The following is a 51,186-nucleotide window of genomic DNA, read 5'->3' on the forward strand; positions in this document are numbered from 1 at the left end:
ATCATCTGGTTGTCCAACTGATGTGAGAGTCTTAGATGCAGAGTAGAGAGAGCCTGAATAGTGGGCCAGGTAATTAGTTAAACTGAGAGATTTGTCCACTGATGGCATCGTGTTTATTTTTCTTCTTCTTGTTTTTGGTGTTTGTTTCGTTGAACTAGAAGTCAGCAGTTCTGAGGTTTAACGAGACAGAATGACTGCAGACAGACTTCCTCTTCTTCAAGAGTTCAAGACAAGTTTGCACAATCTCATAACATGATGTGAAATAATAAAAAATAAGGATGTTGCTTAATTTCTGAATGGCCCAAAAATATTTAATCTCATAAAAAATGTTTGAATTGTATTTTCTATATTATTTACGGCACTGTTAGCTCTTATTGGAAGATTTGTGTGTTTTGGAGTTACGTAATATAAAAGGCAATAATGTATAGCGAGCAGGTCGTTATAACATCAGGTTGTTACTAGACAGCTTTTTATTTATGAAATCAATAATTCGACACAAAATATTGATTTGGAAATTATTTTAATTTAAAAATGTAATGTAATGTAATACGTCTGTAGCCTTAAAATGAGCTAAGCTAGCTGTTTTTATTCACATTAAATGGAAACATTTCCTCTGATGGTGAAGCAAAACACGGTGAACGGGACGGCAGGAGTCTGTTGACATTTTCTTTTCCATTCACCGTCTTCAGTGTTGTGGATCTCTCTGTCATGGCTTCAGTTTTTGTGTACCTTTACTGCTTCCAAACCGACGTCAAATTTCCCCAACTTCTTTCGGCGGATTGATATGATTAGAGTTAGTCCTCTGGATTGTGCGATTAGAGCCGCATCCCTAGCAACGGTCTGTTCTTTATAGCAACGGTCTGCTATTGAGAAATAACAGACCTCGGAACGCTGTGATTAACCAATCAGAATCAAGTATTTAACACAGCTGTGTGATAAAACATTTATTTAACATTTATATAACAATACACAAGACAAAAATAAGAAACAAAGTGAGTGTACCAATCCTTAGACTTGAGGTCTATTCCTCTGTTTCTGTTTCTATGTTAAAGGCAGATGGTTGAAAAAAGTTGCTAAAAGCTGTAAAACATGTTGGCATCTCAAAATTACATACCTGTTAACATGATAAACGTACTTTTATTTTCCAATGCATTACCTCAATAAGAACGACGACTTAACACCATCCACAATTTAATGCCATTGAAAATTTATTGTGATATCTGATAGTTTACATTAGAGTGAAAACAGACATGTGACATGGCTTTACTAAGACAGAATGCAAAGCAATGTAGTCAAATAAAAAGCTTTTTTTTTTAAATTTAGGAAAAAATAATAATAAAACAGGCACGACATATAGCCATTATAAATACAACATGCTTTAGACCTTAAACTGTAGTTTAACAGTCCTAAGAAAAGAACTTGTACAGTCTTTTCCCCTGTATACCCATCTTGCCTTTGATCGACATCCTTTCAGGTACGTTTTAGACAGTAACAGAGCTCAAAAAGGCGGTAGCCAGTGTCACAATAAAACAAAATAACAATAAAAAGTAAACAGTTTTCAGCAGCAAATATCTACATTTTTCGTCCAGGCTGCTTTGACGCTGTTAAGCTCAGAGAATCAAAACATTCTACAGAAAGACAGAGTCATAAATGACAGGATTTCTCCTCTTTAGTTTTGGTTTAACAGTTTGATCTCCAGGAGACACTCAGACATGATCCCTGGCTTCCTTCCTGCACACTGCAAATGACACTGATGCATTCGATAGAACCTGGTTCTTATTTGGTACACACCGGCGGTGACACTGGCACCTGCTTTTTGTTGGTTTAACTTAGACTGACTGATCAGAGGGAGAGTAAAAAGGCTCTGAAGTTGGGTCACAAATCCAGCAACCACTGCTGGCGCCATCTTGGAGGTCCTTTGGAGAAACTGGCTGTGTGCATGGAGCAGTTAAAAGGTTGGGACTCAGTGGGTCCATTCAGTAAAAAAAAAATCAGACAGAGTTTGTAAAGTGCCGTTCTCTTGGCTTTGAGTTTGGAAAAAGTGAAACTAAACAAACGTTTGGTTTTTAACTGAATCAGCCAGAAATGATAATCATATAACAGTGAAGTCTGGCTGACCAGATAAAAGCTGCAACCTTTGAAGGATGTAAACCTTGTAATCATGTCCTTCAGAAGAACTGAAGGCCATACTGATCCGGTATGATCAACCAATGGTGCATTCAGGTGCTCTTTGTCAACAATCAAACCATATGGTGGCTGTTTAGAGCTTCAAATTGCATCACATGAGCTCCTTTAACCAATGTAAAGTTGTCTAAGATTGGTAGATTTAAATTTCCATATAACCTAATACAGACAAGTGCTAAGCAAAATTTGAAATTTGAATATCTACAGTTGCATAACTGAGCAACTATGATCAAACAAATGAGCCTTTGGCAAGATCAACTGCTGTTTCCGAAGCCAAAAATGAAAGCTTGATCTGATTCCTTAGCAGGTTTATCACCAGGAGACAGCTGAGAGAGTGGTGAAAACCAAGAACAAAAGTGAAATTGTAAAGAGCGCTTGAATGCACCATTAAAGGGTAACCTAACACTAGGCTGAAACGTGTCTTTTTCAGTGCCCTCTGAGGTTGAAAATTTGAGGTCAGTTGTACCTCTGACCAAAAATCACAAGTGGTTGTAGTTTCAAATGTGCTCTGTTGCACCTTTAACCACACCCAACCATGATGTCACGGTACACTGACACACCGCAGAGTACACTCCTGCATCACTTCTGAGAGGTTAAACCACCACAGGACTTTCAGCTGCTGTTGAGTCGCTCTTTAAACAAAGTGTGAGCAGTGGATTCTGGGACACTGAGTCCAGCAAAATAAGGCTGCATTTTGAGGAGTGTTTAAAACAGTACTGGATGTATCAACAAAGCTAAGATAGCTAACAAGCTAACATTAGCAAAACAATAAATCAGATCAATAAGAACAGGGATGTAACAGTTTGTTTTCTTAAAAAAACCTGCACAAAATGAACAGGAAATACAATCAGTTATTCACAGCCAGTGTTGCCAATAGCGTAGGACCTCCAAATATGGCCGCCATTGGGTGCGTTTCATCACCTAAAAGCCCTCTATACAGGAGACACTGACTGTGGTGGCGAAAGGGTCTTGGTAAAGGCTCTCCCTGCGACATGGTGGGAGATTCCAGCTCACCCTCAACGTCTACACGGCTCAGCAGAGACCTAAACACCGGCCCTCTAAAGGGCTCTCACCACACAAGCTAAATAAACAAGCTAACAGAAAAAAAACAAAAACAGGGATACATAACTTCCAAACAACTAACCTGACTGTCAACCTCGCAGATCACCTGGAGAGACAGTGAAGCCAACACACGACAAATAAAAACACTTCCAAACCAAAAAAAAGGAGGAAAAAACAAGAGAAATAAAAATGAGGAAAAGAAACTTAACATTCACTTTCGTGTGCAGGCATGCATGTGGGCTAAAACACATGCATGCTCATTGCACACTCACACACATTCAGACGCACACAGCCAGAGGTACAGTGAACAAAAGTGCTTCAAGTTGGGGAAGTAAAACAACTAACCCAGTAGAAATACGTATAAAACCTTAAATATGTTACTTTATGTACAAAAACTGTAACACGGGCCAATATCTCAGCTGTTTATGCCTTTATATTTTCAAGTAGGTATCACTGCTAACTAGTAAGGGTTTGCATTGTCATTGTTTTTAGGATAAAAGGTCGAGTGATCTGACTGACCTTGCCGGCAAAGTAATCAATCACTGCTGATTTTTTAAATCTCTCTCATCCCGCCCTGCCCCGCCTCGACCTGCTGCGTCTGTTTTTATCCTTCCAATAAAAAGTCAAACAACAAGGCCCGGGGAAAAACTCTCTCTACGCTCTACTCTGAGAAATAATATACTTAATATCCATCTGTTTTTGCACCTCTAAATCTTAACTTAGAAAATATATGCATGTATGTATACCAAGTCTCTGTTGGCCTAAAGAAACAGGGATGAACTCTGGGATGAAAGTTATTTCTGAGGGCCACTTTGAACCAGAATGGGGGGAAGACACATCGGTTCACATGAGGGTTTTTTTCAGAGTTATGCACTGCACAACAGAAAAAAAGGAGGGGAGGCCGTTCATGTTTTGAAGAGGCACAAGATTCATACGGCTTAGAGGCAAACGACAGACGGCGTCTACAATTCACTCGCTCTATGAAAGAGACGGAGAAGCTTAAAGTGCAAAAGACTACAAGAGCGGGTGGAAGTGGTGGGAGTTCTAGGATAGCAGCAAAGAATCGGAAACTACACGTGTCTCTCCTAAAGGAAGAAATTTGGGCCGCAATGATTCATTTGCTGATTATATTAATTACTTATTATTATTTATAGATTAATTGTTTAGTCTATAAAAAGTCTGAGAGGTATGCAAATGCTCTTAGTAATTTCTCAGAGCCAAAAGTGACGTCTTCAAATTGCTTCTTTTGTTAACCAACAGTTCAAAACCAAAAGGAAGAGAAAATTTAAGAAGCTGGGACGATACATTTTGTGACATTTTTTCTTAAAAAAAGTCACAAAAAAGATTAATTCATGAAATCTTAAAGGATTCATTTGATTAATCGATTAATTGTTGCAGCAAAATCAAACAAAAAAAAGAGAGAGGAAAAGCAGGATCTGGAATTTAAATTGATCGAGAAGTTGCATAACTCACTACAGTCTTAACAGACAAGGAAACATCCCTCTAACTTTCTGTCCGTCTCCACATTCTGTCGTTCATCTGTGAGAAGGCCATTAAAACATTTTGCCTCTAAACTGACATGAACCAAAGGCCTCTGCAAAGTGCAAGTGAAGTAGCATTGTTCAAGTCTGCCACTGTGTATTGCGTGACCACACACACACAATGCATATATACACACAGTCATATGCATATATACATTTGTGCATGACAGCAAATATATATATATAGAATCCATGTTCCAATACCTACTAACTAAGATTGTTTTCATAGTATTTATGGATATGTCATCATACTATGTGTATATATATTCATATGCAGTTGTGCCTCATTACTGGATAATAGAATAACACAGTCTGCCCGAATGCTTTATGACATGTGGACACTGATTTTAGGTTCCCCAGTCTAGACTATATCTTATGAGGTCTACGCTTGTGGCTTTATTATGCAATCAAATAGAAGAGGTTAAGAAAATATCTGCCCCACATTAATACATTTGAGGAGTAAAACTCGATTGGGAAAAATCTTCTGTTTGCAAACCCACCAGTTTTGTTGAAAATCCAAAAGTTAAGTTTGCAAACTCAAAAGTTATGATTGCAAATCCAAATTATTTGCTTTGGAATCAAAAATATTGCACATGACGCCATGAATGTGTCCGAGGTGTTGCTCCCATCGACACTAGGCGATACAGATGTTTGTTACATCTGTCAGTGTAGGTCCTGCCCACGAGATTCAACTACAAAAAAAATGGATTTCATGTGCGGCAAAGTTATTAAAACTTTTTAAATATAATTTTTTTCCCGCTTGCAAAAAAACATTTTTGATTTTACGATTTTAAAACTATCATAGACAGTATAAAAAGATGGCCGACATGACAGCTGCCTAAGAGTGAAGCCAAACCCTCTCTATCGCCCCCTGCTGACTGGCTACAGTATAGGTCATAAAGCCCGCCTCCTCCATGTTAACAGATGGGACATGAGTCAAACTATAAAATCAAAATACACGTCAAATACATTTTTCTCAAGCATGGTTTCTGTCATTATAGTTAGTTCTTATCATGCTGATTTACGTCCAAGTGTTCATTTTTCTGGCAAGTTTGGTTTGTATTAGTTATTGCTATAAAAAGGGGGCGTGACCTCATGATTGACAGCTCTGTTGACAAATCTGGCTCCTGACCTCCTGAAAAAGTCACTACACTACGAATTTGTTCTGCTGTTAAATACGCCGCTGTGCGTGATCTTTGCTATTTTTTTCAGTAAGTTAAGTGTGTGTTTTGGTTAGTGGAAGTGGCTACTTCTGCGCAGCTCTGGCTATAATGTCGTACAATAAGAGAAGATGGAGACGCGTCGTCCATCTTCATACACAGTCACTGAAAACTCTTCTCTTTGATTGCATAATACAGCCACACACACTATTTCTGCTCCTTTTCCTTTCTTTTCCTCTCATGGTACTGCTGCAAAATGGGACCAGCCACAATCGCATTTAGCCAAAACACTACAAATATTTATATATCTATATATTTATATGTATATATATTTATATATAACCATTTAAACAAGTACTAGGTGCTGCTTTCAATGCTTTTTGGGTGCTTCTGAAAAGTACCAGAGGGGGGAAATAAAGAAAACTCATGTGAAAGGAAAAGATAAAAACTGAAAAAAACATCAGGAATGAAATCCAACAGTACTGCATCCCATCCTTTGCCACTTTAAAAAAAAGAAAAGCAAGATAATGCTACATATCTGAAACTAGAATAAACTCCCTTTCCCCTCCGCTCCTCACCTGTCCCTGATTTCTCATTTGGACATTAGCAAAGAAAAGAACATGCTCAGCTACGGGCAGAGACACAACAAGCCAAACAAAGAAACAAAACCAAACATGACGGACTTGACGGGGAAATAAAATGCTAACCAGTAACATCCATCTGCCATCAAACCAAACCCTTACCAAAGCCGGAAGTTAAAACTAAAGCAAATAACATTAAAATAACAAAAGTCATCAAAGTCATTCGTCTCGCTGGATGGGCGAAAGAAAGAAAACAAAACATGTTCTTTCAGTGAAGTCTGTCTCCGTTCGCTTAGTGGTCGCCGTATCACCACAATCACTTGTAAGCGTGGTTTCAGTGGGGGTGGGGGGCTGGAGTGAGTGGGTGGGGGTCGAACCCAAAAGCTCCAGAGCAGCGAAGGAGAACACACAATCTTTGAAGTAACGACAGGACTCCTGTGACGTGATCTTTCAACCGCTGCTCTGCCTCCTCCTCCTCCTCGTTTTTATTTCATTTGTTCTGTTCAGTTTCACGATGAGCAGGTGGGAGTGTGCACGTGAAGGAGGCGAGGGGGGGGGGTATTTTTAAAGAGGGGAGGGTTGGGAGGGAGAAAGGTGGTCGATGGCCAACGCTCCACGCAGTTCAATAAAGAGCATTCCAAGGTCAGAAAAAGAAAAAGAGCGCGGCCGGAGCGTCACTCCCATCCGTTGTCCTTGATCATGTGAGCCAGCTCGATGATGAACTTTCCCTCTTTGTACTTTTGACTGCTCTCGAACGCGTGCTCCTGGAAACACACAGAGAAGAGAAGAACAACTTTACTTCTCCAAAACAGGCCCGACATCCTTTTAGTTACATAAACACAAAAGGTTCAAATTTGTCACAAACAGCTGTTAAAGCACAACACGTGATAATCAAAGTTGTGAGTGGCAGTTATAGATGGTGACAGTACGTTTTGAATAGTAAACTTTAAACTGTTTAAACCCACAGACATAAACACAGCTTGTATATGAGGAGAGACGCCATCCACTGGTTTGTGGACAATCACTTTGAGGCATCATGTTTGGCATTTTGGCCGTCGCCATCTTATTTTCTGGAGCTAGAAGTGACCATATTTGGATGAGAGGGTGGATAACCATTGCTAAGCCTCTATCCTCATTAACAGGGCTTCAAACCATGTCAATCAACTTTTCAATCGACTTGTCAATCAAAAGATAGCCTTAACCCTAAAGCAGCGAGGCTTTGTCTGCCCTGAGATTGTTAATGTTAAATAAAATCATTAAAGAAGCACTTACTTGATAATCAAAAGTCTGTTCAACTATTAAAGAAATATATATTTTTGGTCTCATTCAAATATAGTAGCTACTTTGTAGGCCACACATCTGTGAACTATCGGCTGATTGGTGTTCATTTTTGCCAATAAAGGTTTGGAATGAATCACTTTATTGTTTTGGTGTGCGTGTGTGTGCGGGCTAGGGAGGCTCAGCCTTTCTTAGATACAAGCAGGGGGGCTCCAAGGCAAAAAGGTTGGGAACCACTGCCCTAAAGCAAACCCTTTGTTATCGTTTAACTCTAAGGGGGCGTACCCACTGATTGCAAACTGACGCGGCTGAATATTCACCCCCATTCATCGTACAGTAAATTGCAGGGGCTGATTCACTGCTCAAAGCATGCTGGGATGCTTAACGTTGCAGGGCAGGCTGGCAGCTTCATTATGTCATGATCATCCATTTTAAGAAAACAGTGTTATTCCGTTAAGTAAACAACCTCGGGGGGAGCTGTTTGGATTGGAAAGACTCCTCAATTCACGCCAACAAGTGACCAGCGAGGCTTGGCGGACACGAGTGGAAGCAAATTGGTCACATGCAGTAGGTTGACACTGTAAATGGGACCGTAATTTAAGAAATGTACATGCTGCTACACTGAAGAAGACTTTAAACCAACAATTGAGACCATGACCTCATTAGGAGAATGTTTACGGAGGTCAGAACTTCGTGATGTTTTTCTGTCTGTGAAACAGTTTTCAAGAAAGTCTGTATCATAAATCAACAATCAATTTCAGCACATTTTGCAGTCTTCCCAAGCATGCTATGATTATCCGCCCCATATACAACAATTTGTTATCATGTAAGCGGAGTTTATGTGATAAAAACCAACCCAGAGACGCATGAGAGAGGCAGCTGGATGTGTCTGAAAGCTCAGAGAACATCTAGTATGTAAGCCCTTTGAGCTTAAAGATGGAAGACTGTTTCAAAGTACAGAATGAACTTTAAATCGATTGAAAAATAGTTGATATTCCTTAAAACTACGCCTCGTCTCTCTGCTGGATGATTACAAAAGGTCATCTGGTGAGGAGTGTCAAGGAAAGGATTTGTATTTTCTTTCAGAAGTACATTAATTCATTGATCTAACCATGGCTTTCATTCATTTCACTGGTTTTACTTTGCTTAGCATTTAGAAATTATAATATCTGATCATTTTAATAACTTTAAAAAGGAGCCTTCAAGAGGTCCTTTAGATGCTCTGATGGGAAAACAGCCCTGCAGAGGGGGCAAACAGTGTGGTATAACGTATGCAATGGCTCAGCGGTGATTATCATTTAGAGTCTAAACAAATACAAATAAATAGCAGGACAAACACGCACACATTTAGTCATGTCATGCCTCATTATCATGTGAGCTGCAGAGGAAAACATCTCGCTCTTAATAAAAGAAGTCAACATTGAGGTTTCCTCCAGTGAGTCCCTCTCTCACACGTCTGAACTTTCTGGCTGGAAACCGGTCTCTTGTCATTCTGTCTGAAGTCCTGCATTAGTCCTCGTCCTGCTGAGCTGGAGGAGAATCCGGATGTTGATGCGTCTCTGTGTCTTTGATTATCGGCTCAGCCTGCTTTGCCTTGTAAACCAGCCTTGCTCTGCTTGCGGCGCCTTTCCCAGAATCTCTAATTGTTTTTGTCACGTCTTTAAGTGAGTCCCTGTCTCATACTGTGTTCACTTATTTTACACCCTCCTATAGTCTACTCAGACAATTACCAGGACAAGCCTCTTCAAAACGGCCTGACATTTAATCACTGCAGACTCTCAGAGGTACGAGTCCGCCCGTCTGCAGCCAACCTTTCTGCACTGTAATTATCGTCAGTGCTAGGAGACCAAAGAGTGCTCAATCTCTCTAAATACAGCCATGAGCGAAAAATACTGTCACCATGGCTTTACCAGCAACTTCAGAGAGCGACCTTGTTCTTTTGACCTCTGAGAGCATCACTCGTCCCTTTAAAGGCCAAGAAGCCACAGAGTTGTGTAACATAATGTATGGCCACAGCACATGAAGAAACACTAAGACAGGAAGGTGAAAAACAGCTCAGGTGAAAGTTAAAGAATCGTCTCACTTACATATTTCCAGCCCAGCGTGGTTTTACAGTTTTCACAGTAGATATCAGCCACGGCATGTAAACCTGTGAGGAGAACCCGCTCCTCCGCTGGCCCGCAGCCGACATTCACCCTGCGAGGAGGACAGGAAGAGGAGGAAAGGTCACACAGGGCAGGGAGAGCGGCGGAGCAAGAGCTCACATCTTTTGCCTAAAGTAAAAGCAGTAAAATAAACTACCAAAGTAAAAGCACACATTTTGAAGAAGAGTCCCTGTCAAAGCCTGCTTGGTACTCGGGCGGCACGGTACATTGTTTAACAATTGCAGCTGTGATGTGCGCATGTGCAATAGTCACATCGCAGGATGTGAAGCGAGTCTGTATGTCACCTGTCGGTAAACTGTAAACAAACACGCGGCGCTGCTGCCGCCACAGATCATGTTAGCGGGATGATCGAGGCTCCGTCACACGAGGTGGCTTATAAGTGAGTGTATTCCTGTGATCAACGGCCCCTCGTCCCGGCTGCTTAAGGCTGTGGCCACATAAACAGACCGTTCACGGAGTGTTTACTTTAGCGGCTACACCTGCAGCACACACGGCGTGAGGTTGTGTGTGTCGACAGGAAGTGGGATACCATCACGGGCTGATTGCACTAATTATACATACATTTGAACACGGTAGATGACATGCTGTAAAGTAATGCGACAGCAGCACATCAGTCCGTATTTATTTTATAAAGAAACGTGTCGCTCCACCTGAACGCTCTCCTTTTTCATGCGTGTTTCAGAGTCACTGAACCAAGAGTGATAAAAGTGGGAGGACGTATGTTTTTTTTTAAGAAAATACACTTAGAAGTCCCAAATAATAAAATGTATAATTGTTTTTACGGACATGAAAACATACTGCATTTATCTGCTTTAATTTCCTGTATTTTTTTTAATCACTATAAATATCGAGGATAAAAAAAGTGATCTGAATGTCAGTTTTTTCCAATACCGTGCAGCCCTATGTGGTGTCTGTGTTAAATATTAAAAATGACTGAAATTAAAGACTTCAAAGGAAATAAAATTCCCAAAAATGCAGATAAAAATGGTTAAAAATATTCAGGTGTCCCGTATTTTCTGTAATTTAAACTCTTTTCATACATAAATTAAAGCAACTGATGGCGTTACACTTGACTGTGATTGAACATTATATTATTATTATTGATTTATGGAGGATTTCTTCATATATGAGATATTAATGCCCTATTTTTAATGCCCTTAGAAAATAAAGAAACTCCTTTCAAAAACCGAGTGCCATGAAGCTAAAAAAAAACATTTTCTGAGGATCTGCGTCTCTTAAGTACTCTTACTTTTAGACATCTTCATCAACAGAAGAACAATAAGTATACAAGTCTGTAAAATTAGAAATGCTACGTTGCCAATACTTTAAACTTTTACTTAAGCACAGGAATCAAATATAAACACGCAATTTGTTCAGTGAAATCTGACTTGTTTCTCTCTTCCTGCACACAGCGCTTCCTCCTGTTAACACTGCGCTGCTGATTAACTTCTGACTGACATTTTAATTAAAGCTCTCACCAATAACAAATAAAGCAAACATGATATGTAACCAGGTAACATGTGGACGTCTGCTAACATTTCATTTTCCACCAGATAAGGTTGTTAGTACCATAAATATTGTTAGCGTGCTTTCTGTTGCACAGAGACTGTAGAGAGCTTCATTTCATTCTTACAGGTGAGAACAAAGTAATATACACTCAGGTGACACAAAGTGACACCTGAAAAGTCTCAGAGCTTCTGTGTCGTGTATTAAGACTGAAAGCAAAGCTCCAAAATCCAACCAAGCAAGAAATAAACCTCCAAAGTGATTCATGAGTTTAAAGAGACGGATGTGAACCAGCAGGCGCTCCTGCTGCCTAAACTGAAACATTCAACAAAGAGGCCAAACAAGTCCATCAAAGAAGACGCACGTCTCTGAAACCAGCCTCTTCAATGTGAACACTTTCTCCACTTCTCTATGACAGTTAACTGAATTTCTTTGACTTGTGGAATAAATGAGATTTGAGGGCTTTTGGAAACGATTTGATCAAACTTTTTCACCATTTTCTGACATTTTATTGACCAAACAAATAATTGAGCAATGGAGAAAAAGATTAACAGGTTAATTGACAATGAACATAATCGCTGGTTGCAGAACTTAAGGGATGTAGGCATAAGCAAAGTAAGAACCTGCTTAGAGCCCCTAATAAAGAGCCAGCCATTACTACTACTACAGACTAGGGCTGCACAATTAATCAAATATTAATCCTGATCATGATTTTGGCTTCCCACTATTGAATAAACATGATTGACGGTGGTATTGACGTTTAAAATGCTCCACACAAAGAAAACTCTGCTGCATATCAAATCAAGTGTGATGGAGAGGTTTTGGCTTCACTTTTGGGGGAGCTGGCGTATCATGTCATGAGCGCCTACCTCGCAGCGGCAGTTTAGAGTGGAAGAGTAAACAACAGAGACCGGTGTTTTGGCTCAACAAGTGACCATGTAAACTGGTGACTTTCAGCCGCTTACAGCAGCTGTCGAAAACGGGAAGAGAATACGTAGCTGTCCTCGTGAATGCCTCTGTTGTTTTCATTACAATGTCATGATATACTTCTCTGTTATGTCTTTGAAGTGTTGTTTGTGTAAACGTGTCATGTAGGATACTGACGCTCGCTTGTTGTTAAAACAGGAAGAGAGCGGGAAGAGTCACTTGTTAAACCGAAATAGCGCTCCCCCGAAACGGCTCGTCATCAGTTGTTTGGAGGTATTTCAGGTTAAGGGCAGGTGATGTTAAGCAGGAAAAAATAACATGCAAAGTGCATGAAACCTGCATCTGCGCCGCAAAGCAACACGACTAACTTGTTGAAGCAGCTGAAAAAGCAGCACAAAGTGCAGCATGATGAGTGTGTGAAGGCCGAGAGGAAGAACGAGCTGCTCCCCGTCTTTGTCCAGCATCAAGTCAGACATCCTGAACAGAGACGGTGTACAGAGCGACACCCTATCCACCCAGCTCCCAAAGACACACTGAAATTACCCATGATGCACCACATTCAGGTAAAGAACCGAATTTAAGTCTTAGTTTGATGCTAAATTTGAGCTTGAATTCAGCACAAAACAGAACTGAAAGCTCCACTTATTTAAATGTGAACGTACCTTAAAAAATGTGTCGCTAAAGTTAATAAATAATCATGATTAATAACCATGATCTCAATATTGATCAAAATAATCATGATTATCATTTTGGCCATAATCGTGCAGCCCTACTACGGACTCTGCACAACAGTAACGTCACCGGTTTTGTTCCAGCTAATGACCTTTGTTGTAACATCATACATCCCCCTCTGTGTCTGTTTCCTGCCTTGGTGTGTTACATTTACAGTCGCTGTGCAAACGATCAAAGATTTACCAAAGATGAAAAAAGAACCAGGGGCACCGTGGTGTTTATCCCTCTCTTGTTGCATGTTAAGGTGGTCCTCAGCTCCCCCTGCCTTTACATTCTTCTTAATTTTGCACATTAATACATAATTCTGACATACTTGTGCAGCCATCGTTGCATCAGCAGCTGCACTGTGTTAGCAAAAGGACTTCGCGAGGGGACAACTCTCAGAAAACAAAACTAAACCGGTGCGACAGCAGAGCAGACGGCTGATCTGAAGGGGCGACAGCTGAACTCTGCTTAGAACTCAACAAACACACTTCAGTTTATAACAGTTTACGAGCTACTTGTGAGTCCATGTAAATGTTAGATACAAGCCCCAGATCACTCTTAAACCGCTCTTTGTGAACGTAAATAAGAATGAGGTGACTGTGTGTCTTATACTTACACTGAGTTAAACAGGTAGGCTCTTCCTTGACTGCCTTGAAATGACTGAAACAGAAAGAGAGAAGAAAAACATGTTAATAGACAATACAGAGCTGCAGCACAACGCTGAGTACAAGAATGTCAGCAAGTGACGCCCTGGGGTGCTTTTCTCTCAGTAACTGCTGTGCATACTTGTTCCTCCACCTTGCCAAGGTTCCCACACACACGTTTGGCTGGAGGTAAGAAATAAAATGAGTCTCAGAGAGGTGCTGCTGTCTGAACACGTAAACATCAGGGAGTCTCATCAACACATCAGATTCTAGGATGAGACAGATCCACTTCTTGTTTCTTAAGAAGTACAGTTCATTTGCTCTTATTTTCTTGTTAAAAAAAAAGTTATATAAGAGAGTTTTTCTAACCAATAATTAAATGTTTACTAGAAAAATCATGTAAAGCAGCTGTAGGCGCCTAGAAAAAGTCAAACTACAGGTGGAAAAATAACTGAATATGAGTAGAATGATGGTTTGTTTGCTTCCAAAATCTATGACATAACACACAAAATCTAAAATAATCAAAGAGTCACATTTTCTTGGTGTTTTCCCTGCAGCAAACTCAACACAGGAGCCTTGTTGTTGACATGCAGCCTTACAGATATTCAGTGTCTCTGCAGAACAGCAAAGCAGTGTCTAACAGCTGATAGAAGAGACTTTAATGCCTGAACGATGACGAGGCTCTTCCAAAATAAAATGTCAATAAAATCACCGCCAAGATGCAGTTTTATGGGATGTTATGTAAACTGTGCAAGCACACACACACACACACACACACACACACGAACACACACACACACACGAACACACACACACACACACACACACACACACACACACACACACACACACACACACTAAGCTCTGAATCAAGACATCCCTATCAGCCCCAAAAGACTCCATACTGAAAGCCTGTTAGCTTAATGCGTGTAGGAATCAGTTGTGTTAAAGGTTCCCCGTGGAGTTCTCTGATAAACAAATACTTTATGTTTATATTCAGTTTCTCAACAAAATGCAGCCTAAGTGTCCTTAAGGCTTAACAGACATGTTTAATGTATTTCTGTCCTCATGAGGTGGGAATTAAGATACATGTAGACGTCTCTGCAGACCTACTGTACACAAAGAAAGGCACTATGGGTAATTGCGGGTTGCAGAGAGGACATCGTTGAATTTGCAGGCTCTCAAACTCATCCTGCATCTTCCATCAGCCAGCAGTGGTTGGTCTGCCAGAGAGGGTAGGCGGAGCTAAGCGGCTGCTTTTCCGGTCTCTGCAAGTGTTGCGAGTAAACAGTAATCTACTATGGCTGAACAAACAAAGAAAAGATGGATGACTACAGATACAACTTCAACAATAAGTGAAAATCCAAAGAAAAAGAAACAAACTCGACGCTCAGATGAAGCAAACAGTCTAAAAAGGAAAGCGACCGTCAGCGAGGAAAATCAAGAATTACAACCGGAGCCAACCGAGGACGTCACACATGCAGCACTGTCTGGATATCTGGGAAGTGTGCTCCCGTAATTACCGTTTATCGCCAAAGAGAACGAAACTGAAATCTTCAACTAACTAATGAATGTCTTTAAAGTATATTATGTTCTATGAAAGTATGAAAACGAACCAATGAAGGGTCATCTGGTCTGATAAGATTCTCTGCTTTTGCATCCAACACCTGGCTTGTGTAAATCTGCAGGTACACTTGCTTTTATCTAGTGTGCACATCATATCTACCCTGCATATCCTGCCCTCCTCTGAAGTGTTGTTTAGTCTCTTTCTGCTGAATACAGTTAAACACAGGATGTAAGGAGAGGTCCACAGCAAACTCCAGCAAAGCTAAACAAAGAGGTAAAACAGCAGCTCGGAAGGTTTCGTAGAGAAACTTTCCTGCACTCTCCATATTCGTCTACGGTAACAAATCTGCTTGCTATAAAAAATAAATACAGAATAAATGCATATTTATAAAAAACAAGAACAGCTTCATCACTGAATATCCTGTCTATAATATAGTGAAGTGGCAAAAACATTGAAAGTAAGGTTTGACCTTTAACCTTCTTCCACCATCCTATGTTTTACCACATGAGAGTACGCATGCAGCTGGACTTCTTTCTCCAATATAATTCAGTCAGACTGATTTGAGTGTTCTCAGTTGCTTTCAGTTTTATTTCAAATATATACAAAATATAAAAAACAGTGTGCAATCGTTTAAATTTCTCTGCTGAGCCTGCGGTCAATGACGATATCGGCTGTGACCCGTCTTCCTTCATGATGCGCCATGTGCACCAACTTATAGCTGCTGTCGTGAGGGCGACACATAAAAAGCTGAAATACGAACCATGTCAATAAAAATGCAGCTCCTACATTAAAAAGGATTTAGGAATTATAGAATTATGCTTCATTTATGTTTTAAACTGTGTCCCAAGTTTTTGGAATCCGGGATGTAGTTGGTGTCGGGGCCCGATCAGACAGAACGCGTTTCAGCAGCTGGGGGCTTTTTTGTCATTGTTTTCAATGAGAGGCTTTTTGCGCGCTGCCTTTGCGTTGCAGAGCACCTCACGTTTTTCCGCTCTGAGCGCCTCGCGTTTAAAAACGCACGACGTCATGGGCGTTTTTTCTGATTGTCCATTTGGATGAAAGGAGAGGCGGGCCTTCTGTCAGTTAACAATATAACGGTTATGATTCGGTGGTTGCCAAATCATAGCTGTCATTAACCTAGCCTCTGCCTGGCTCTGTCTGATAGGGACCTTAGGCAGCTACCATTTCACGAGTCGACATCTAAACCTGCCAAAATAAATGGCAAAAGTTCAGAGACGGAGACGTACGAGCACGATGGAAAGAGCTGCAGACAGAGCCCACAGACAAAAAGAAATCAATACTAGATATAAAACCTTATAATTCTGCTGATAACAAATACAGAGAGGAAGTTTAAAATCAAATGATTGCTGCTCTTAACAGGACATGTTTCAATAATACTGCTATCAGGGATCTCCCCTCCAAAGAATATCAGCTGTATATTTAGAAAATAAGACAGAAAAGATTTACTGCAATGTTGCAGCTCTTTTTTTCCCTCTTTCCTGTTTTCAAACTAATCCTGAAGAATTAATAAATATTTTCAAGTCAAAAGATGTTGATGAAGTGCTTTACACAGAACTTAAAATAATAACATAGTGGACATGATCTACGCAACATAAAAGCCATCATGAGTCAGATGTTTTATATCTATCCTGCAGCTGCACACACGACGCTCCTGTACATTAATGTAAACACAGAGCGCAAAGCCGACACAGTGGGTGACGACAGAGCCTGCCAGCCTGCTCTCCTCCTCCAGCCCCGTCATCCTCGGCCGCAGACAGGCCCCAATCGGCTTTAGCTTTTTCCATTGCAAATGAGTGCGGCAGATAAGTTTGTGGCTGCGGTTGAGGGCGCTGAGCTAATACCACCTAATAGGAGCACCAGCTGCCTCGTCCTCCGCTGACCACAGACACCAACCGCCAAACACAGACCACAGAGGCACAGGGGACGAGCTTTTATCAGAACTAGAGTTTAGTTTCAGATAATAAGAGTTTGGCTTAGAGCTGAACATTTTACATAACAAAACACATTTATGCATCCTTACATATATGATACACCTTTAGCCTGAATGTGCTGCCTCTTCTCTTCTGTGCAATTATTCCTATGTGCAGATACTTTTGTGATTTTGCACATTTGTATATTATATTTTTATTCAATCTTCGTTTTACCAGGAACACTCCCACTGAGATACAAAATCTCTTTTACAAGGGAGTCCTGGCCAAATCAGCAGCATTCAAAGTTTCACAGAAAAAACAAACAGACTAAAACAAGCAGAAATTATATCAAACAATAAACTAGCAGCGTTCAGCAATAAGACTAATTAAATGCTCCAGTTTGAGGTGACTCTGTAACTCAGACCAAAAGCACTTTTACCAGAGACGGATCGAGTTCGAGGAATAACAAACATGATGTGTCCGTGTGACAGAAGGCTGCAGCCACTGAAGGATTTAGGAGTCAGTAGACAACATAAATAAGCAGGCAGTTCATGTCGTATCACCTTGTAAAGAAAGATGTACCAATGTTTCATCAGCTCAGAGTTTTTTTCTTCCAACAAAAGTTTGTTTCTATAGATGAACCCTAATTTCAACCTCAGCTTTTTTCTGAGGCGCTCGATATGATAACTGAAAGACAGGTTTTCCTCTAGAAAAAAAAACATGTTGACACACGTTGAATGACCTCATCATTCAGAGTAAAAATCTGATGTCCGTCTGTTGTTGTTATGGTTAGTACAAGTCTTAGGGTGCTTTCACACCTGACAGCTTAAATCTGGACTTTTGGACTTTACAACCGGACCATGGTCCTCCAGAAAAGACAGGACTCGCCCCGTTTCCAAACGAACCACGGTCCGGTTCGATTCAGGTGAGAACATAAACAGACTTAAAGTAGGACCTAACACAGGAAGCCAACTTAAACATTGTGGGCTGGTAACGGATGTTGACACTTGCAGAGACGCCACGCAGCCAGCAAGCAAGATGGGTAGAGGACAGACGTGGGGGAGCGACGAGGAAATAGTAATATGGGCTGACCAAACAATTTCACAAATGCTTGTGGAAACGCACGAGAACACGGAGGTGTTCAAACTGTTCAGTGAAAAACTAAAGGAGAGTGGAACTGATCAATCTGTGGAACAATGTTGGTTGAAAGTAAAAAAAACTACAACATCGTGCCATCGCCAACATTGCCGATCGTGTTGAGTGTGACTGAGGACTGTGTTCTCACTCTTTGCTTACTTCAGGGAGTTTTCCAAAGAGGAAATTCTGACCAATCAGAGAGCAGTTTCCCCATGCATCAAAACTTGTGGTCCGCTGGTAAAGCTGCTGTGTGAACACAAACCAAACTCAAGGCAAAATGCAACATTGCAACAATTTGGTCTTTGATTTGGACCAAACAAACGGACTTTAGGTGTGAAAGCGTCCTTAATTCCCAAAGGTTCCTTTGGATAACATTAAAAGCAGCTTGTAGGCGGTTTAGTGCACTTACTAAGGAAGATGAAGAAGTATAAATAACGGTACCTACAGCATAAAAATTTATTACAAAAATTATTGATATTATAATGAATAAAATAAGTCCCAGCATGGAGCCTTGTGGGACCCCATTTTGTATATTTAAAAAACAAGAAGATAAACCATCAGCATGGACACATGGCTTTCTACCACGTTTTTATTTTTCATTCTTTTCTTTCCTTTGACTCTTAAACAAGCAAAGTTCCCCCTGATAATCCCCTGATTTCTTATCTTAAAGGGGGGAAAGACGACTCCTTTCTTTAGTCAGCGTTGGTGTTGATGTCTTGCTGATTCATCCTCAAGTTAATTGTTTGTGTCTAAAGTGAACTCTACACACACACATACAGTCAGGAGCAACAAGACATGTGACCTTTAGCTGCAAGAGGGAACTAGGTCGATTCCCGCAGAGCCAACAACAAGTCCTCTCCACAGTCTAGAGAGGGGACGGGCTGGGAGAGGCGGGGGGGGGGCTCCATGTGACAAGAGCTGGGTGTCAAATCTGTGCTCCAACCATCAACCTAACCACTGGCAAAAAGGGACCAGTGGCTCCGTCTCTGCAGCCCTTATCTCTTTCCCACAGTCTATTTTTACTTTGGCTGTTTTTTTCCTCTCTTTAGCTGAGCTGCTTCGATGTAGATCACTCGGCTCCAAAAACACCAGGAGGATGCTTGTCACATTACAGCCCGGTTTGAATCTTACAGCAAAATCCTACAAGATAAGTAACAAAAAAAGACAAAAGAGACTGGATCATGTTTTCTGAGAGCAGACAGCAGCTTGACAGATTTTTTGGGGCTGCATAAAATCCTCCAGACTCCCAACAATCCTATTAGCAACCCAACAGGATCCTGCAAGGATTGTTTCCAAAACGTACGAGTGCAGCAGGAGATGCATCTGAATCGACTCCCACAGGTTCTGCTGCTTAATAAAACATGAGCTGACGGGGAGTGTGGTTACCGAGCTTGTTTTCTTAAGCCGCTGCAATTGCACCAGTTTTTAAAAACGCTTGTTCCCAAGAAATGAATTCTACAAAGCAAATCTGAAAATCCCCGAATCCTCTTGACCACGCAGGACTGAAGCGAACAATACCTCGCACAGAGAAATCTGCCTCCTTCAAGCCAAACACACAAAATACAAATCCAGCCCGAGAGGCAAAAACGCTTCAGCTGCACAGAGCAGAGTCCTCACAGGCAGACACAAACAAAACTGCATCGAGATTCTAACCACAACAAGGATTTTATTTTCATCCTGAAAATGTGGACACAATGAGTCAAACCGAGTTGTGAAATGAAGATTAAGTTGACGCTATTAGCAAACCTGCTGAGGTCGACTTGTCTTCGCCATCTGTCTCAACAGATGCCGACTGCGTTAGCCGAGGGTTCAACTTAAACGTGTCCTGTTAAACCCAAAAGCTCTGTTTAAAGAATTAATTTACAGGACGCTTTAAACATCTTACAACACTGACATATTGCACAAGAGTAATATACAGATACATATAGAGCTTTGTGTTAATCATAGGTGGAAATATGCCGGTATTACTCTGTACTAAACTTTTTACTTCATCAGAAAACACACAGATCTTTGATTAAGCTTTTTTCCTTCTATAAAAAGTTGTACGAGTTTCCATGAGAGTGTACGAACCTCAGAGCATGCGGGGACCTTAGCCTGGTTAAATCTGGGTCAAGTGTGTGCAGAGCTCAGACCTTTAATTAATTGATTAGTGGATTGACAGTAAATTAGCGGTTGTGTTTGGGGAGATGAATCAACCTTTCCAGCGTGACGATTTTGCTGCTTTTGTTGTACATGTGCACATTAACAAATGATCTGCTGCACATTTACACCTCTACCTTTCTGTAAAGTATGTTTACATTTCAGATATGTTATATTTTAGATTAACTTTAGTTGAGGTTATTATTTATTATTGTTGGTAGAATCCTGGATGTGTTTGTATTTCTCCGCTGCTGTATTTGCTTTGATTACTTGCTGCTGTAACAACACAATTTCTCAGTTTGGGATCAATAAAGTACATCTGTCAATCTTTTGTCTGTTTGATGTCATATAAATTGAATACTTTGGTGTTTTGTTGGTCAGACTAAAAAAACAGACATTATCAGGGACATTTATTGTTATTTTTTACTGCCATTTAAAAGACAACTAGTCTATTACTAAAGAAAATGACGGGTTAAAAGGATAACTACTACTTACTTACTGGTATTTTATACACATTTCTCTCCAGAGCCTGTATTTTTTCACTTTTACTTAAGTTAAGAAGGTGAATCAGTGCTTCTATAAGAGTCTTTTTAAGTATTTGTACTTCTACGTGAGTAAAGAATGTGTGTCCTGATCATAGCATTTATTCAACGATTCAAATTGGTTTGGTGGTCTTGAGTTCGTGACCAAGACCAACAAACATCAGTTAAAGTCCCTAAGCTATGATTGCAAAATTAGCGTACAGCTAGCATCATGAAGTCCTGTTAGCATGACGGCTAACGGGACACCACTGACCACAAACAACCAACTTGGCATTATTTCATTTCCACCCAAAAACATGCAGAAAACAACGACTGTATGCTCAACATCAGATGTGACATGAGTTGTTATTGTCACCCTGAGCACGCTGCATCTTTTCTGCATCGCTGTCACTTCGTGTTTCCATCAGATTTGGGTAACATCCTGCAGCAGACAGGAGCAGCGTCCTGAATCAGCTGGCAGTGAGCAGCAGTGGGAGCGGAGCGTGAAGGCCGCAGTGTGAACGTGCTCCCGGAGCCGGACGACGCTGCCTGAATACTGAGGAGGGAGGGCGACTGTTTTATTCAGCACCTCGACTCCGTCCCACCCCTCGGCCTGATGAAGCCCCTCTGATGGATTGATCAGACGTCTCCTTTTTTTCCACCATAAACAGACGCAGCTCCTTCTCCTTCCTGTGGAAGTTTGCCAACAGGCTGATGCTTTCCATGTTCCCCCTCTCTCCTTTTTAATATCATAATTAAACAAAGTGCATTCTGGGTCAGGATTTATTACACTATATAGCAGGCACACAATCAAAGGGAGTCTAGGGATGGAAAATTTAGCTCCAGAGTTAAATATATGAACATGTTGTTAATGGATACAATGGATCAATTTCAAAACTAGCATCATTGAAGTTCTTTGTTTTCCCCACTCAGCAGGTTAAATTAACACTTTGTCCAATATTTTGATGAATGGATAAATGCCCTCCTCTCTCCTCTCTGTGATTTGTGCTAATTAGCAAATGTTAGCATGTAAACAAAACGCTAAACTTTGTCTCAACTCGGCAGCTGCATCCTTTGAAGGACGTGGCCTATGGAGGATGAGTCACTCCTAGCCTGCGTAGACGCTAAGGCTGAACTGGATTTCCTGTTTGCGTCACCAGCTGTTCCCGCCCTTAACCTTGTGTTACAAAGCACCGCTCCAGTTGCCTAGCAACAGGTAGCTAGCAGGCTTACTAGCTAACATCACGTAACTTAACTTATTATTTTAAAGATAAGAAAGATTTGTTTTAAGGCCCCTTTCGTGCAGCACCTTAACTGGGACATAGCTTACGATAGTAAACACAGCCCAACAATCCGACTCTTGTTTTACTTTGTTCTTCCAGACGAACATCTTGCCATATGTTTGCCAGTTTCTTGAAGTGAGGGTTTTATTTGTGTTTTAAAGTTTGGGTAGCGGTAATAAGAAGAAACCTGGATATGTTATTGCTAGTACAAGTACTGCAGAGCTGCGCCACATTTCTGGTAACTGCTAAGGAGCTGCTGTCTAAGCAGGTCTCACTTGAGAATGAGACCACGTGTCTCAATGAGATTACCTGTCTAAATAAAGGCTAGATTAAAATAAAGAAAGATATCTGTGGGTAAATTACCGTAGATATCCTCACTGTTAAATGAAATGTGAGCCTTTCTTTGTAAATTTCATCCTTGTTTATTATAAATGGGGGGGAAAATACAGCTCTGGAAAAATGAAGAGACAACTGCAAAAATATTTTTTTCTCTGGTTCTTCTATTAAAAGGTTTGTGTCACGACTTCCAAATCAAATATTCTCAATGAGGTGTTTTATTTGCAGGAAATGACATCTCGAATAAAGCAAAGAAAACAAGTCCATGTTCATGTTTAAACAACAGAATACTAATGTTTTACCTCAGGAAGAGTTCAGAATTAATATCTGGTGGAATAACCTGGTTTATAATCACAGCTCTCATGCATCTCTGCATGCTCTCCACCAGTCTGTCACAGAGCTGTTGGGTGACGTGAGGCCGCTCTTGGAGCAGCTCGTCTTTGTTCGATGGCTTGTGACCATCCATCTTCTACTTGATCACATTCAGAAGGTTTTCAATGGGGGTCAGATCTGGACCGGGCTGGCCGTGACATGAAGAGAGAGATGCTGATTTAAGCGGTATATCACATTTGAGGAGAAAAGTCTCACAGCATGCTGTGATGGTAGCTGGATTAACACAGGGTCCAGTGTGTGGGAAGCTGAAGCTTTGAATTAATCAATAAGTAGATTGAAAAATTAGTCAGCAGCCATTTTTGTTATTACATTAATCATTTGAGAGTTTTTATTTACAAAAATGCCAAAAATTTGCCTGTTTCAGCCTCTGCAATTTGAGGAATTTGCTCTTTTCTCTGTTTTCTATCATTTGAGCTGACTGGTTTTAGGGATTTGGGCTGTTTGAAGACAACATGATAAACTCTTTTTGTTCTTTTCTGCCAAAACAACAATTAACTAATGAAGAAAAGAACCGGTTAAAGGTTATTGGATAATGATATGAGAGTTTCAGCCATATTTTCTTGTATTACTACAGCAAGAAAAGCCTCATATCATACTTTAGCTTTGAATACAAAAAGAAACATCATCCTCTCCGTTCAGGTCTGCAGCAGTAACACTAAAGCTTCACACACGTAGTTGAGTGTTGGAGGGCAGGAGGGCGGGGCTAGGTCAGGGCACTGTGCCTGCCACACTTCCCCTCTGGCCCGTGTAGTCAGGTTAATCCTCTCTTTCAGCTGCTCCATCTGCATCTCCACTCGCCGGCTGGCATGCCTCGAAGACTCTGTGCATGAGCTCGGGGAGGGGAGATGCTTTGTTTTTTTTTATACCTGGCTCAGGAGACTTCCAGCTTTCAAACTGCAACTGTGCGAGAAAACGTGCCAGATCCCGCAGCGCTCCTCCAACACCTCCTCCTGTTTTTAACTAGTTTGTCCTTTTCTTACTTTGTAGTACACCGTGAAAAAAGTTGGTAAAAGAAAAACATACAAATTTCACATGAGATGGAAATCTAACGTGGACGAGGCAAGCGGCCTTGGCAGCATGTTGTGGAAAACACCAGACTACGGTGTCGTCTTCTCCTAAGTAACATAATCGGCTTAGACGGGTTGATGCTGAGGACCGGTGATGCTGCCTCGGACTACTGAGCACACAAACAGTAACGAGGCGTGGCAGAACAGAGACATTATTAATACATCTGTGAGCAGAAAGGGCAAAACTAATATCAAGAGTTTAATTTAAGAAGTCAGTACTTCCATTAAATGTTCAGTCTAATATCTAACACCATAATCAATAGTTAAAATAATCACTAGGTGCAGCCCGATTGTCCCGAAGCAATGTGAGAAAGCATCTGAAAGCTGTTTGCTAACCACGCTTAAATAACAAGAGAAGAGGAAAGCATTAGTGGCAGGTGCCGGTTAAACGGATGTGGCCCTGTGAGATTCAGAACCAGAGACAAATGCAGATACTTCTGCAGCTGTCGGAGAGTTCTGTGTGAAACTGGGCGAAAAAATCAACGAAAAATTAGGCCAAGTGCAAACTTAGGAAGGTAAAACTATATATCATAAATCAGTGTTGTGACCAAGTCATCTTTGCTCAAGTCCCAAGTAAGTCTCAAGTCATTTGGTCCGAGTCTCGAGTCATTTTTTTCATGGGCAAGTCAAGTGAAGTCGAGTCACAGGTTATGTCAAGTGAAGTCGAGTCCTTGATGAAGGCAAGTTGAGTCCCAAGTCAAGTCACTTTTTTCCACCCAAGATGCAGCACTCTTACCTGTAGTATCGGTCTTTATAAAGAGAAAACACAAGGTGTTAGCAGCCCGTCTAATAATAATATTATTGGCCAAATTATATAACCTGTTCAAAAAGTATAACAGTGAATTGTATCTGTATTATCTTGGCACAGACGCAGCCATGATGATGGTCTGCTCTGAGGCCGTATTGAGTAGTAACGAGTACGACTGATGAGGCTTCTCTTTGGGGGCTTTGATGTTGCGTGTTGCCATAGCGAGGAGTTTGACTGACAACCAGTCATCCAATCATGACAATCACATACCGGGGAGCTTTTTGAGTCGTCCAATCATGATTCCCAGTTTGCGCTGCGTACATACTTGATAGTTAGACAGAAACTTTGAATTATATCATTTTATATTTAACAGCTAACATTCAAACTTATGAACACACGCAAGTCATAACATAATAATAACATAATAACTCAATGTTGCCTTTCTGTTTCAGTAGGGACTTGGTTTGACACATCCATCGGCGCCTTCGTAATTCTAACACGAATATTCGCCGATTTTTCTGTTTGCTCATCTTCTTTGATTTGTGTATCTGTGAAGCTTCCTATGGATTTGTACTTCGGATACTTAAGAACGTCAATACTTGTGTTCTTGTATGAAAACAACAGTGTGCGAGTTAAAGCCACGCTCGTCTTTTACACGCATTGATCTCGGATCCTCTGTGATCTCTCACACCGAGTTATTTCTGTCTGTAAGTCCGTTGAACTAACCCGGCGTCAGATGATGTCAGACTGACACAGAAACGTGACGTGTTACTGAATCAAAGTGACAAACATCTGATGTTTACTGTGTGAAAGTTCCAGGAGGAAGACAGACCGTCCAAAGCAGATCCTTTAATAAATCCACTTATTGTTAAAGGGGATTGTTTGTCAGGAGTCACCTCGAGGCATTGACCTAATAAACCAAGAAACACAGGAAACAGTTCACTCCTCACTGCAGTCTTAATGCTGAGCAGCTTTTACTCCTCTCTGTCATCTGTCTGAGTTAAGTCATTCCTACAAACCATTTTGACATTCATGTTTTTATCCAACCAATTATCCAAATTATTTTGGGTGTTTTGGTGGTTTTGTATCAACTTTAAATTTCCTTTGGGTTAGGGTTATCATAGAAGCAATTACAGGCAATTACTACACCCACACGCGCTTTTAGAGTTACTTTATGTGCTTTTTATTTTTATATTCTTGTGTGAAACTAATAAACTAAACTAAAGTCCAATAAATTCAACTTTCCAACCATAGAAGGCAAAGAATACTAATTTTATTTATTATGTTCAGGTGATTTTAAGACTTTTTGCTTAAAAAATAATCAAGACAAATAAAGAAACAAAAAGTAACTATTTCAAGATAAAATATAAATATATGTAATTCACAAGTGCCACAAACGTTTCCAGTATGAGGTCCATAAATATCAGTGAGAAAAGAGTCCAAAGTGTCCAAACTCAAGTGTCTGATGATTTTAAAGGCCAAACACCGGCAGGGCCGAGACACAATGAGACACGAGAGAGAGACAACATCGCACAGAGGTGAGACATTTGCCAAAACTTCCTTAAAGGCCAACAGAGAAGATTGCATGCTGGGAAATCTGAGGTAAACACAAGCAGGGACGCTTTCCCAGCAGTGGTTTTTAAACTGGTGTGGAGTCACATTAGTGGGAAGCAGTGAGGGATGGATTTTAAAGCTGCAGTGATTAATCAATTTTTGGACTTGTCAGCCGTTAAATCAATTAGTTTGAGTCATTTTTAAGAGGTCAAAAGTCAAAATGAGTCCAGCTTCTTAAATATTTCCTGCTTGCTTTCTTCCTCTATGACAGCAAACTGAATATCTTTGGGTTGTGCTCAAAACCACACATTTAAAAGGACGTCATTCGTGGTTTTGAGAAACACTGATCAATATTGTCACCATATTCTGATATTTCAGAGAACAAACAACTAATCAATTCATAGAAAAACTAATCAATAGATGAATCAACAAGTTAAATATCCAATAGTTGCAGCCTTCCTGGATTAAGACGCTGTGGTTGGTGCTTCATTGTAAGAACAGTACCAAGTTTGTCAGCTGAGGAAGAGGCCGTAAACATCACTTTTGTAGTTCAATAAAGGATCTCTGCTCTTTTCTTGAGAGTTTTAATTGTAGAAATGTTTATTTTAAAAAAGCTTCTTTTGTTTGTTCACTTTAGTCTGAACAACTTTTAAAGACAAATACCTCCGATTATAAAAACTTCTCTTAATCTGAACGATTCCATGGACATAACTTGCATGCATTTGTTTTGGACAACATCACTGTATGTTAAAGGTTATAGCACGGGATGTGTGTGTATTTAAGTGGGATGTGTGTGTATTTAAGTGGTTGTATATTTGGAGGTGGGGTTCAAAAGATACATAAAGTTCGTCGTCTCTTCTTCCAAGAATTCAGGGTTAATTAAACTGTTTAATGGCAGCCAAGCGTCGTCTTGAACATCAAATATCAGATCCTGCACGTGACTTTAAACACAACCAGCTCCACCCTGATGCTCATAAACACGACCTTATGTTGGAGCAGTACGGCTTTAATCAGTGTCCTGCAGTGGAGACAAACAGCAGGGGTTAAAAAACTCATTTAAACAGCATTGTGTAAATCAAGCAGCACAATACAGTAGGAGTTTAATTTATGCTTCTGTAAATAGAAACCACAAACCTAACTGGGCCACTTTCCCGACTGTCTCATCTCCCTGAGCTGCAATAAATCTCATTCATGTACATCTCCCAGTTTGAAGCACCGTGGTGCTACTGGTTCTCCAGCATTCCTGCTCCTGGTGTCGGCTGCGAGGAGCCTGCGAGGACAATGTGGCGTGACTCGGAGAGAACAAACACACAAACACAACAGCCTTCGACGTTTTCAGCCTCTCCCACGGTGACCTGAGGAGCACCGACGCCCGAGCACGTAAATATCTCGCTCTCATCTAATTATCTGTCACTTAGAGGCGACAGTCGGCTCATAATAAGTCAAAGTCACTCTGAAGAGGTGGAAGGAGGAGTACGTCAGGAGTTAGTTGATGGAAAGCTGCATTTATTTAGACTTATGTAGGTTATAGTTTTATATTTATCTGGCGCAAATGTGCTTAATGATATAAATCCATCACCAAATGTTTTTCAGCATTAAGTTTAGTAACGTTTGTTGGATGGGGCTGAACTTTCTTTCCTGAACTTCCAGACTTGATTATTGATCTGTTACGGTCTTATTGCCTTTTGTATTTTTGTCTGTGCATATAGAGCCCTGTAGTCCAGCAGTCAAATGCCTTGGGTTAGGGTTAGTAGAGCCGCTTTCCCACTGGTCATTTGTCAGCGCCGAGTTTAATAAATAGACTGAACGAGCAAAAGATACAATAAAGAACTAACCCCCTGTAACATCTTCACTGTTTACTAACCCTGTTTCTGGTGCGTTTGTGACGTCAGATGGTGACGCAGCAGAAAAGATACTGAAGAGAGTATACTTCACTGGCGATGGGAAAAAATACAACCGTATTTATAAGTGGGTCTTCGTGGGTCTGATAAACACGTGTCAACGGGCTAAATTTAGGTGGGAAAGGGATATAAGTTTTCTCATGCTTGGCCAATAAAGCTGATTCTGCTTCTGATGCTCGTTTCTTCGGTCTCGTGTGTTCAAAAGGAGGCAGCTAAAATACAGACAAATGAATAAATATGATCACTAACACCCATTTTGTCCGTTCTTTACTGGTTCAAAGTGCACACCAGGGCTCTTAGAAAGTTGGGCTTTAAACTTGTCAGGTTTGCGCTCAGATGTGGCGTTTCAAAACACTGTGGGAGATATGATTAATGTTCATCGGACAAGGGCATGACGTAATCTGTTATTGATTGCAGCAGGGATCAGTTTCCAAGTCGACTGCCTTTGTGCGTGTTGTTGAGTTTTGCTGTGAGAACATTTTTATGTTTGCATTTAACTCCTTATTTACAACAACATCTGGTGCCGTCCCGGGCGGCAGCCTGCTAGAGTCCGTCCTCGTCGTCTTGTGTCTTTTATCTACTGTGTTTGATATCTTTTCCTTCAGGAGCTATCTGGCACCATCATTTCCTTCCGGATTAATAAAGTGCTATCTTATCTTATTTCATTATCTTTTGGTTGTGTTATCCATATCTTCTGAAGATAATTTGAAGTGAGAAGTTATAGAGAGTGACGTGGGTCACAACTTTTCGAGCGTTCACGTGGAAGCGCATCATAAGACCGGGCGCAGCTACAACTGTTGTCAGTTAGAGTTGGTGTACTCTGTGTCAATAGGAATCAAGAAGTCAGTCGTTGCTAAGTCGGACGTAAGAGGAAAGACCTCGTCTTCTGGTCATTCTCTTATTTAATAACAAAAAATGAGCTGGATTCAGATCATTTGCTAAGCGTGTTCTTTATCTCTTGAAAGCCCTTCAATTGCAGGTTAAAGAAGCATGTTTGGTTGATTTGTTTAAATAAAGATTGAAAACCCACCTTGAATCACATCACTACAGCGTACCCTTGCACTTGAAAGTGAGACTGAGCCAATGTCTTTAAAACATCCCTTTAATGTAGATGTTATTATATCTGTGGTTTCATTTTAAGGCTTATATTTTCATCTAAAAAAGTCTTTATTATTTGATATTAATGTGGTTGTTTTTATTTGTTTATATCTACCTGCGTTTATTGTATTGCAGCATGTTTTTCCTTTAAATAAACTGATTGATTGATAAACTTATCAGTTAAGGCTCCTGTGAGGAACTAGCAAAAATAACCAGCAAAAAACTTTAAATGGCCCAAAAATCCACACTGCAGCTGCTTTTGTATCACATTTCTATAAAAACCACATGTGACTCTTCTGCAGGAGATCTAATCTCAGAGCATCTAAAGCACACAGGTCATCAGAGCAGTAAGCGTCCCAAATATATCCCAGCTGACTCCGAAATCTTCCAGAAAAGCCTCATTTACAAGCCGACCTTTGACCTCCGGTTGGTGTTCTGGCTCGGGCTTAATTGTAGACTGCAGATGGACTTCACTCGGCTGCATCGCAGCCAATAATCTGTAAAAACATTTCCTCTTTTCCTCTCTGCATGTTTTTCTATTCGTTCACGGCCACATGGAAGAACAACAAAGTATAAAATGTGGTGTTAGACTTCAGAAACATGCTAACCAGCAGCGATGGAGCGCTGATCTCTGAAGAGTAAAAACAGCAACAAACGATTCACTGCTCAGACTCTAACTCACTTTATCTCGTGCACACATTAAAGACAGCGTTTTAAATAAAAACTGGCTCTGAAAACATGATCCAGATCCAATATCCTCGCAGTCATTGATAAATGAATCACTGAAACACGTGTGTTTGTTGCCATGTGTTTTCAGGTACTGCTCCTGAATTGTGCAATTACATTAACAAGGATGTAAATGATGCTTTTAACTTGTTTTTAATGTTGTTTTTCTGTCAATATATGTCACTGTTGAGCTGATAGTGTCAGTTACTTAAAAAGTAGACGATTAATAGAAAGAACTGTTTCTCTTTTTCAGCAAAACTGTCCAAAGTTTTCAGTTTCTAGCTTCTTGTATTCAAACAGTTCCTGCTCTTAATTGTCTTAAATGTTACTTAACAGATTTTTAAACTAAGTTTAGTGTCGCCTCACAGCTAGAAGGTTCCTGGTTTAAATCCCTGTTCAGATGCAGTGGGCCTTTCTGTGTGGAGTTTGCATGTTCTCCCCGTGCATGTGTGACTTCCCTCTTGGTGCTCCGGCTCCCTCCCACAGTCCAAAGACATGCTCGTTAGGTTCATTGGTGACTCTAAATTACCCGTAGGTGTGAAGGTGAGTGTAAGAGGTTGTCTCTGTGTGACTGACATGCGATCGGTCCAGGTGTAACCCCGCCTCTTGCTAATGACAGCTGGGATAGGCTCCAGCCCCCCCAAGACCCTTTTTAAGTTAGACAATAGCCATTTTGTAAAACAGTCTTTGTTTGAACTTTGTTATACAATTTAGTTTTATTATTGTTATTAGTGGTGTTTTCTTCCTCGTCTCAAACACGTGAACTTCCTGTTTGCAAAAAGAGGATGTGAATCAAACAGGAAAGTGAAACAAAACAAAAACAAACGGCCGTTGTTGTCGTCACAGTTTCTGACACTTCAAGGCTTTCACACTAACGTCCGGTTTCCTCTGAATCTCACATATTTGTGTATTAGTATATTTTAGGGTTTTACTTACAAACCTGTGTTTTAGTCCTCCTTTTATTTGTCTTTTCTTTGTGTAAAAATTCCCCCGTTTAGAAATTTAAATGGCCTTTTATCCACCTCTTGTCTGGTTCTTTTCACGCTTTGTCTATCTCTTTGACTCTGTATCATTGTAAATGAGGGTTGCCTGTCAATGATCTCTCGACTATAAATAAAGGTTGATTGTTTTTACTGATTTTAATAATAACCCAAGAAATGCATTACTAATTCATACATTATTCTTGTGTTTAAACAGACGGATATTTGCATCTTCTCTCAGTTAAACTCTTTCTCTCTTTTCTGCATCCAGGTTAAATTTGCTGCTGCAGCATTTTAGCTTCCAGCTCAGCAGGAGCCAATAAAACCTCCCTGCATCCAAAACTTCATCATAAACCACCTCGCTCTGCCTCGTCACACTGTTTGCTGTGTGACAATAAATCCTCATATCTGACGTGCATGCAGACGGTGTAAGTGAGGCGAAGATAAACGACAAAGTCCCTCTCTTTAGGCAAGGTTGCATCAGCGTGACTTACGACTGTGTTTAACAATTAAAACCCAGTGAAATCCTTGTTGTGCAGACTTCACAGCACCAAAATTACCATCTTGCAGCTCCTGAAAGGAACAAACAGTCTGGTGGTAGAGCTGTTTACCGAGCTCGTCTTCCTGCTCGCACTAACAAGCTGTGAGCTTCCAAGTCTCCGCGCTGCAGGAGGCCCGATGCATTTGGACATGGAGAAGGCGAGCGGAGGAGATTGATCTTCTTTGCCATTTGAATAATCAGCTTAGTGCGTGGTGAGAGTGCGGCGCACGGGGGGCACACTGTCACCGTCTTATTATAACACAGAAAGGTCATCGCCTCAGTCGCTGCAGCTCCGGTTCATCTGATACTTCACAAACTTCACTCGCTCTTTGCTCAACAGCTGTCGATTAAAGCAGCACTCTGGCAGCTCTGAGGGGTTTTGTGGCTCCAAATGTCAGCAGCTGTTTGGACAACGTGGACTTCAATACCCAGAAATCCTGTTTATGATACCATTATGCTTTATAGCAAAACAAACCAGAGGATGTAAGAGCTCGTTCTCATGTTTGTGTGACACTCAGGTTCAGATGAGTCATTCTCTGTGGGCAGATAAATGACCAGACCGCCAGGAAAGCTTCATTTAGGCTTGATTTTAGAGCATCCTGTCGTCTATGCTGACTGTGAAATAAGATTTTATACGTTTTTGTCTCTTCTAAAAGTGGCAATAATAAAGTACAGGATGTAGAACAATTTAGGTGCTAGAGGCCACAAACCTATGAGTCGCTGATGCGGCAGGAATTTGACTTAAAATTTAAAGTGTGGGTTTTTTTCAAGCTGTAGACCAGTGTTGTCAACATTTTATAAGCAGCTTCATACTGGGGAAAGTGTGCTATGATGAAGGACCCTTCACATTTCTAGGGACTCTACTAATGCTGTCGCTCTGATGCGTTTTTACTTGGAGGAACATCTAAATGCCAATCAGTGTTGGGGGGAACGTGCTACAAAGTAATCTGTGTTAGTTCTGCAATTCAGGTAATCAATTATTTAGTTAGTTTTACAAAAACAGTAATCTGTAACTGGAAAATAAACTGCTGTATTTCTCTTTTCCTTTTGTTGCCACAAAAACAGAAACTCCCTGAAGCTCTGTTTCTGTTTCTCTCCTCCTTCTTGGCAGGTAGCTGCGTACCAGCAAAAGGTAAACACAGCTGTATCAGTGCACATGCGTAACTAGCTAGTTCAGATGGCAGAGAGGACAGTGTTTACTTTGTGGAAATAATATTTTTGAATGTTTGGGCGTAAGGGACGAGAACAACATGACGGTGAAATGTAAGCTGTGTCTGGAGGAGAAGTGCTCGTCAGCTGTGAAGAGCTCGACTTCAAATGTGAAGAAGCGTCTGCAGCAAAACACAGCTCCGCAGCACTGGTGGGGCTAAGAGCCTGTGTTGTATTGTTGTCTTGGAAACAGCTGTGCCTAATAGTGTATGCCCCTGCCCAGTTCACTGTCAGACTGTTAGCATAATAAAGAGCTGTAAAGGTTATACTGCGTCTGTCATTCCTGTTATTAGGCTGCAGAGTTACAGATTATGGGCCGTAAACGAGGCTCTACAACAACAGTAGAGTCGATACAGTCAAAGGTAGACGTACAGTAGGCTACACGCCGTCCTGACAATATAACACACACGTGTAACGAATTTTGATTTGTAGTGCGGGCTCAGAAGAAAGAGGAACATGGGCATTAAAACAGTTCTAAAACGCGCTACAAAGACATCAAAGATTCATGACGAACATCTGTGAAGGTGTCACTAAAAAGGAACCAGGCCACTTTTTGTGACAAAGACGTGACTTTAAACTTTGGCTAACTTTCACTGGGTTCTGCATTGTTAAACAGAGAAATACAGCATGAAACAGGTACGGATAAAACAGCAGCTGCCTCATGAAGCACCATGTGACCCACACCGGGCAAACATGCATTTTTCCAAATACACAATAATTGGAAAAGCAGCTACAAAGTTTGTGAAAATATTGGCCAAGTCTATCTTGTGTTTTTGGTACTTGGGAGTGTAAAAATCTGTTTCCATCAACTTTTCTTGCATCTTCTCTTTTGTGCAAACTTTTCAATCTCCTCGAAGCATTTTTACCTATTTAACAACACTCAAGCTTTCTAATCATATTTATCTACATGCAGAGTCTGTACATGTAGCAACAGGTCAATATAAATCTACTTTAAGGCTGGAACAAGTCAGCACAATCGGACACTTTACAGCACAACTGCAAATAAAGAAATTACAATAGACTTTAGTCATACTACACTAGAGACTCTCTGAATATGTGACTGAGCGGACATGCAGCATTTTGTTTTATTAGAGCTCATTTTCAAGGTTTGTTCACTAAACTATCTCGACTTGTCCTTCTCCGTTACATCTTCGAGACATCTTTCTTGATTATTACTTCCTTTAAATTCACAGCAGACACTTTCTGAATCTTATAATAAACTATGTTTTGGATTCACTTCAGGTCACAAGTTTCTCTGACAGCCGTCTGACAGCAACGCTGCATTAAACAAGTGACACGTCTTATTTTCTGTGAAACCAGAAGAGCACAGAGTCTCCTGTTGGAAATGTCTCTGCTCAGCAGGGTGGATCGTCGGTGCAGATGGCGATCAAGATGATGATGTTTTTTCCCAAATGTTAAAATTAGAGGGAGAAGTGCAGACTGTGACACATAATCACTCCAATCTATTGATGATACGTCAAAATTAAGGTTATGTTTCAACCAATTTTGACATAAATCTGGAGGAAAGGCAACACTCCTTCAGGGCAAAACATCTTTAAATGCCAAAAACTTCTAGTACAGACACTTTTAATCCACTAGGTGGGTTGGTTAACATAGTATTAAGCCAAATGTTAATACCAATCATTCTTAAGCTCCAGCGTCTCTCTCTACAGTTTTTTTCCCTATCTTATATCATAATTTCTCATTTCATTGTTGTATTTTTTTTAGGGCTGTCAAAGTTAACGAGATAACGCGTTAACGCACATTCCCTTTAACGCCACTATTTACTTTGAAGCGCGATTAACACACGCGCATTCTATTATTATGACCCTCCGCCCGGCCCGTAGTTTGGGAAATCTGGAAGCGTTGCAGCGGTAATGTTGTGGATAGCAAGCAAAAACAAACCTCCGTGAGCAGAAATGGATAAAGAAAAGGGTCTTTTAAATGTCAAGTTCAGCCCCAAAGCCCTGCTAGATGTTCTCTGGATAAGACAAAAGGTTTTTTGTATTTACTGTCGATGTGAACGGAGTTACCACCGGAGTATGTCGTGTCTTCAATGCCACGTGCTGGCCGAGCACACAGCTGATGCAGAGAGCTCCAGGTTGTGTAAAATGTTTTTAAGTGATTAAACTTTGACTAAAATTATGTTATTTTATCTCCTACTGCAGACTCAATGACATATTACTTAGGAATGTTACATTCAGGTCGTCTGTTGTTGCTTGTTGGGCTTCAGTTTGCCATGTTATGCTTTCAGCATATTTTTTAAGCATGCAGTACCTTTGAGGTTATTCTGTAGAATATTCTGGACAGTATTCGTCGTTGTTTTGGAATGTTGCAGTAATAATAAACATATATTTGCATAAAGGAAGCATATTTGTCCATTCCCATGTTGATAAAAAGATTAAAAACTTGAAAAATATCTCTTTAAGGTACATTTACAACAGGTAAAACTTGTGCGATTAATTTGATTAATCGTGAGTTAACTATGGACAACCATGCGATTAAATATTTTAATCAAGTGACTTTGAATCAATTTTTATGCAGATATGGACCAATGTGTCTATAATAAAACAATAAAGATAAAAAGGAAGATAAGAAACTATTTTCCTTTGGATTTCCAGAAATTTAATCAATTTGAAGACAACAAAATTGGCTTTAAAAACCTGCCTCATACATTAATCCTTATTTTCTGACATTTTCGGACAAAAATAAAAATCAGTTATTAAAAAATATAATCCGTAGATTGATAAACAAAGAAAATAATTATAAGTTGTGGCCCTGCAGACACCTTTGATCTCATATTTTGACAGCAATGAGTATCTAGATAACTAATGGGACCAAATAAAAACATGAACATGGGAACATCTGGGCTATGAGGCAGATCTGAAGCGTAATTGTCCTGATTTTTCAGACACTGGCGTCTCAGTGAGCCGCAGCAGCACGCTCACTTTTTATAATTTAGTCAGAAACAAAAATAGCCGAGACAATCACACTTTAAAAAGACTGACCAGCTCCTTTGTGCACAGCTGAAGCGTCTTCAGTAATAACACCGGCAGCGGCTGTCATCTGAGCCTCTGAGAATTTACGGGCAGAAATAAACCACAGATACAAGAGCAGACAGGTACATCAGCTTTACAGATGCAATAAGGCAGGTGAGCATCTAATAAAATTACACTGCTGTCAAGCCAAAGTGCCATTTGCCAGGACTAATACCAGAGGACAACACTCAATCACTGCCGAGCCCCCGCTGAGAAAGGAGTCACCATTTAGCTGAGCACAGATTTATTCATTTCCAAATATTACCAGGACACTGTCAAATCTTATCATGGCTCATAATGTCGTCAGTAGATGATTAACGAGACAAGGATGTCATTTTCATATCCAGAGCAGTCTGTGAATATATCAGGGTTTTATTTGATTAATGAAAAACTGGATAAAACTGCAAAATCCTGCTAAACTTTTCATTGAACAGCTGACAAACTTGAGCAATAATCATTGCTTATGTTGCCTCTCACTCTGCTGCTACATTAGAACCACTTATCTTAAAGCTGTATTGATCATGTGTTTGCCATTAACACTGAATCAAATGTCTGTATAATGTCAAAGGAGCAGCCAGTAGAAACAAACCAGCATAACAAAATTAGCAACTCTGCAGCTCCAGTTAGCATTTTAGCTTCTCAGGCAATCATTTAGGATTTATGGTGCATTTACTTCTCATTTAACTCATTCACAGCTGCAAAAAGTAGTACTTTCAACAAATAAGCTATGCTAAAATCATTGTACATTACTTACAAAGGACAACATGGCAAACACAAAAACTTAGCAACTACTGAGAGAAAATACTGAAACATTTAGCAGCTAAAGATCCAGTTATTGTTTTCAAGAGATGCTGACGAAACCCGAGTAAAAACAAGCCTTTAAAACAATGTTGCTTTGTGCTAACAAAACCAAAGTGGCACAGCAAAGTTGACCCATCCATCTAAAATAAGTTGCCAGAAGTTGCATAGTATAGTGACTCGCAGGGCTAGCTTGTAAACTAGTGTAATTAAGCCGGTGAGCTAACTGTTGCTAGCCACTTGGAAGCATGCTAGTGCCAGTCACAACTGTCAAGCTAGCTGTGAGAGCAAGCTAGAGGGTCATAACTATGTAAACTAGGGTCCTCAGTCACTAAAATTGCAAGAGACTATTCAAGTAGCTAAAGTCCAAAGGGAGATGGATGTTTAAAATGCAGTTTGAATGGTGGAAATCTGTTAACTGCTAATGCTAATTTCAACTGTCTTGTCACAAACCAATTTGAGGGTTTGTGTTTCAAGCAGTGTAACCTGAGTAGGCTGTAGGTGGGTGAAAAAAAACATTGCTGAGAAGCTAAAACCCTTTGAATATGACACATAAAGACGACTTTTTAGAGGATTTTGAGATAGGAAACATACATGTAAGATACTGAAAACAAAGATATGCTTCCCAAGCTAGCTAGCTTGACTGCTAATAAGACAATACGTTTACAATGTTTGTTCCATTCGCTCTTGTCTCATACACACAAAAATAAATAAAAATGTTCCCTTAAAATAAATTATTTCTGCTGCCACAATTACATATAATATAATTAAATAATAATTAGTTAATTAAATATATTTTATATAAACTACTGAATGGGTATGCAGACCGTAGATGAGTGTATGAGAAGTATTTTAACATTATTTTTCCAGCTGGCCTTCATGATGACACCAAATATGGCCGCTGGGAGATTTATGACATGACATAAAAGCGCCCTGTAGCCTTTTTTATGTATATAGATGTAAACAGACACATTGAACGACACATGCATTGCTGCAGGGTGTCTTCAGTGAAGGACAAGAAAGACTGGATGAGTGTTGCGCTCACGTGCAAGCTGTCTTACCTTTGAGATGAGCTCGTCGTGGTTGGCGAGGTGTGCCCGGCAGTGGATGCAGCTGTAGGTGCGGTGACAGGAGGGCAGGTAAGCCTGGAAGGTCTTCGACTTGGTCATCTTCACCATGTCAGTGGGGCAGGGCTCCTCGCTGGTGTCAGGGCTGGCACTGGAAGAGTTGCAGCTCTGCTGGACTTGCTGACAGAAGAAACACTGGAAGATGCAAGCAAAAGCCGTCGTTGTTGTGGAGTGGGTGTGTGGCACGCTCCACACAGACACCACAGGAGAAAATCAAACCTGCAGGGAGGAGAAGTAGAGGGGGAGATGTGGTGAGAGACACGTTCCATACGTCCTATTTTTAGAGCTCATGATCTTGATTGCATTTCCAATAAAAACACATCTCGTTAGCTTAAGCAATCATTTGATTACAGTAATCTATTATGTGATTACAGTGGCATGTTGTTGACTTCCATCATGGCTGTGCGCTGATGTCAAACCACAGAACATGTTTTATTGCTTTATAATTCATCGTTTAGACAGAAGCGAGTCCTTGTTTGTTTTGTTTCGGTGGACCGATAGATGCAGGAGGAGATTATTGAAGCTTAAATTAAATTCTGCTGTTTTTGTTTGTTTCCCCGTTTCAGGAAATTATTCACAAAGAAGAATTTGATTATCTTTACATTTCTTTAATTTGTCTTTTAGACTCGCAACAAGAGTTTGTGTTTAGTTTTGCAGTAACAGGTTCAATCACTGTCTAGTATTCCTATTTTTAATTACAGGCATCTCGTATTGATCAAAAGTGCAATTACTGTTATATTAATATTCAACCACTATGTCATCACTTGAGTTACAAATAAATATAAACTTGAAGTGTAGATAAGTTTTAATTTTATCAAAACTAACTCTTGTCAGTCAAAATAAAGAGGAAACAGGCAAAAATACATACACACAATGGTTTTTCCAGAAGTTTCAGACGATTTTATTTGTTTTGGTAAGAATAAACTATCAATGTACATGACTGTCAACAAACAAACTGTTGAGCCTGATATATAATAAAAACACATAAATAAAACTCAGTGAGATATTCTGAAATGTTAATAAACTTTCATTGCAGGAAAACTGTGTGAACACAACAGTGAGTACAGCAGGTCTGTAAGTGAAACCAGGATGTCTATAAACTGTAACGGATGTTTACATCAGACAGTGTGCGTATTAATACGACTGTTTGTCTTAGCTTAAGAAGTTTTGCTAACCTCAGGGTTTGTTTACAATCTCTCTGATCATCTGACTGATCATCTGACTGCTCGTGTTTCTTGCTGCTTTAGAAAAGAAACAATGACTAAAACTACAAAAACACCGCATAAAAATCAAGATCCCAGTTTTAATAAGTTAAAATGCTCCATTAAAAGTGAGATACCAACAAAAAGGCAAAACAAGTGGCCAAAAAAAGAGATCATAAACGTATTAAAAAGTAACTCTAAACAGAAGCTGTATGATGTGTTCACGGAACGCCTGCAGGAGATTCAGCTCTACAGTAACAAACACATACCAATTCAGTTCATATACAGGACAGACTAGAATAGCCGATGAGACAATGCAGCCAAGACACAATGAATGTGCGACCTTTTAAAACTCGACTATGATTGACAAAAACATCTCTGCAGGTGTACAACAGCTGCAAATATTCACCCGGAGGAAGACCTATTACTACTGTGCTACTGTCTCGAGATCATCTGATGAAATATAACATTAATGCATATATTAAAAACAATATGCATAAATAAAACATGCATATCTAATCTTTAAAAAAGAACTCCTCTCTTCCTCTTTTTTACCCGCTGCCTTCATCTCCATGCTGCCTTTTAAGACCCCTTAATTTATCTTGTCCATTGTATTATCATCATTAATCGTTTTGTTTGTGTGTTCGTGGTTTACAGCGAGTGGGAACTAAAAGGCTTGGCTGTCAAAGGAAATATTTTACACTTGTGTTGTTCCTGTTGCTGTCAGTGTTCAAAGATGATGGCTGTTTGGTTGCTTTAAGTGGACTCTGGGGTTTGAGGTTTTAGAGGTTTGTTAGCCTTTTACTGGATTTATTGGTTTATTTTGTTACTGTTATTTTGTGTTGTGTTTTTTTTTATTCCTTTGTGAAGCACTTTGTGTTGCAAACTTGTTGAACAGTCATTGTGTGAATCACGTTAAATGTGATTCAATCTGGTTTGATTTAAACACATCCAGCTGCTGTCATAGTTCAGCAGCACTGCAGACAGTCATGTAAAGTACATTTATATATAAGTATATATATAAGTATTCACTTAAAATACAAATTAATTAGACTTAACTTTACTGTTATATTTGTTATTGTCTTTTGACCACTTAATTTTTATTTTATGTGCTCACTCAATCAAATTATGTACTAACTTATCAGCTTGTCAGTCATCTGTAAAACCCTTTCACCTGCACTGATCTGTGCAAAAGCTGCCATACAAATAAAGATTGATTTATTGACTTATAAAGTTGCATTAATTGATTTTTCTGACTACTTGGGAGCAATACAAGCTAAAAAAAAACCCTGACATATTATGATCCTATAAAGACATTATTGTGTAGCATAAGTGTTAGCAAACAGTTGCATAACATTTAGCAGACATAGGCCTAAAGCAATATTAGCATTAAAGTGTAGAAAACAGTTTTTTTTCATTTAGCAGACATACAGCAACATGAGCCTCATTTAAAGTTGTATTTTTTTTTGCCCTTAATTACACTTCCTATTAGCTTTGTTTCGGTCTCCAACAACTCATACCAAACTTTTTTCTCCAGCTAGCAGCTAACTTTGTCAACCAAGTAGTCTGAAGCTGCTAAAAACAAGCTAACATAAGAATACTTCAGATCTAAACTGTTGTGTAATTAACATTGATGAGTCAGTTTGATGACTGTATGAACCTCCTATGCTTGTGCAACTGTTACATTACATTTCAGCATTTCTTTTATCTTACAAAAGCAACTTCTCAAAGCTGCTGCTATTGAGTAAAAGCTACAAATGCTTATTGCAACTGCAATCACAAAAATTAGCTCCTTCTCAATTCCCTTTAATGCTACTTAGAGCCATTGTGCTGCATTGTGACTACTCATAACATACGTTAAGCTAATTATTATTCTGTTGTTTTACCTTTGTTAGCTTTAGCATGCAGGATTCGGTTGCACCAGCTATCCATATATCTGTATTTTTAGTTTTAACCTCCCTTCATTCTTACAGTAACTACAAGCTAGCTGTGTGTCTTGGCTACTTGAGAATTTGTCAATTGCTGAGAAACAACTGTAGCACTGTCCAATCAAGAGCACTCAACTATGTAAACAGGAAGTAAATGTAGCATTAAAAGCTAGCATAGAGATCTTTTGATATTAGATTTCTGTTTGATTTGTCTGAATACATTAAAACATGCATTGCAGAGTTATAAACATACAATTTAGTATGAAGAGGGAATAGCAAACTGTGCCAATCCAACTGGGGTTATTCACTCATTTAGCCAAATGTTGTTAGCATAATGTTTTGCAATTTAATGTAAGTTGTGTGATCTTTTGTGAAATCTGATTACTGTACATTATTATTAAACAACATGTATTTATTTTCAGGACAGATATGTCAATTGTATTCCTTAATTTTTTTTATTCTTTAAACTAAACATGTAGCTAGCATATTAGCAAGCTACTGTTAGCTCTGTCACTTGGCTGAGTTAGCTGCCAAACAGTTAAAACTGACAATTAGCTTAATAGGTGTCAATATTCTGTAACAACTAGTCTCTTTGTTTGCTTACTCGCTTTATTCCAAGTTTTACTAAAGTATGTCATGACTTTTTCCACCACTGACAGTAAGTAAATAGCTGCGCTGTTGGTATGGATTACCTGTCAGTCAAGCAGTGTAGGGGGGACTATGACGTCTTGTGTCTTTTGTTGTTGACTAAACTTTTACTACCCATAGGTGGTGCTATTTATCTGCACAGTGGCTTGACTTTTTTAATGTTTACTACAGAAATATGTCCCTTGTTGTGCAACTTAGGACCTTTATTACCAGGTAATAACCAAACAGACACCGGCTCTAGTATGAAGAGTTAATAAAGAAAAGATGTACTCTTATAAAAACATTGAAAAGTTGAGCAGGGTTTTGGTTTATACTGTTTTAATGCTACTGTGTGATTCTCAACAAAAACATACTTTCTGAAAGCCATATTTGTAACATGATACTTTCTTTGACACAAAGGACAGACGTTGTCAAAGGCTGTCAGAGTTTTATTTTCATCTTTGATTGATAATCTAAGTGTTGAAATCCGGGAAAAAACTACCTGTTGAGCAAAACTGTCTTGGTCTAAAAAATGTACAGCCTACAGCCTCAACAGTTACTCTTAACAACAACACACCTCAACAAAAGGTTTAAAAAAACAACAATGAAAATGCTGCATCCCTGAGAACACAATGAAAACGAGCTTCAGCAGCTCCAGAAGTTTCCAGTCGAGCTCAGTGTGCTGCAACAGGAAGAGCAGCGCCGAGACAGAAGCAGGCAGCAGCAGCCAGACAAGAAAACAAAGGAGCTTCCGCGACTCAACAGGAAGCAGCCGTAACGTGAAGCATGGCTGCTCTGCAAACACACATATAAACACACACACTCTTAAGACGGCTGAGGAGGTGCAGAGGTGACAACAGGCAGTTCAACCCAGTGGCCCCAGACGAGCCATATTTGCATACATACTGTATAATCTGCACAGGTGCCCGAGGCATAATCCCTGCATGAAAAGGACAAAATCCCCTCTCTGAATTAGCCTAGTTTAACCTCGGCTGCACGTGCACAGGGGGAAAGGTAAACACACACACAGCATTATACATTAAGTGTGTCACACTTGAGCATCATCACCATTAGTGATTAAATCAGCCTTGTGCGTGTGTGCATCCTTTAACAGAAGAGGTTGTCATATACACACAGACGGACAATAGCATGCTGTTATTCCTAATTAACACCCCCTTTCCTCCTCCTCCTCCTCCTCCTCCTCCTCCTCCTCCTCCACCTCCTCCAACACACACACACACACTGACAGCACATGACATGACGCACGCACCTTGCTTTTGTCTTTAGAAAAGTCAAATAAGGACAAGTTAAGGTTAGTTGGAGCTGTTTCTTTGTTTGTTTTGGTCCTTTGTGAAGCCAAGTTGCTGCCTCTGGTGTTTATGACAGCACATGGTCTTATTTGTGATCACTTTTTATGTCATTATATTATTAATTTTGGTGTATTTTTCAAACAATAACACATGAAAACACTTAAAAACGATGCCTTTATTCTTAAAAGTTATTTCCTGCCTCTAGAGTTTGTGTCTCTTTTGTTTCAGCCTTCTTAAGCACCTGGAAGCAGCTTTAAATATAGCTTAAATATACGTTGTTTGAAGGATAAACAAAGGTAAAACTACTTAAAAAGGAGACATGATCGGAGTCGACAGGTAACCCAGCAGGAACAGCTGATATTCAAACTGAGCAAAGTGAAAACAAAGAGGCAGCACACTGTGCGTCTCTGGTAACCACTAACAGGAAGAAGAGTGCTCAGACAAAGGACTCCACCAAATCTACCCAAAAAAGCAGCAATTTAACAACATAACATGCCGTGTTACGGTCATTCTTGTATTCTACATAAGTTACTCCTTACATTAAAGGCTTTTTCAGCCTCAATAATTCCTCTTTTTTTCTCCATCTCCTCTTCTAAATGTGTTCCTCCTCAACAAAGAGCACGACGCCAGCTCAAGTGCAACAGTGTCGCTGTGCTGTCTGTTTTTTTAATGTTTGTTTTTTCCGAAGCAGTCCGTGAATCCAGCACGACACCAGAACCTTGTTTGCATCTTTTCTTTCAACATTTTCTTTTATTTTGAGGTAAACATTGCCCTGCTGCTGTACTCACCACCTGGATCAGATCTGAGCAAAACGCAGCTTGGTGGAAAACTGCTTGCTGGAGAAAGGGAGAGATGTTTTCTTTTTTTTTAGTTAAATAAATGATTGTCGTCGTCCCAGGCTCTGGTCCATGGGTGATGCTGCCAGATGGGAACTTATTGTTGTGTCCTTTGGGTGCTGACGGATCTCATTTTTCCCAACACGGGCTTTTGTTGTGTCTTTTGTGTGCGTAATGGACTGGCCTCGTTACTTTGGTACGGAAACGTCACCACGTGGGAGGGAGATGGACCAGGGATTGACAGGCGAGCTGGCCAACGGGTGGTAGTGCTGCCTTCAGGCTCCCGTGGGAAAAATGGAAACCAGGTTGTGTGTGTGGTATTCAGGTGGAATCAAAAATATAACGTATTCATATTTCCTTTGTTATTTAATATTTTTTCTTGTGCAGCCTATCCTACCACCAGATTCCTTCACTTAAGCACAGTTCTTCTTTTGAATTTACTTTACTCTTGATTATTGTTGGATCACTAAACTTACTGTTATATAACCTATAGTAGATTTGTATTTATATTTGTAGGTGTAGGTTCAGTAGGTGCTTCAAACTCAAATGTATCATAATCTAATTTTAACTATAGCCTACAATATGTCAAACATTGGGTCAATACAGTTAAGTCACTCTTCTATATGTTATTCATGAATAAAGGGTCTTTAGATATATATAACATTTAATTCACTTCAGGTTTCAGGATCTAGAGTTACAGAACTGAAAAACAAATTGTGAACAGGTCTTAGCTGGAGGTGAACTTTTCTTGTCGTTCAGGAAACATTTAATTTTTGCCTGCAATGTTTAGTCTGCTCTAAAACACAAACTCAAGTGCATCCCATACAAAGTGTCTGCATGTAAAGTATGACAGAGTAAAGATATATTCCTTAGAAGTTTCAAAGACAAGAGTATATTTTAGTTCCAGAACAATAAGCCTCTGAAAGTTATTGTTGCGTTATTGCTGAAGAGATTATTTCCCATGCGGCCTGAACGCGCCACTGAGGGGAGGAGGGAGCGCGCTGATACCCGGATGTGTAAATAAATACAAGATGAGAATATGAATCCGACTCCTCTTCTATCTCTAATATGAAAATAATTATTTCTGTGTTGTCGTGTTTGATTTTCCGCCTGTTGCTTTCTGGATTAAATAAAAGCAGAGTCACATTTGATCTCTGCACATTTTCTACACATTTTGTCACTCAAAATACCATTTTCATGATGATTAACTCTTGATTAATAACTCTATGGACTAATTTAGTGGCATAATGGATTACAATCCTTTCAGACAAATGACCCTGACCTGTTTTCTAAGGATGTCAAACTTAGCAAAACATACAATCTACTATTACATTATAGCAGCAGAAACACTAGAAAGCAGGGAAATGTCAATATAAGACCCACATAGGATTATTTATCCTGAAAAACAGCCTCGCAGCTCTCCAAAACACGCCTGCCCTTATTAGTTAATTTTAGAAACAGATCAATAGATCCCTGGAGTTTTTCTTTGAGCTTTGACGCGTGAGACAAAGCTAGAATTCTTTTTTTATTTATTCACCATCACCACCTCCTTCCTGCTGCACTGTTTATGTGTCAGTATTGCATCATCCTCACAATGAACAAATCAAAATCTGAAATATAAACCCATGAATGATGACATCAAATACATGTTTTTATAAAAAAGCCAAAAATAAACATTTACCTGGTACCTTCCACCCCAAACAACAGCCTGCCCTCATCCTACCCTTGCTCTACTGATGTCGAGCACGCGCGTCAGCTTCAAGACTCAAACAACAATTCATGAACTATATTTTTTACTCCCTTTCATTAAAAAAAAACAAATGTCGACAGCGCAGCATGAGCACCGTTATGTTGCAATACCTTGAAACCGTTTAAATGTGTTGCTTCACCGTAGGATTGCTGTAAACACAACATTGCACACTGCAGCTTCCCTCAGAGGTGCAGGCTGTGTGCGCGTGAGCGTTATGAAATCCATCCTTTCACTGTGTTTTTGTCGCCTGTTCACGTGGCATCATAAGCCCCCCCTCTAAAAAACACTGACCGAGATCTGCAGCCAAAGATGCGCGCACTTGATGACGGCGATCCTAACTGAGATAGCGCAAACGATCAGCTGAAAGGAGCTGCACGTCAGGGTGTTTTGATCTTGAACGTAACACGGAGATTAAACTGAAAACCGTGTTTCATTAAAGAAAGAAGTCATTGTAACCTTATGATGTATTTTAGCGGGTTATTTAAGACCCACATCTGTCTAAATCATACACAACTGTCCCTTTAGAGGTACAATGCATTAAAAATACTACAAATAACGACATAAATACCACAATTTGATTTTCTGGAGGAATATTATAAACCTGTTTAAAGATTATGCTGAAATATCAAAGTGTTTTCATGCATTACAAAGTGTACTGGCTGTGCGTGCATCCCACAACACAACCAGCCTAATCCTTTGAATTTAAGCGAGAAATAAATATAGATAAACTACAAATCCCCTGGAGCATCACGATACAAACATAAAACACCATAATGTATAATAACTGCTACAAACTTCCAACACAAACACACACTTTAAAGTCTCTAAGGTGATATTAAAGCAGTATTACAGTTGTTAATGTGGTTTGACTGAAACACACATGCATGTCCTCCAGCAGGTCACTGGCTCTGTACTCACCCCAAAAACACTTCGCCTTCCCCCCATCGGAAACCAAAACAACCCGGAGCCGAACGCTGTTCCTCGGCTGGAGCTGCAGGACTCTGGATATCAGCACAAAACAAATAGAAAATAAAGACACCTTCACCGTCCCATATAGGTAGCAGCAGCTTGTCTAGCTCGGGCCGAGTGCCATTAAAAAGTCTCCAAAAACATAAAATCGCCTCGCTGGATCTTCATAAGCCAAAGAAAGCGTGAAATCTGCGGGATTTCTCCGTAGGTCCGGTTTGAGAAGAGTCCCATCCGTGAGGCGGGTCAGAGTGTGTGCATGATGGAGCAGCTCGCAGCTTTTTGAAGCGTTTTAACCTCTAACTATACCTTCAGCTCTCCGACATCAGCAGCAGGACAGGCCGAGCTGTCCCGTCTGCGGCCTTATTTATACTGAAATCCTAATTAGCTCTGTGATGCGCAGCGCGCTTTGAATAATGCACAAAAACATCCACGACACCAAATCTATCAAATAAGTCTTCCCAATCTGCTTTACAATGTTTGTGCAGTCATTTGAAGGGACTGTGTGAGGTGGTTTCTGTGCATAACATAAACAAAAAGTACAGAAAAAGCGGTGTTTTATTTCATCTACTGGTGCTGCCTTTAAGTGTTGTGGGAAATAAGAGGGTTTAGAATTGAGCGCACAAGAACAACGTGGAACATGTCTAAACAAGTTCAACTTCTACGTTATTATCATGCCAAAGGAAACTGTGGTTTTACAACACATAAATCACAGGAATACACTAATGACAATAAACATTTCATAGTCATAACAAAGTCAGAATATAAACACAAACATTTGAAAACTAAAACGCTAAAAGGTTTCTTGCTTGTTGCTGAGATGCTTCAATTGTCGTCCGGTTTTGTTTTTATAGACAGTATGAGGGAACATTCAATATTGAACAAAACAGCTAGTGTAGGATAATGTAATGTTTATCAGTTTTTCAGGGTTGAACAAGAGGTTCTTTGTCGTTAACGTGTATTTTTGGCCTGTAAGCGAGTCGTTAAACATAATTTGTTACGACGTGATTTTCGTGGATTTAAATATTAATTTATTTCCAGATGGTTAAGGCAGAAATCACCTACGCCTAACGACAGCTGGTTATACAGTTTATTCAAGTTAATAAATATCACTTTTGCACTTATTTGCTTTCCCTAATAGGCCTTTACTTGTGACAGAGCTCTTACAGCCCTTAAAAACTTGAACACAGGGTCTGCTGGATGCTGTTCAGCAGCTTTTCCCGAACAAAACAAATGAAAGCACGTGCCTTCATCTTCAAAAACTCTTCGATTTGATCTTTTAAAGGGTACGTGAAGGCAACAGCAGCCTAGCTACACAGCCGGTTCTACAAATAGCGTCCAATCAGTGAGCAGAAGAATCCACGTCTGACCAATCCGCAGTAGGGAAGGGCGGGGCTAGGCTCCACAGCCAATCAACATGCGGTCAGACTCTGGTAGCGCGCTCGCGGGGCTGGAGCTTGTTTTTGGCTGTGCGCGCCACCGACACAGACGCGTGCCAAAAGCCAACACTCTGTGGCGCGCATGCGTGGCCGCATTGCAAGCACGTGGTCAAGACGAGCAAGTAAACAAACCCCCCCAAAATCAATACAGTTGATTGATGTTTAGTACTGCTGTTTACCGTAGTTTCATCGTATATATTTATGGAGGAGTTAAAACTATGCTTTCTATTCTTTATTAAAATATTTAAAACCATTTCATAAATTTGATTGTATAAACTTTAACATTAATTTGACAGTTCGTTAGTTATTCACCATTGTTGTATCTATTTGTATTTATTGTACTGAATTTGTGAGGCAATATGATTACATTTGCACTAAGGCTCGTCAATTTATTAACAGATTATTAAATGTGGACTTGTCCCTCTTTTAAAGATTCACGATTACTGCAGTATTTTACAGAAACATAACGACTATTAGTTTTTCAGAATAAAGTTCACTTTTATACAAAATAAAGTAATTCTCTTGAAGCTTAAAGGCTGCAAAAGTGAATGGCACAAATTTATGAATCAGCCTGCTGACTGGACAAAGAACACACTGCAGTAGATTTTAAACACCAATACGACAGCGCCCCCTAGTGGACACATTGACAAAAAGCACCTACAAAACAGTATGAGGGCGATTATTCTTGAAGATGAGGACTCGTCCCTTTTTTGGTGTTACATCATTGCGTGTATTATTGTGTATTTTTGTTTGAATTTAATAAAGCTAAAATCTTTACTGACACATTTATAATTTTTTACTTCTCAACTTTAAATTAACACAGAAATAATATTAGAGAGCATTCTTAGAATTGAATCCTTTAAAAGGCAGAAAACTAAACAGAAAGTTGCATCAGGAACACACAAGATTCCCAGGAGATAAAGTAATTCTAGTAATTAAAAATTAGTTCAGACTTTACCAGCTTCAATATTACATTGATATACATGTCAAAAATCACAATCCAACAACATATTATTTATTATTCTGAAATGCATTATGAATATATTTATGCATGACTTTTACTTGTAGTAAAAGTGTAGAGGTTTGTGTGCAACAACAAGTTTGTGTTTTTAAGTCTTGCTTGGTTATTCTGGATTAAGGGCATCGTCTTGCGTAAATAAAATCAAATACTCATGTTGCAGGATACCCATGAGGCTTATAAAAATTTCAGTCAACATAAAAGGTTCGGGAGGTTCTTTTTTTTAGGAATATTTTGTCTTATGTACTTTCTTGCCAAGAGTTAGCTGGGAAGATAACCAATATGTTTTCAGTGATGACTTTACTTGTCACAGAGCTTTTGCAGCCCTTATAAAGTTAAACAACGGGGTCTGCTGGATGCTGTTCAGATGCCTTTCCAAACAAAAAAAGTGAAAGCACATGCCTTAATCTTTAAAACACTTATATTTGATCTTTTGAGGGGTTGGTGAAGGCAACAGCAGCCTAGCAACCTTGTTTTGGAAATATGCTTGATTATTTTCTTGCCAAGAGTTAGCTGAGAAGATTAATACCACTGTCTGGTAAACATGAAGCTTCAGCCAGAAGATGGTTAGCTTAGCTTAGCATAAAGAGTGAAGTCTTGTTGTCGAGGAAGTTACTAAAACCTGATGTTTTTACATTTTGGTTTTGTTCATTTTCTAGGAGTTGGATATTTTAAGCCTTGGACAGCGACATGCTAACCATTTCTCTTAGCTTTCAGTCTTTATGCTAAGCTAACCTTACATAGAGGCTGCTTACCAGCTTCATCTTAAAAGTACAGATCAGTGTGAAATCAATACTCTTTTAAATCTTGCCACAAAAAGCAATAAAACCCTTTTCTCCAAATGTCAAACCTTTTCCTTTACTAGACACAATGAAAAAGAAAAGTGGCAGAAAATAAAGAGCCACACTCGTGTTTTTGGAGTAATACAGCATTTTTATTAAGAATTTTCACTCATTTCATTAAACACATTTAATTGTATACTGTGTCGCTCCATGAAACTTGTATTTTGCACTCTTGTATGTAAGGATAGATGCAGACAGCAGGTATAGAAGTTGTCTCTAATGCTTACTGTTGTGAACATGCCAGTTGAAATCTGCGTCTCTAACAAAGAGACCTCAGAGATGTTAATGAAGGTACAGTGTTTTTAATGAACGTCTATTTAAATGTCATGGCAGAAAAAAAAAGAAAAACAAAAACAAACATTAAAAAACGGATTTTTCAAAGTGGCAGTCAGTATTTTATGATAGCAAAGAAATGCCTCGTTCAAGTCAAATCCTTCACACGACAGCAAAATTAAACTGACCGATTAATTCAAACAGTTTCTATGGCAGGTCAAACAGGAGCCTTTAAAATACAACCAAGGATCTTATTTATTTTTATTGATTTTTTTTTATCTCTTTCAGAAATGTTTAACTACACAATTAAAGGTTTATACTGATCAAAACATACAGAGTGAAGTAGTTCCACTTGAGACAACTCAAACAAGATTAGTGTCTGATAGAAACATAACATTCATTTTACAATAAAAATATCTGCACAAAAACATCCAAAAAAGAAAAAAAAAAATAGGCTCAAGGAAAAAGGGTAACGCAAAAAATATAAATGTTTGCTTTTCATCTTTTCAATACAGTCACAAATCACACAGCTGTGGCAACAAATCTCTTTAAAATTTACATTAACTGAAAGAAAAGGATACCCACCCGCGATCCCGCCCAAACCCACAGACTTGATTGTGTTCATTTTTAAAGAGCGTATACTGCGATTACAACGGATTCCCGACTAAACAAAAGCTGCACATCAAAATCTTGGATATCAAGACTATCAAAAAAGGCACAAACAGACAGGTTGCACAAAGAACTCAGCAGAAGCTTTTTTATACAACTAATCCCAGTAAGGTTTCCAGTGCCCTAAATGTTCCAACTAATTCCCCGAAAAAGTCTATCTACAGGTAAGTCAAGTCCCGGCAGGCACCTCGGATTACAAGTCCCATCCCAACTACTGTAGAAGCAAGTGCATTTAATAATCGTGTGACAGACGGGTGTGTACAGAGAGAGTGAGGCGTACAGGGACAGACGAGTCTTTATCTGACGGTAAATGTCTCAGGGGAAATTTGTGAGTGCAATGGAAATTTGGTCTGTTTTCATCACGTGAGTGAAATGTCTGTCGAAGGAACCAACAAAACCAGATTTTTAAGTAAGGGCAAACAGGAACAAAGATATATGAAATACAAATCTATATGAGATTTACAAAC

The 51,186-nt window shown here is 39.7% G+C and overlaps 1 protein-coding gene across 2 annotated transcripts; it reads right to left on the reverse strand.

The window, feature by feature from the left end:
- Positions 1-931: 931 nt before the first annotated feature.
- Positions 932-46,652, reverse strand: ypel1 (yippee-like 1). Of its 2 annotated transcripts, none has more exons than XM_069683197.1 (5): positions 46,431-46,652; positions 37,794-38,078; positions 13,738-13,781; positions 9,894-10,002; positions 932-7,292 (listed from the first exon to the last, which is right to left on the reverse strand). In XM_069683197.1, exons 2-5 carry the CDS (start codon positions 37,908-37,910, stop codon positions 7,203-7,205), a joined length of 360 nt encoding a protein of 119 aa, XP_069539298.1. In that variant the 5' UTR covers positions 37,911-38,078; positions 46,431-46,652; the 3' UTR covers positions 932-7,202. The 2 variants fall into 2 exon arrangements, with proteins under 2 accessions (XP_069539298.1, XP_069539299.1); XM_069683198.1 differs by lacking the exon at positions 46,431-46,652 and adding an exon at positions 43,715-43,921.
- Between the last annotated feature and the right edge of the window lie 4,534 nt (positions 46,653-51,186).

This window comes from Semicossyphus pulcher, unplaced genomic scaffold (assembly GCF_022749685.1).
Source record: "Semicossyphus pulcher isolate SPU_LCO1_2020_fin unplaced genomic scaffold, fSemPul1.0.p SCAF_6, whole genome shotgun sequence".
Taxonomy (NCBI): Eukaryota; Metazoa; Chordata; class Actinopteri; order Labriformes; family Labridae; genus Semicossyphus; species Semicossyphus pulcher.

Excerpts from the sequence above, each read along its gene's own strand:
- ypel1 (XM_069683197.1), bottom strand. The coding sequence starts at position 37,910 with ATGGTGAAGATGACCAAGTCGAAGACCTTCCAGGCTTACCTGCCCTCC. Across the intron at positions 13,782-37,793 it reads ACGACGAGCTCATCTCAAAG|TCATTTCAAGGCAGTCAAGG; the intron begins GTAAGACAGCTT and ends TTTCTGTTTCAG. Across the intron at positions 7,293-9,893 it reads CCACGCTGGGCTGGAAATAT|GAGCACGCGTTCGAGAGCAG; the intron begins GTAAGTGAGACG and ends GTGTGTTTCCAG.